The 72,089-nt window shown below is 35.0% G+C and overlaps 1 protein-coding gene across 3 annotated transcripts; it reads right to left on the reverse strand.

The window, feature by feature from the left end:
* Nucleotides 1–11,701: 11,701 nt before the first annotated feature.
* On the reverse strand, nucleotides 11,702–50,371 carry Znf326 (zinc finger protein 326). 3 transcript variants are annotated; one of them, XM_076863536.1, is made up of 12 exons: nucleotides 50,231–50,371; nucleotides 48,310–48,354; nucleotides 41,279–41,314; nucleotides 41,073–41,184; nucleotides 38,546–38,951; nucleotides 35,994–36,192; nucleotides 27,762–27,873; nucleotides 22,753–22,900; nucleotides 21,018–21,117; nucleotides 19,144–19,274; nucleotides 17,440–17,535; nucleotides 11,702–13,501 (listed from the first exon to the last, which is right to left on the reverse strand). In XM_076863536.1, exons 1-12 carry the CDS (start codon nucleotides 50,244–50,246, stop codon nucleotides 13,154–13,156), a joined length of 1,749 nt encoding a protein of 582 aa, XP_076719651.1. In that variant the 5' UTR covers nucleotides 50,247–50,371; the 3' UTR covers nucleotides 11,702–13,153. The 3 variants fall into 3 exon arrangements, with proteins under 3 accessions (XP_076719651.1, XP_076719652.1, XP_076719653.1); XM_076863537.1 differs by lacking the exons at nucleotides 38,546–38,951; nucleotides 41,073–41,184; nucleotides 48,310–48,354; nucleotides 50,231–50,371 and having other exon boundaries at nucleotides 41,225–41,314; XM_076863538.1 differs by lacking the exons at nucleotides 38,546–38,951; nucleotides 41,279–41,314; nucleotides 48,310–48,354; nucleotides 50,231–50,371 and having other exon boundaries at nucleotides 41,073–41,154.
* Between the last annotated feature and the right edge of the window lie 21,718 nt (nucleotides 50,372–72,089).

Here is a 72,089-nt window from a genome sequence, read left to right on the forward strand (position 1 = left end):
ACGGACAATACTTAGAGACAGCTAACTGATTCTAATGAAATTTAGAGGTACATTTCTAATTGAAGGAGAAAGGAGGAAGCCTTCAACATTTCTTTTTTCTCACAATCATCTGCTTTCCTAGAACGTTGTTTCTCTAGATTGCTGGAAGTGATCTTGATAGGGAAAAAAACTGAAAACAGAGCATCTCCTCCTTCTTCTTAATGATTACACCAGCATCACTGCTGAAGCAGTGGGGGTCTCTGAAGCAGAGGGCAACCTATGAAGACTACAGGGCATTTTTTCTTAATGTTATGTATCTAGAGGCAGGCTGGTTTGGACACCAGTGTTACCTGACAAATCTGGGTATGTAGGTCATTTCTAAAATTGTAATTGCCTCTTAATTTTCTTTAAGATTACAAAGGACAAGGATTTACAAAGCAAAAGACAATAGCTACACATTCTTTAAGGTCTGTAAATTTATATCTAAGAAAAAAATAATTATAATACTTATTCATCCAACAAATTCATTGTGCAAGAAGCACATGGTATACACAATTCAAATCTGTTAAATCATCCATATTCCTAACATTACACATCAAACCCAGGGTCTCAGGAAAACATTGCTTGATTGGAATTCCAAATTTAAAAAAAGAATAAGATACTGATCTTTCTGGGAAGCAGGGAAATACTGTAGAGTACAGAAGTTTCTACAGCATTTTTGTGCATGCTCTGATAAATCAGGTTGTGAGGTCTTGGGAAGTTATTGGTGCAGAGTGGGAAAGAAGATCATCAAAACCCAGGAATGCTTCCTAGTACAGCCTAATCAAAGCAATTTTTTGGTTTTGTTTTGTTACAGGTAAACCCTAATACCTTTAGAAATGAAATTTCACACATAATTTCTACTAACTAAGAGTGATTTTTACCTCCCAGGGAATATTTGGTAATGTCTAGAAATATTTTTGATTGTCACAACTGCTACATGCTACTGACTCTATGCAGTAGGGGCTGGGGATGTTGCTAAACATCCTATAATGCACAGTACAGCCTCCTACAACAAAATATCAATAGTCTGTCAAGCCAAAGAATTCCTCATCCAGAATGAAAATATTATGAAGTACCATATAAATATAAACACAAATACATTGTTTAGGAAAGAATTTCTGTAATGAAATTAACATGATCACAGTAATTGTTTAATTAGCTGCCTCAACTATAAGTCAATTTAAGTACCAATAAAATAATCAATTAAAATTTTGTGATGACTATGAAAAACATGTAAGTTTCATGGCATGTACAATTCAAATACATTAATCAGTCATATTTATAACTTTACATATCAAACCCAGTGTCTCAGGAAAACATTGCTTCATTAGAATTCCAAACTGAAAAATATCATACTTAAATAGAAATTATGAGGGTTTTTTTTTAATAGCTTTCAGCTTATAGTAAAGGCTTAGACTATTCTTTTTGAGTTTAAAATTACATTACATAGTCATATGGTCAGCATCCTGTAGCTGGATACATTCGTTCCCTATAGGAAGTTTATAACTTGTAAAAGGAGTTTTATGCAGAATACAAATTGGGAGTATTACATGACTACCTCTTGAGGACACTGAGTTGTGCAAACAACATCACTTTATCTGACGTAGTGGCTTTCCATTGGTCTATCTGTTCACCCCAGGGCTGTCTGGAATTATAGATCAGGGACATCACTGTCGTACCCCAGCTGCTGCAGAAAGCTACTGGAAGAAAGGGAGATTTATGAATATTTTGGTTATACTGAACCAAGGATACAAGAGCTATACAACAGGGAGCCTGGTGGCTTTAAATTGTAGGCATTATGCAAAAAGAAAATGCGGAGTAGGGTGTCAAGGGAGTCCTCCAGAAGCAATAGGACATCTTTTGTAAAATCTCTGAAGAATAAATTTAACAGTTATTAAAGAATACCACCCTGTTGTTTCAGACACTGAACTTTATTTCAGCAGAAGGGATACAAGGGATTTGCAGGAAAACATCTGTCATTTAACAGTGACCTCAGCACTGACAACAATTCAAATCCCAGTTGAGTAGAGTGACTTAACCCTTTGGGGGTGACTAATTTGGGAGCTCTAAGATTAGCAGTTTATTGATATATTCTTGTCAATTGAGGACCTTTGATGCCAAAGGGGAAAAAATCGTTAATGATGAATTCTCTTATGTGAGACATTTGTGAATTATTTCCCTTCAACTATATTAAATCATCGGGTCTAAATTTTGCTAATTTTGACCAAAACCCTATGTAAACCTTAAAGAGAAATGAGTTGATGGTAATCTTCAAAATAAGTCATGAAAACCAAAACTGAGTCAAAATGAACATTTAAAAATTTTAAAATTTTTTGTTTGTTTTTTATATTTTCCTGTAGCTTTACATAATGACTTACCAAGCCAATATTGTTTTTTAATCTCTAATTAAAAATAAAGAAATTCTGATTTTTAGGTAACAGTAGGAAAACTAAAAATTAAATGTTGAAAGCCAGCTAAGCACCTCAGACAGTACTACCTGCTTACTTACATTTGTTTAATCTTTATAACAACTTTAGAAAGAAAGTAACTATCTTCATTTATAGATGACAAAAATGAGGCTTTTCTTTATTTAAATGTTTTTCTTAAGGTGGACAAAATAAAAAAAATGGTACAGCTGGGGAATAGCAAGAAAGAAACATCTACTAAATCCCAAGGCTAATAAATTATTTTATACTATATTGCCATGAAAAATTGCATTTTTTATGTCAGACACAAAAATACTAAAATTCATCACTTGTAAGAGAAAGCATTAATACTATAAGTTGATCATGAGCTCCCTCCCTCCAATTAATATACTCATACATCCAATTGTTTACTTGATAATACCATTTAAGTGTTCCACAGACAGCACCAACTTATGCCCCAAAATCAAATTATCATCTTCGTCACCTAAACTTGTCTCTTCTTCTCATTGTTCTTTCCTGAAGAAACAGGGTCAACATTGCATAGACTAAGGAAATATACAAAAGATAAGGAAACAAAAAATGTTAGCATTATTATCTAGATGATTGGGTTCTAATTTTTATTTTATTCTTTAAATTTCTCTGTATTTCCAAGACTTTTTAAAACATTTACACTATAATATGACCCATACTAAATAATCTTATTGTGTTGAAAATAAAAATAAAAAACAACAACCCATACCTTTCAATGAGACTTCTCTCTTCACGGGTAAACTCTATTTGTATATCTGCTCAGTTTTTTGTATTTTTTTTTTTTTTTGGTCAACATATTTTTACACATTGCTGTACAAATAGATAGCTTAGAATTTGTATATTTACATATATATAGCTTTTCCTAAGTGCAATTCAAATATATGCATTATATTGTAACTTGCTTTTTCCTCTTAACAACATATATTGGAGATTTTTACAAGCCAAAACATACAGTTTTCTCATCATTACTAACAAGATTCAATTGTGAAACCTATACCATAATTTAATTATTCCCTTTACTGCTGAATATTTAGGATATTTCCAATTGTTCATTACTACAAATAATGGTGCAAAGACCATTCTTATATACTTGGTTTTATTAATTCTTAGACAAAAAGTAAATCCCCTATATTTTGTCATTTCTGATGCTTGGATGCATCTTGTCATGCTGATGGCAAGTTACCATTACTGTCAGCCAGATGGATTTGCTGTCTAAGTTTTTGTTTATTTTTACATTTTCCTGTAAGAATAAAAAAAACCCTAACCTCAATACCTTTTATATTAGCTAGGTATCTTCCATTCATATATACTTCCAGGCATTTACAATTTCAGGCAAATACATGGCTATTTATAGGTAAGATTGATGGACTTTTATGTACATTTTAAATTTTGCTAGATGTACCCAATTTGCCCTCAAAATAGGGAAGCAATCTATACAGCCATCAATCTTGGAAAGGGCTTATTTTCATCTTAAAATAGTTATTATAAATTTCCAAATATTTACCAACATAAGAGTTGCTAAATTGAAGAAACCAACTTTATTCTTTAGTCTCTTATATATTATAAATATTTTCTCTCCTTGTTACTTTTGTTCATGGTGTCATTCACCCTGCAGTATTTTCTTTTTTTTATTTACCAAATTCATCATACTTTCTCCTTAGGACTTTTGCAGTTTACATCTTGCTTAGAAACACCTCTATTACAAAATAATAAATGACTTTTTCCTGTCTATTACTTCAGCATAACATAGTACTTGAGTACTTGTGGAATTTTAACCTTTCTTTAATCCACTTATTTTTGTGTAGTGTGGTATAGGTAATATCTTGTCCTCTTCCAATGTGGCTATTCTGTCTCTAAATTATCCATAGGCTTTCTTATCCTTGTTTTTAGCATATACACATTCAGATGATAATCCTACCAAAAAAAAAAAAAAAGTCTGAGGGATTAGTATTAGGGATAAAGGAAGATTTTATTCAGTGGCCAAATAATGGAGAAAATGTAGCTCTGCTCACAAATCAGCTTCTCTAATCCAAGTGATTAAGAGACTACAGATTTAGGGTAGGAATGATGAGGGAGACAGGCTAATAAAGGCAAGCAATAATAATGAATTTTCTGAATTTCTGAGAATCAGTGGAGATCTCCAAAGAACTCAGGTGCTGCTGGTTGTCATTCCTTTCGTGGTTTGGTGTTTACTCACGGTAGCTATTAGGTGTCTTTAGCCTTGGGGTGGGAAGAGTTGAGGCAGGTCTAGTTCAAGTTGACCCTATATTATAATTTTGGACAAATTATTTCTCAAATGTTCAACAGGTCTATGTGTAAACAGAGCTGAACAGAATCTGACCCAAAGGTTAAGCCAATAAAAGAACGACACAACATGAAAGTAAGAAGTAGGAAGCCTTTCATTCCATTCTAGTCATCCACAGGCCCAAACGAAGAGTTCAACATGTTTTCAGCAAAAACTACCTTCAGGTCCCTGAAGAATAACACAGGTAACCATTATCTTCATAACCTATACATCAGAGGTATAATCTACAGTAAAGCTAGTAGGAGACTATTGATATATTGCCCAGCTCTGTGACCTCCAAATTAGTGACTTTTTAACCCAATTAAAAGCAAGTGAAGCTAAAGGGTTCTTAGATTTTTCCTTAGTACCAACACTGTATATCTATATATTACATGTGTCTTTTTTTTTTCTTTTGGTACCAGGGATTGAACTCTAGGACTCTCAATCACTGAGCCACATCCCCAGCCCTATTTTTGTATTTTTATTTAGAGACAGGGTCTCACTGAGTTGTTTAATACTTCACCTGGCTGAGGCTGACTTTGAACTGATTCTCCTGTCTCAGTCTCCCAAGTTGCTGGGGATTACAGGCAGGCGCCACTGCACCCAGCTACACTTGTCTATTTCTTTAATGTTTTTTTGATCTATTTATCTTCATAACTTACCTCTGTAGTTTTGTTATACATTTCCAGCAAGAGATGTAAATCAAATTTCAAATTTTCCTCATTGTTCTTTACTTTTTCTTGTTTTTTTTTTTTTGTTTTTTTTTTTTTTTGGCATGGGAAGTTCTTTTATTATTATTTTTTACTCTAATTTGTTATGACAGCAGAATGCATTACAATTTATATTACACAGAGCACAATTTTTTATATCTTTGGATGTATACAAAGTATATTCACGCCAATTCGTGTCTTCATACATCTACTTTGGATAATAATGTCCATCACATTCCTCCATTATTTCTAACCCCATGCCCCCTCCCTTCTCCTCCCACCCCTCTGCCCTATCTAGAGTTCATCTATTCCTCCCATGCTCCCTCCCTCTCCCTCCCCCACTATGAATCAGCCTCCTTATATCAGAGAAAACATTCCACATTTGGTTTTTGGGGATTGGTTAACTTCACATAGCATTATATTCTCCCACTCCATCCATTTACCTGTAAATGCCATGATTTTATTCTCTTTTATTGGCACAGGAAGTTCTGAATCAGCTTAAGTAGCATAATACTACTAGTAGTATCCTAATATCCACCCTCACCTTTTCCTATATTAGAACTTCTACTTTTACAGCTGGAAACATGATCTTAGAGAATAATTTCTAGCCTTCCTCGAAGCCAGGTGTGTTGATGTAACTATTTTAGGCAATAGTGTTAATGTAGATAAACAGGCAGAATTTCTGGGAACAGTTCTTAAAGTGAAGGTGAATATCTTTCTTTTCGCCCTCTCACTGCACAGAATATGGACTGAACTGGGGAGGTTTTCAAGATGGCAGGCCAAGACCAAACGGGCTTCAGTCTCTGACACTTTGAAGGGTCCCACTGGCCCTCCACTGTCTACCTAAACTTCTATGAGAATCCCAATCTTCCTTAAGCCAGTGATTTTTAATTTTCACAGCCCTAATGAATCCTAAATAGCTAGAATGATAAATTAACTGAATCACCTGAAGATAACTGACATGTAAGTAATATTTTTATAGACAGGAATATAGACAGCTCTATCTACACATAAACCTGTTCTCTAATATTCAGGCATTTTACATCCTTCATTAAAATGTATAGTTTCCTCAAATGGATACTGCCTTTCTCCTTTTTTATTCCTAGATCATACATAGTTCAGGATTTTATTTTTTTTGGAAATGAGATATTTTAAATTATACTTCCAACGGTCAATGCTAGTCTATAAAAAGCAACAAGAGTTTTATTTGTTGAACTATCACACAAAACTACCTTTTGTTATTCTATACTTTTTCAACTGATTCCCTTGGATGTTCTGTCTCCAGTCACCTGCCTGAAACAGTGACTGTGATGTCTCTTCCTAATGTTTCTTAGGGTTAAACGGATCTTCATATTGCTAACAGCCTTCACTGTTTTGATCCTGCCATGAACTTGAATGTTTGCTGAAGCTTTCTGATAGACCTACTTATCCATATTAAAAAGGTTTAAAGGAAACCTATCCTGGAAAAAAAAATTAATCAAAATTTAAGTGTTAAATGTGTTTTTTTATCATCCATCAATATAGTCATTATTTTTCCCTATTTAATGTTTTTTAAATTATAGTACTATGTTTTCTAAAGGACTGTCATGTTATGTTGCTTTCTTTGCCTTGACACAATTCTTTAATTGGTAATGTTTTCCAATGATTCTATCTGTTCCTAAGAAAGACTGGTGTATAGTTTCTTTAATGAATATTATCCTGGAATAAGAACATGTTAGTTTCTGAGACTAAACTGAGGCGTTTCAAGATCTTGTATAATCTAGACTTAAATTTTTAAAAATCTTTCTAAGTTTTTATTTCCTTTTAAATGTGAGCACTGCAAGGACACTTTTATGACTAACTGGATTTGATAATCAGTTAATTGCTACCCACTTGTCATTTTATTGCACTGTAATGACAGGATGAAACCTGATTTTACCTAACAAAAATTCTTTTTGTGGCCCACTTTCATGATCATTTTTTCAAGGTGTTTGAAAAGAAATACATAGTCTATAACTACTAAAATTTACATTCAAAATTCTGTTTCCTCAATTTTGAACTGACAACGTCTTAGAGCTATGTTCAACTATTTAGCTATGATGGCAAATGTCAGTATCTCCTTGTTTATCCAAAATTCTCTTTATATAATTTGATGTTATTTAGTAAATAGGTTTTGACAGTTATTTCTGGAATTCTTGCACATTCTACAACTGCTAAAATGTCCTTCTTGTGTCCTCATTCTCAGTTGGTAGTTTGACTTAAGGTTGAATTCTAAATTTAAAATAATTTTCCTTTGTTACCTTAAAAATAGCAGTATCCTTCAGCATCCCAACACACAGAAGTCTGAGAATGAAAAATTGTTTCTCTTTAGACACTGAGATTTTTCTCTTTATCCTGAGATTACAGAAATTTTAACAGGATTTTTCCTATATGACTCCATTTTCATTATTTTTGCTCACCTTCAGCCTTTTTTTTTTCTTTCACCAAAAATTTTTCTTATTTTTTTCACCATTTGAAACTCCTATATAAACATACACATATCCATTTGTCCAAAAATACTTACTGTACACTTACCATGTGCCTGGCACTGTGATATAATCAAGATCTTCAATGCTAAATTTCATGTTCCTAATTTCTGAAAGTTTAATTTTAAGTGGATAGTGTTTTCCAGCATCTTCCCTATCTTTTCTCATAATTTTCATTTATTTAATCTTTTCTTGTAAGATTCCTTTAGTTCAAATTATAATTAGTACTAATTATTTCATATAAAACTAATTATACTTTTTTTCCCTGCATTGTTTCCCCAAGAATTCACTCTGCTTATGTATGTCACCTATCTTTCATGTTGCTCCTTCCTAAGTGTTATTTCCTGGTTGTGTGTGTCTATTTGCAAGACACTTTACTGATCAGTAAATCTTTACTGTAAAGATTAGGCTTTGAGATCCACATACAGTATGATTCACACATTCTTTGTTTTGGTTTTATCCAGCCCTTTCCAGATATAAAAATCTATACAAATACAGGCCGTTGAAGGCCTGCAAATGGTAATTTTCTAACCACTATATGTTTTTCAGCATTACCTAATTTTTCCCAGCTTGAGTGAAAAAATTCCCCGACAGGTTTTTATTGCAAGAAATCTAGCATTTTAATTTTGCAAGGAAGTAAGAATGGTCAGTAGAAAAACTGGAAAATAGACAGCTAGCAAGTTGGTTGTTTGTGGAAATATGAGGAATCAAAGACCTCTAGTATTCACAAAACACCAGGGGAACTGGCATACTCTGATACACACACACACACACATACCCACTCACTCTCTCCATATCTGCTCTGTGTCTCAGTTTATTTGGTAAACAGCAAGAAATGTTATGGCTTTACCATGGAGGGATTCTGTAGACTAGCAGCTCTGAGCCAGTAACTAGAGTAATTAACTAGTCCTTTAAAAATCTGGTTACCACACTATAACCAGTCCCTCTCATTCAAATGTTTTAATATATACTAATATTGCCTTTGTAGTTCTTTCTTCTGTCATGTATTCAAGAGAGATCTTGTTATATGGAAAAAAACTACTAGTCCTACTACTGACTTTACAATATGATGGATTAAATTTAAAGGGGGGATAGGGTTCTGACTCCTACAAGTCTGTTACAGATCATTCCAATGCTTTCGTAAACTATTATGAAGAATCCCCAAACCTATGCATATTTACAAAAGGACCAAAGCTCCTGCTTTGATATGAAAGGTACCAGAAATTTACTTGAGGGCCCTATTAATATTCTAAAATTGCAATCACTTGCCACTACCTTCAGAATCACATGGAATATTTATTAAAAATACATAGCTTCCAGCTGGGTGCTGTGGTGCACACCTATAATCCCAGCAGCTCAGGTGGCTGAGATAGGAGGATTGCAACTTCAAAGCCAGTCTCAGCAATGGGAAGGCATTCAGCAACTCAATCAGACCCTGTCTCTAAATAAAATACAAAATAGGGCTGGGGATGTGGCTCAAGGGTTGAGTGCCCTGAGTTCAATCCCTGGTACTCCCCCTGCAAAAAAAAAAAAAAACATTACTTCCAAAGAAAATACTCTTTAGTCATTCTGGGGTGGCACTCCAAATCCTTAACTTTACAAAAATTTTAAGAACTACTGCCCCTTTCTAACATTTTAGGTGATGTTAAGGAGGAAGAGTCAGCCAAAGAGAGCTGTCAGTTTACCTTCTGCGGCTCCCTCTACTTCCCCTACTGCTACAAAAAAATGTGAAAGGTCTCTGAAGAGAAGAGCTTCATCAAAAAGAAACAGAAGGCCATCATGGCTGGTGAGAAGAATGGCATAATAGGAAGCTAGAAACCTAGGCCAGGACTGATCACCATAAGGAGTTTGGATTGCACAGGTCCAAACAGAAGAGACTAGCACTACCTGAATTACATCTTTTATTTTTTTTTTTAAGAGAGAGTGGGGGAGAGAGAGAGAGAGAGAGAATTTTTTAATGTTTATTTTTTAGTTCTCGGCGGACACAACATCTTTGTTTATATGTGGTGCTGAGGATCGAACCCAGGCCGCACGCATGCCAGGCGAGCGCGCTACCGCTTGAACCACATCCCTAGCCCTCTGAATTATGTTTTTAAAAGATTATACTTTGTGTGGCTGGGCACGGTGGCACACACCTGTAATCCCAGTGGCTGTTCAAAGTCAACCTTAGTAATTTAGCAAGGTGCTAAAGGGCTTGGGGTGTGGCTCAGTGGTTAAGTGCCCCTGGGTTCAATCCCCTTTACAAAAAATAAATAAAAAATTATACTTTTAATCTGTGTAGAAAACTAAGTCTAACAGAGTTAAGAGTGGAAACAAGATTAGTTATAAGCTATTTTGGCTATCCAGCAAAGACGATGATGATTTCAATTGGGTAATAGCAGCAGAGATTTAAAAAAAAGCATGCAGATAAATTCTGGAAGTAGAATAGACAAGACTACCTGATAGATCAGATGTAGAAAACAATAAAAAGAGGAGACTACAGGATGGTCCCTAGCAACATAATTTATACAATTATATGGAACATAAGTTAATTTCTTATTAGAACTAAACTACATTTTTTTAATTGTTGATTGACCTTTATTTACTTACTTATATGTGGTGCTGAGAATCGAACCCAGTGCCCCACACATGCTAGGCAAGCATTCTACCATTGAGCCACAATCCCAGACCACTTCTTTCTTTTTTAATCAAGAAAACAAGTAATTCGGGGGCTGGGGATGTGGCTCAATCGGTAGCGCATTCACCTGGCATGCGTGCGGCCCAGGTTCGATCCTCAGCACCACATACAAACAAAGATGTTGTGTCCGCCGAAAACTAAAAAATAAATATTAAAAAAAAAAATTCTCTGGGCTGGGGATGTGGCTCAAGCGGTAGCGCGCTCACCTGGCATGCGTGCGGCCCGGGTTCAATCCTCAGCACCACATACAAAGATGTTGTGTCCGCCAATAACTAAAAAATAAATATTAAAAACTTCTCTCTCTCTCCCTCCCTCTCTCACTCTCTTTAAAAAAAAAAAATTCTCTCTCTCTTTAAAAAAAAACAAAAACAACTAATGCTTAGAAAACAGAAGTTGAAAGATTGTTAAAGTTCTTACACAAGTCCTTTTTATAAAAGCAATGAAGATATAAACACTAAGGGGATCACATAAATTAATCTGCCTGCAAACTAAACTACAAATCTACAAATTATCCACTGGAAAATACATGAACTTGAATTTCTAAATTAAGTATAATAACAAGATATATTTTATTAATACTTTGTAAATAAGCTATTCTGTATAAAGCCTCAAGCTTTCCATAAAAATTACTACTTAACTCCTCCCTCCTCTCACTCTAAAACATTAACCTGAAAGTTGTTACACTGAATTCTTATTATAGAGGACTCTTCTAAAAAAGTTTCATATCTTAATCTGATTAGAGACATAACATTTTAAAATCCCAATTTAGTGTCAAAAGAACTAAATACTAATAATAACCCAGAGAAATCTATTATTCTTTTACCTTAGCCTTTACACAATTATTTTGAAATAAAGAATTAAGAAGGTTGATCAAGTCCTATTACACTAAAATATGAACTCTTGAGCAAAACAGGTTTTCCACTAAGTAAATATGAATTCCCTTCTCTTGATTGGCTCCAAATATTTAATATCTAATATTGAATTTTTCCAACTTAAAGGTAAGCAAAACTAATTCACCATTTAAAAAAAATCACAATGGTCAAGAAAAATCTAGTTTTAAAAGCCTTGTTTTATACAAAGAGAAATTATCTGTGAAATTCTACAAATGCCCATACATTCATCCACTTAATGCCTTATTATCTAATACATGGTACATTTATACAATTGCCTCAAATTTTTGAAAAGCTAATTACACTAAAATTGAACCCAGAATAAAGATTTAAAGATGCTGCTCTTTCAATTCATGTTCACAAAAAGATTCATATAAGATTTGTTAGAGCACTGATTTTCAGTGAGACATACACACTGTCATTTGAAAATAAATGACTGAAGAATAGATATCTACCAGTTTTATGTTCTCTTGTAGAATATATAGGTATATAAACATAAGTCAAAAAGAGAATATATGAAAGAGAAAGAATTTAAAAAAAAAAAAAAGTTTGCTTCTTGGTTCTTTAGGCAAAAACAGCCACGCTTCTTGGTTCTTTAGGCAAAAACAGCCACGATAAAAGAACTAAAACTGGGGCTGGGACTATAGCTCAATGGTGGAGCACTTGCCTAGCACGGTTGAGGCACTGGGTTCGATCCTCAGCACCACATAAAAAAATAAATAAATAAAATTTAAAAAAAGAAAAAAGAACTAAAACTGGCATATTTAACTTGCATTCAAATGTATTTTCAGGAAGATTTCAAGATTTGACACAGGCAGAAACAAAAGGAAAAAACTAAAACAATATACTTGGTATAAACAAAGTCAGTTACACACTGACCTCTCTTTGAAATATGCTTAAAAATATACTTTAGTCACACTTTTTAAAAATATGACTGAGAAATATTTTTCTTTAATTCAAGTCTTCTCAATCATCTTGAAATCCTTGCAAGCTGAACTCATACATTAGAGCAAATACTGATTTTAGATACTAATTTCAATGATAAACCAATTCATTTAAATTGCTAATCCAAGGATAAAGATTTTGTAAAAACAAAACAAAAAAAAAATTTTATTACTACAAAGGGAAACATGTACACAAAAAGCTTTTAAGCTTTCTTAACGCAAATTACTAGTCAAAGTCCAATGCAGTAAAAAAATACACAGAGCACAAAATACTTGCCCAATTTATCTCTTCTAGGGTAAGTATTCAAATAATCAATGCACACTTGAAAATTCACTCCCAAGAGCAGTTTTTAAGTTCAAATGATTAGAATAGATATACTAATAATACACATCTATTATCCTTAACACCAATAATAAAGTAATAAAAATTAAGCTTAAAAATTATACAATTTATCAGATCTAAGTTTGATAGCTATAAAAACTAAATTAGTCTTACTTTCATTTTATTAAACAAATACCAAACGTGTACAAATTATATAAAACAAATTTTAATGGGTGGAATGCATGCAACATGTATGTTAATTCATATTTTAAGCTATTAAAATTCTTACCCTTTTCCACATTAGGACAAAAATTTAAAGCTTCTTTTAAATCTACTACCTTATATTTAATTTTCTTCAGGTTGCTCAACAGGGAAGTCAACAGGTTCTTCCTTTGCCTCTTCCTCCACTTCTTCTGCTTCTGCGGCTCCCTCTACTTCCCCTACTGCCCCGTCTTCCCCCACTGTCCCTATTTCCTCCCCTCCCTCTACATCCCCCTCTCCCTCTATTCCTCCAACTTCTCCCACATCCTCTACTTCTTCCACTTCCTCTGCTTCCCCCACTTCTTCTGCTTCTTCTTCTTCCTCTTCATCCTCCTCTTCTTCAACGGGTTCATCAATCTTCTCTTCATCCTCTTCATCTCCTTCTATTTGCTGATCCTGAGAATGATCTTGAATTTCAAAAGGATTCTCACCCTAAAAACATGAGTAATGCCTTTTAAAATCAGCACACTTGTTTTTTCCATCAGTGAAATTTTTATTTGCTGTATCATGAAAAATACTAACAGTAGTTTTTTCACTTATGAAAAGTCCATTAAATCTATGTTCATATCTATTTCAGAACTCCATACTTAAGTCACTGCTTTGCACTCCACAAACTAGAATACTTAAAAGTCATATTTTCTTTTTAAATATTTTTTTTTTAGTTGTAGATGGACACATACCTTTATTTTATTTTTATGTGGTGGTGAGGATTGAACCTAGTGCCTCACATGTAGGGAGCAAGTGCTCTACCACTGAGCTACAAACCCAGCCCCAAAATCATATTTTCTTCTTAACTGAATTTCTAAAATCATATGTGAAAGACAAAGGCAAATATGCAGGTTTTGGTAGAAACAGAGAATACACAGTTGTGCATCTTAAATAACTAATCACCTACTATTATTGTAGGGTCTTTTTAAATCTGAAATGAAAACTGGGTACCTTGTTTTACCTACCAGATACCGTGATTTCTTTCCACTTTAAAAAAGGGACACCCACTATTGTGTATAGTTACAATGCACCAATGAAAAATTAACTCAAATAAACGAACAAAAGCAAAAATGAGCATAGGTCATTAAAAATAATAATAATAAATTAAAAATAGACAAGTCTTTAATTCAGTAAACATTCATAGGAATAATTTTAGCAATTATATACCTGAGTCAAACTTCATATAAGTTGGACCATATCACAAGACCATATATTAATGTAGTAAGAAATACAGAGGCAGTAAAAGTTATTAAACAGGAAAATATTAGGACTGATGCCCAGAAAGGAATAGAAGAAATACTCAGGCTGTGAGTGTAGCTCAGTAGTACAGCATGTGCTTAGGAGGCCCTATGTTCAATACCCACTGTCAAAAAAGGAGAATAAAAGAAAAGTGAAAAAGAAATACTAATGAGGGGGCTACGCTAATAATCCAGAAAAAGGATAACATAAAAGATGTGACAACATTTAAAAAATACGTAAATTAGAGTAGGGAGAGGAGAATTGGGTGCAAGCAGTTGTGAACTTGCAACTCAAAATTTGAGAGAGAACATCTGAAAATGCCTATATGTGGGGGTACAGGTCAGAAGAGAGGAACTGTTCAGTACAGAAGAACCCATGATAGTAAAATATTGTCTGCCAAAAGAGTTTCAAGAAAAATTGTGATTAATCAGCAGTGTCAAAAAAGAACACAAATAAAAGTACAAAAGGACTGATAAATGTCATGAAAGCCAATCACTTATTAAAGCTGAATAAGGGTTCCCAACTGTTTACTTTTCCATTTAAATAAACCATAGTATGTTAATTTTTTAAAGGCCACTGAATTTAATAATTGGGTCACTGGTAATCTTAGGAGAAGCAGTTTCAAAAGTGTAACACAGGGCTGGGATGTGGCTCAGTGTGGCTCACTACCTAGCATGCACAAGGCCCCAGGTTCAATCCCTAGCACCACCAAAACAAAAGGAAAAAACAAATACACAAAACATACACACACTCACACACAGGAGTTTGAACAGCAAGTTTTCAAAGAATCCATCTTCATAATTCCCTGTGAAATTCACAAAATCCAGAGGCCTTGGTCCAAACTCAATATTTTAATTGACAAGTATTAGAGATCTTACTAAAAACACTAATTTCTGAATCAGTTTCAGACCTCCTGAATCAAAATTTCCAGGGTAGAAGGTAACCTGTATATTTGAGCAGCATTTCATAAAATGTTAATATGAAAAGTTTGAGGAAACCTTAATTCAGAAGATCTGAAAATAAGGTCTTGAAACTTTTTACTTGATCATAGCCTCATAGGTGATTCTGATTTCATTCCTCCTGGTGAGAACTACTCAGTTAAAGAGTGAATAATAAGAAGTAAATAGCACAACACAAAACAATATTTTCAAGTACAGTCAGATGAGAAGAAACACTAATATGGGGAGGGCCAAAATTTAGGAAAAATAAAGTCATTTTAGTTTGGAGAACTCATAAGGATGTCTGCTTATAAAAATAAAAAATAAATAATAAGCAAAGTAAAAATCAGATGCAAGGAACGTAAAACAAGAGATAATGGGTAAAATGAGAAAAGAGATAATGGTAAAATAAGAACATAGATGAAGGTCAAAAAAGAATATTTTCCTCACTGATAACAAAAAAGATAAAAAGAAAAGGTACACAAATCTAAGGCATAAACTCATTTCTAATAATCTTAGTCTCCCTAACAAAAGGGAAAAGAACATGGAACTGAGGAAAATAAAGATGAAATATAGAACATATGAAGAATGAAAAAGGGTTTAGAATGTTCACTACAGAAGATACAATATTGATAATTAATAAGTAAAATTACTGAGTGAAAAACTGGCAAACATTTCTCTTCATTTTTTAGGCAGAGACTTGTTGTATTGCCCAGGATGGCCTTGTACACCTGGGTTCAAATGATCCTCCAGCCTCAACTTCTTGAGTAGCTGGGAGTACAGATCCCATGCAACTGTACCCAGCTCCATGACACATAGTTTAGCTAACTAGAGGTAGCTAAATGCTGGGAACTGGTAAGCAGTTGAAGAACAAATAAGCAATTGTAGAACACTATTGCTTGTTGAAATGGTTGACCATGAATGTCCAAGGAAGGAAGTAAAGGCAGAACATAATGATATAACTGGAAAATAAACTGATGAACTGATTATCTTGATGGGGTCAAAGATTTAAAAAGGTATTTTTCTCAGGGTGAAAGCAACTGAAGGTAAAAGAGGTTTAAGCCATGACAAAAGCTATTAAGAGCAGAGGATGTTCTCAGGAATGACAAGGAACATCACAGACAGAAATGCTGAACAAAGGCAAATCAATGAGGAATGTGATTCTAGTGCTTCTTGAATTTTAACATGCATTTGAATCAAATGGGTTCATGCTAAATGAAGATTCTTACTCCTTACTCTGTAGGCATAAGATTTAAAATTCTGAATTTCTAATGAGCTCCAAGGTGATGTCTAGAATGCTGATCTAGAGATCATATTTGAAGTTCTAGAGATCTCTCCAGTTCAGGTGTTTTCTTCACAATATGCACATAAGCAAAACCTTCCACCAGTGATGTCTCTCATTCCATGAAGTGACTCAATCAGATAGCCTGAAAATCCTATGTAGAAACTCCTAATTTAGATTTTCTTCATTAGAAATTACTTTCATTCAACAACAGAAATCACTAGCTTCTTGAAACTTTGTGATAAAGCAAGGATAAAAATCTAATTTTTCCTCATTTAGCTATTATCTTTTTAAGCTTCTTTTTGATGCCATACCTCCCCTAAAAATTAACATTTCAATTCACAGCTGCCTTTTTTTTAATAGTGTCAAGAAAGTAGTGAACAGCAACAAGCACAATTAATTAGAATTAGAAAATGGCCCTTGAGGAATAAATCAAAAGAATTGAGATTATTCAGCTTGGAAGTCACTTGATAATAGTTAATAGCCATTAAATATATCAGGCTTTTTCACAAGAGTAGTGAGCTGTGAATCACCACAAAAGCCAAAATAAACTTCTTTATTCTATAAAGATTTACTAAATGCAAATAACAGACTTTTGTAAATCTTCAATATAACAGGTCTCATTAGTGCAGAATGATTTTAAACATTTTGTAAATACTCAAAAACTAACCTGTAAAATTTGTTTATTAATTTCCTGAAAAAACAGTGTGTGTGAGCTCATGTTTGTACAAAAACTATTTGAAGAAATTCTGGGTAAAGAAGGAGTCAAGCAGTAACATATGATGAAAACCCTGAGTAGTAAAGTGGGCCAGGGTACTCAATTTGTTACTGTATTTAAACATCACAAAAAGTTACTATGGTGTCACTTTTAATTACTACTATACTACAGTATTTCCTAAAAAACTTTTGCCCCCAAATCTTACCTTAACAAATCGTTCGTATCGTGCCTTCACTATTGGATTATTTAAAATGCTTGTGGCAGTCAAGACACTCTCTCTTTTTATTTGTTCCTTATAAGCCTATGGAAAACAGAATACATTTGAAGGTTAGAATGTCATGCCATAAAAAGTGCTTGTATAACTAAAAACATTTTATGCTCAAATCCTTAAATTTAAATGATTTCTCTTATGGTAAATAAAACTATAGAGCAATAGCTATTGGGATCATAATCTAAATTAAATAATAAAGATTAATATAGACTAAACATTAACCGATTTAATGGATTATGAACTTAAAACAATGAAGATTCATAAGCCAATTAGTTTCAATAAAAACAATAAATCCCTAAACACTATAAATCTAGATGTACTAGACAGTTTCTTTCTCTCCTCTCTAAGTCATCTCTCAGCCCAAATACTAATTTTCATGCTATCTCAATGAATATAATTTTTTATTAATGAATATACTTTTTAATTCTGTATTTGTTCTTTTTAGTTATACATGACAGTAGAATGTATTCTGACATATCATACACAAATGGAGTATAACTTCCCATTATTGTGGTTGAACATAATGTGGAGTTATACTGATTGTATATTCATATATGAACATAGGAAAGTTATGTCCAATTCATTAACTATCTCTCCCATTCCCATCCCCCTCACATTCCCCAAACCTCCTTGTCCAATCCAGTGAACCTCTAACTCCTCCCTCCTGGCCCCCTACCTCTTGTGAAAGAATATTTTTCATACCACAAGAGTAACTAATTAGTCTTCCTCTAGGCTACAGGTATCACAATAATGCATTAAGCAGAGAAGAAAAGGTAATAATATAAAATGTTTGGCTGCAAAAAGCATCAAAGAATTATCAAGGGCGGGGGAAAGGGCAAAGATTAAGAAAACACTATTATGTGCTCAAATTGCATATAGAAGTCTGAGTTAAATGAAGTTCACTTCAATACAAAATATGCATTTAAGAGACAGGTATCCTCTATTTAAAACTTAAGAGCTTTAATATATGAATCTTTAAATCTAGTTCTCAAGTGAGTTAATTTCCTACTACATTAACATTTGTGTTGTTTGAAGTAAATCTGACCACAAAAACAACAGCCAATATGCAGAAGAAATAAGCTAAAAATTTTCCAGGATATGCTTCTCAAAAAAAAAAAAAAAGAACAGTAGACAGTATCTGATCATCTCAATTTTTAAATTTATTTTTCATAACCACCAGAAAAATGTATCAGTTATAATCTTTACTCATTTTTTACTCTAAAACACATACCTACTCTCACAAAACCATTTTGCATCAACTATAAAAAAAATAGTTCAACAATTGATTTTCTCAATGCTTACTGTAACCAGACACCATTTTAATTACCTTAGATGTTTTAACTTATTTCTTAAATAATCTTATTAGAGAGAATCATTATCCCTCTTATTTCCTTATATATAAGGAAACTAGAAAGATTATTTACTTGTTACATACTGATCGAGGATTTAAACCCTGAAAGTCTTGTTCCAGAGCCCACAGTCTTAACCAATATACAATGCTGCTTCTATGAGTATACTTTTAATTATTCTCATTTGAGATTAATAGTATTATATGTAGGAAGATAGTTACAAAACAATGGCCAAAAGATAATAAAGGACTGAGAAATTTCAAGGATTTTAAGATAGATCAAAACTTACCTGTTTCCCTTTGATATGATCAGGAGATTTTAAGTGTTGCTGAACTGAACTATGTAAAGCAGGAATATACACACTGCAAGCACTGCAGTGAACAGTCTCTACTTTCATCATGTGGTCATCTGCAGTAACACCTATAAAACAAATCCTATCATTAAAAAACTAACATAGCCGGGCGCAGTGGCTCACGCCTGTAATCCCAGCGGCTCGGGAGGCTGAGGCAGGAGGATCATGAGTTCAAAGCCAGCCTCAGAAATGGTGAGGCTCTAAACAGCTCAGTGAGACCCTGTCTCTAAATAAAATACAAAATAGGGCTGGGGATGTGGCTCAGTGGTTGAGTGCCCCTGAGTTCAATCTCTGGTACTAAAAAAAAAAAACCCAAAAAACTAATATATTCTTTTTTCTGACAAATCAAGACTCTACTGCTTAGTAGAGGTACATAACCATTTGTACCCCTTTTACCACAAGAAGGATAAGAATATATAGGTTTATGTTGAGATTTTTAACACATCTCATAAATTTACAGATATTTTTAGATATGTAGATAACTGGTTAAAATTACAAGGTGTAATTACATTGTACTTCCTAATCATGTTATACACTCATACTCTGAGGCCTATAAATCTATCTTCCCCAAAATATAAATGAAAACAAAGTTGATTTTGTAATAAAATAAGAATTTTTCATGATTATAAATATGGGTGGGTAGGGAGAGGAAAAAGGATGTCAACATTTGATTCTTAAGGGGAAAAAATATTTTTTTAGATCTTGAAAATGATTAGAATTTATTTCAAGGAAAGGTATAAATATTTGCAAGGGATATTTTGTGTGTATGCTCAAGATACATTTTTAATAATTTTACTAAAATTTTAAAACTTACTACTTTAATAACAACGTTATGTAAATACTATTTGCCTTTTTGGCCCCACCATCAAACCTGATTTTGTCAGGGATTACAAACAAATAGAAAAGAGAACATAAGTCATAAACAAATTCACAAGCAGGGTCTGAGCACTGGGGTCTCTGCTAACCATAGAGAAAATAGCACAGATTTTCTAAGAATTGCAAGCAATTTAGTATGACTAGGGCACAGACTATAATTAAGGGACAAAAAAAATGAGAACAGAAAAACTAAAAAGGGCCTAGGTTTAAAAGATCTTTGTGTGCCATGTCTAGGAATTTGAACTTTAAAGTGTAGAGAATGGAGAACCACTGCAATTTTCTGAAATAATAAGATTACACAGAATTAGAAATAAGAAAGACTAGAAGTAAGAAAACTAGTTAGGAATATACTACAACTATCAAGAGAACAGGTAAGTATTTCAATAAAAGCAAAATCTAAAGGAAAGGTTAAGGAACAGACTTAGTAAATATTTAAGATAGAACCTATAAGAAATAGTGCTACAAACACAGAAAGGAAAAAGTATCTTAAATTAACTCTATACTTCTGGTTTTGGTAGACGGTGGGACTACTTTTCAAGATAAATGAAGGAGATATTAGTGGGTTTTTGTTTTGTTTTCTCTGCAGAGGGCATATGCTGAAATAAATGATAAAATTGTTTTGGATATATTGATTTTGTCTAACTGATGAAGAGATGTCTGTTGGCAGTTGGACGAATAAGACTGGAGTTCAGAAGGAATTACAGGAAAAGATGAATTTTCTTATAAACTCAAATGAAGGAGGCAACAGTAGGTAATAATAAATTTGTAAGCACTGAAACAGGAAATCAAAATTCACTTCTGTTAACCCACAAAGGCAAGCAAATATTTAATTATCTGCTATATCACTTTGTAGGGGAGAACAAGCTATCATTTATGATAAAAAAAAGTTATGTTAAATATACATGTAAATTTCCTAAAACAATTTGCCTACTTACCTTCCATAACATCTTTTTCAATTATTTTGACAACCTCTGTTTGATTATTTGTCTGTTGTTTACGAATAGATGTTTTCTTAAATTTATTCACCATGCATTCCTAGAAAATAAAAAAGAATCCAAACAGTTCTCAATGAGCACTTCAGTATATGCTTAGCACCATGCTCATCTTATTGAAGACACAATACCTGCTCTATAAGAATTAATATCTGTTCATAAGCAGCTTACAATTTAGGTGAGTAGGCTATAATAAAATACTAGAAAATTACAAAAAGTATTGACTTTTCAAAATGTATTTTACACACAGAGAAAAAAAATCAAAGACAGCTGAAATAGTGAAGAGGGCTTCTTAGGTAAATGCATATTTAAGTCATAAGTGACAGATAGCAACCCACTGAGGAAAGAAATTACAAAAAGATTTTTTTTTGTTGTTGTTTGTTTGTGGTGCTGGGGTTTGAACCCAAGGCCTTGTGCATGTGAGGCAAGCACTCTACCAAATGAGTTATATCCCCAGCCCCTCAGAAAGAAATTGTAATTAAGGGACCCAATTCTACAAGGTCTGAATGATCACTGTATTTCTAATCCTCTAATAATTTTTATCACTCCTGTCTAAATCTGTTTTCTGTACAATTACCAGTTCAGCTCAAACCTCTTCTTTCTGCATTCCTGGTCCCAACAACTTTTCTCTTGCCCAAGCCCTTACTGTACTTCTGAACTATTGCCATTTATTCTTAAATATATCATCTGTTTATCTGTCAATATGTTCTATTATTGGTGCATTAAGAGTGGTATCTATAATCTTCAGTGCCTGACAGCATCTTCCATAGAAATTAAAAAACAAAAAAAAAATGCATGACCACATACTGATAATATAAAGGATGATGGTTTGGGTATGAGCTGTCCCCCAAAAGCTCATGTGTGAGACAATGCAAGAAAGTTTAGAGGAAATAATTGGGTTATGAGAGTCTTGACCTAATCAGATTAGAGTATTGATTCCCTGATAGGGATTAACAGGGTGGTAACCATGGGCAGGTAAAGTTTGGCTGGAGGGGATAGGTCACTGGGGACACGCCTTTGGGGTAATATATTTTGTCCTTGCTGAGTGGAGCTCGCTCTCTCTCTACTTCCCAGTGTCCTGAGCCGCTTTTCTCTACCACGCTTTTTGCTGCCACGATGTTCTGCCTCACATGGAGCCTCAAGGAATGGAGCCAGCTGTCTATGGATTGAGACCTCTGAAACTGGGAACCCCAAAATAAACTTTTCCTCCTCTAATTGTTCTTGTCAGGACTTCTGGTCATAGCAGTAAAAAAACTGACTAAAACTAGGTTCTTCGCCTCTGACAGGATCTTTAGCTGCTCTGAGCATGATCTTTCAATTATGATAAAAATGAGATGCCATAAGGTTCAACTGAAATAATGAATTAAAGTGGCAACCACATGTATACACAGTGGATGATAGCTAAAACTACATGAACAAACAGTGTAAAGCAATTACTTTTCTGACACTTCTGCCATTTCTGTGAAAAATGTAAAATGGTTTTCCAAATACCAAATCCAAACTCTATTACAGAAGAATTCACATCTAATTCTGGGTTAATTTTAATAGCTTTCTCTCAATAAAGTTAATTATTAAATTTTCAGAAACATAGAACAGAAAAGGTGGGAAACTATAAAAAAAGAAATAAGATAATTCAGATCAGATAAAAGTGCTTATCACCTCAAAAACAGCTACTTACATGCAAAAACTCCATAACAACTTTGTCAAATTTGGTTTGCTTCTGAATATGATCTAATGTTTCTTGGTGTGAAGAACTTTCCAGATGCAGTTCGATATCTTTTTCTTCAAAGGTTCGAAATTTGCAAAATGAGCATGTGAATGCCATTCTATGAAGAAAAAAGTTTTTCTTTAAATATTACCATTTCCTCTTAAAGAATACACCAATGAAACTAATTTTACCACATAAATCATTTCCTTTTTTTCCATTTTATGACTTATTTGAATTTAACTTAAGTCAGAAAAATATAGTCTTTCTTTTACCTATTTGGACAGCACTGTTATTATACCATTTTTCATTTCTGGCCCACCTTGGAATTAATACAATTAAAGGGCCAAAGCAAACAGAGGACTATTAAATTCCAAAGTTCTACAACTTATTTTATATTTGTATCATCAACAGAGCCAGGTAGCAAACCAAACTCTTGGATGATCAAAAGTTCTACTCACTATACAACATTTCAGGGAAAATAATAGGCCTGGCCTAGACAAATGCATATATTTGTAAGCTGAAGAGCCATATCAGAATGAATTTCCCCATTGTTTCTACTTTATCATAATATATCATTTTTTTTCCTTGAATTATGTCAATAGTTTCCAAAATGGTTTCTGACCACAATCTTCATTTTCCAATTAATTCCCCACACTGCTATTAGATTTATTTTCCTGGTTCATACTATGGGCTCTAGAGTCAAATGCTGGGTTTATATCCTGGCTCCCTTATGTGAGATTGAGCAAATGATTTAACTCTGGCTCAGTTTTCTTTATCTTTATGAAATGAGATTTCTCATAGAAATGCCATAAGGATTAAAAAAAGAAAAATTATTACATATAAAGTCCTTAAAACAGCAATTGTTCAATTAATTATTATTACTTCCTAATCTGGAAAATACCACAATTACTGCTCAAATGCTTGAATGGCTCCTTGTCAATCAAAAAAAAAAAGTCAAAAATGCTTTCAGCTGCCTAATCTCTCCTCTTTTTGACTTTACACACCAATACCTTTAATGGAATCTAGGACACAGTATGTCTTTATTAAATGTTTGAATTACATTATACCTTTTGCCCTACTGCACTCACTTTAATCTATATAGCTTTTCATTTTCTGAATATCAAAAAAAAAAACCCCACACATTTCTTTGCTTTTATCTCAAGCCAAGCACTCCACCTACACTGCCTCTCACAGCTTCTGCAATCCTACCATTTCTAGATTAGTACAAATACCACTTCTATGAAGTACCCTTCCCTGATTTACCTACATTCTTATTTACAAGTTCTTGCTCATAAAACTACCTTGTATGTCTTCTTGCACTCTTCACCATATACTGTTATTTGTATACATCTCACACATCTATCCCTTTCTTCCTAGTTTCCCTTAAGCACATATACATAGTTACATTTCCATCTTCTTTATATTAAGAACATTCAAGAAATCAAAGGAACATATCACAAGAATAGTAGTCATTTACAGTCAATCTCTAATACTTCTAACTCAGAGAAAAACTGCTCTGGTAAATTAAAATAATTTGGGGTTACTTTAAAGGGTTCTTATCCTAATATGACAACTTAATTGAACTGACATTCTATTGGTTATATCATCAGGTTTTTATTTATAGTTATGAAGAAAACAGCTAAATGAAAGTTGAGTTCTTTGATTTTCTCCAAATCACAACATTTATTATATTAACATGAATGTCATATTCAAATCTATAATTTAATGGGGAAAATACTCCTAGGTTAATTAAACATAAAAATTAATCTTAAAATGCTAAATCATCTTTTGACTCCTAAACATTTGATACAAAGTATTGACTTTAATTCATTTCCATATTAAAATAACTATTCCCATTACCTCTGTCACAAGAATGAATTATAACAAATGAGGAGTGGAAAAGATATTCATAAATACTAAAAACAGCAGTCCTTTTAAAACTAAAACTTCTTTTAATTCTTAATAAGGTTAATCTTAATAAGAAATAAGAAACTTATTTATCTTAATAAGAAATAAGAAACTTCCAATTCTTAATAAGGTTAATCTTATTATTACTCAAATTCCAATAACAAATCCCAGGAACAACAAATCAAAAAAGAATAGGTTATTAAAGCTAGATAAAAATATTACACAAGTATAATTAATAGACTAAAATAAAAAACAGACAAATGCAAAATAATCTGGATCTTCAGATATAACTGAATTTTCTTTTCACATTTTACATAAATAAAACTAATACCTATATACCAAGGGTTAACAAAAAGTTACCTATTTAATATGGAAGAAACTCACTCTTTAAAAAAGGATCTCTTAATATTAAAAGTTTTTCAAATTCTAAATTCTTTTAGAGGAAATTTTGGTTATTTACAAAACTATGTGAAACACTTCTTTCTCTTCTTGCTACACCAATAAGTTAACATTTAAAGAACAAATGTATATTCTAAATGGGAAATTTACTGAATTTCCATTGTAAATTTTATATCCTAGCATAAGTAGAACCTTATAAGAAGACTGCAAAGAAAATGATGGAAAAAATATCAATGATAGTCTTTTTGAAAAAATTTCTAGGCCCCATTTTCTCTCTTGGAGGTGGCCCACTCCATGCACCCTCAGTGTTATTTCACATCATTAAATAAGTCCTTTATACTTGGTAAAAAAATAAAAATAAAAACTTCTACTAGTCCTTTTCTCCAATGCATAATTTGCATTTTATATATGTATTTTTCTATTTTGCCTGCATTTTTCTCCATGCTATCATAAATTTTATCATCTTCATTTTTAACAACAACCTAAAAACCCATAAAGGAATGTGTCAAAACTTCCATCTACTTGCTCACTTTCTATAGTTGGTTTTATTTCCTGTTTAGAGCTATTATAAAAAATGTTGCAATGGGCATATATGTTTAGACTACACTCTTTATGTTTTTATATTATTTTCTTGGAAAGGTTAATGGGTACAGAGAAATTTACGACAAAAGAAACAAAGAAAAATGGAAAGAGAGGAGAGGGGAGGGGAAGGAAGGAAAGGAGAGAAGGAGGAAGGAAGGAAGGAAACTGCTAATTACTTTCCAATGGTAACAACATTATACAGATTTTTTTTTTTTTTTTCCAATATTGGGTAATGAACCCAGAATCTTATACATGCTAGGCAAGCATTCTGTCACTGAACTGCCCTTTTTATTTTACTTTGAGACAGGATTTCACTAAGTTGCTGAAACTAACCTCAAATTTGTGATCTCTCTGCCTCAGTAGCTGGGATTATAGCGCTGTGCCAATACACCTGGCGGCAGCAGAATTTTAAGTGTCTTTCGACTGTTCACAAATAAATATGTTCTCTTCACTAATAAAATAGCATATTATTATTTGCATTTTCTGGTTCCTTAAATTACTGTCTCAACATTTCTCCACAAGTTATTAACTATTGTTGTTCCTTGACCACATTAAGTACTGGACATCTTAGTTCTCATACTTTTTTAAAAAAAGTTTGAACTCAGCTACTTGGGAGGCTGAAGTGGGAGGATCAACTTGAGCCCAAGATTTTAAGACCAGCCTGGGCAACACAGGAAGACATCTTTACCAAAGAAAAATCGGATGATTTTTATCTAATTTAGACATAAGACATTTCCCATGATTATATTTTCAAGATTGTTTGCTTGTTTTGCAAGTCTGTATTTAGCCAAATTTGTTCATTATCTATTTTATTAACTTATTCAATAACAAACTTATTAGGGGAAAAAAATTTCTACTTGAAGAGATTAAAGTACTCCAATTATTTTCCTGTAATTTTCCACTATTTTTAGTAATCTATTTGGATTTATTCCAAATGGTAAACAAGAATCTAAACTGATTTTTTTCCTTATTATTTTGTTGCTTAACCAAATCCTTTTGTTTTTATTACAAGTTTATATTCCTACATATAAGGGAATCTGTTTACAGGCTACTAATTGTTATATTGATTAGCCTATTACCACTTGTGTGTGTGTGGCACCAGAGATTGAATCCAGAGCCTCACATATGCTAGGGAAGCACTCCAGCACTGGGCTACATTCCCAGCCTTACCACATATTTTAAACTGCTACAGACTTTTAATAGTCTCAATATCTAAAAAAGCCAATATCTACTCATTTATTCTTCTTTTTCAGAATCTATTTTGGGATCTAGATAGAAAAAACTTATATTATTTGGGTTCATTTTGTTGTGGGGGTGGTGGTACTGGAACTTGAACTCAGGTGCCTTTTATATCCCAGGTCCTTTTCATTTTTGAGAAGGTCTCACTAAGTTGTCTCGGCTGATCTCAAACTTGTGATCCTCCGGCGTCACACTCCTGAGTCACTGGGATTACAGGCTATGCCACCACACCCAGCTAAGAACAGGATCAGCTCTCTGGTCCAAAAATATCAGTAATAATCAGATTTTCTATCCAAAAATATCATTATGTCTCCGTATAGCAAAATTCAAAACTTCATAGTTTTCTTTTGTAACAAGTATTTATTAAATAATTCTATAACAAGTATTTCTTTTTAAAAATACTGTTATTTCTATATATTTTATATTTTTGGATTACCATTATGAATTGGATCTTTTTTCTTATACTAATAGGTGATTACATATAAATATTAAAAAACAAAAAATTCTATATATCTTTGATCAAACTTTTTCACTTGACTTTTAAGAATTTTTTCATATTCCAATTCATAAACTTGCCTTAACCAGGAAACTATTTTTCAATAAGCCCATTTTTTTTATTTTTGTAACTTTTAAAAACAAACCCACAGGCCTGAAATCCCAGCGCCTGGGGAGGCTGAGATAGGAGGATTGCTAGTTCAAAGCCAGCGTCAGCAATGGTGAGGTGATAAGCAACTCAGTGAAACCCTGTCTCTAAGTAAAATACAAAATAGGTCTGGGAATGTGGCTCAGTGGTCAAGTTCCCCTGAGTTCAATCCCTGGTACCAAAACAAAACAAAAAAAAAAAAACAAACCTGTATCCATCTCCATATTTCTCACTGTTTTTTTCTCTTCTGCGCCTTTGTTTCTCTCGCCGAGCCTCAATCCGTCTCTTTTCTTCTTCTTCACTTTTAGGATCAGTTTTTGCTAGGATATCAAACAAAGAGTCAGAACTAAAAATCATTTTTTCATTTTCCCTTTTCAAGTACTAGATTAGTAATAAAGTATAGACATGACAAAGATTCCTTAGTGATCACAATCTAAACTGAATTCATCAGAAAAATTGAGACTGCCCAGAATTTCAGAAACTGCACTGAATAAATTTCACTTGCTTTAAGGATCATAATCTTGCAATATTTGCTTTTCGTCTAGTAAATCTGTTCATTTTTTTCTTATCCTTACTCTAAGCAATAATATCCTTGTTACCTTAAATTATCTTGCATATCACATATATTTAACACTGCAGAATGAAGAATGAAAATAGAAATCCAATGAACACCAGAAAGTCCTAGATGCAAGAATTCATATTCTTATTATAAGAGCATGCCCAAAATTGCAAAATATATAAGTTTCTAATTTTGTGATAATATGTACAAAACATAAAATTTACCATTTAACCATCATTCTCAAGTGACCAATCCAGTAGCTTTAAGTACATTCACATGTTATACAACTATCACCACTATCTAGTTCCAGAACTTTTATCATCAGTCCGAATAAACCTTAGTAGCTATTAAGCAGTTATTCCCTATTTCAACCCTACTCTAAAGTTCTAGTATCTACTAATCTACTTTCTGTTTTCTGGTTATTTCACTTAAATAGAAACAGCATTGTCTTGCCTTTTTCTATTTAGCTTCTCTTATTTAACATGTTTTCAAAGGTTATCCATGCTATACTACGTTATAATATATACTGTTTTTTTAAAATCTATTCACCTGCTTGATGAACTTTTAGATTATTTCCACCTTTCTGCTACTGAACTATACTGCTACAAATATTATTATACAAATCTTTGTTTGAACACCTCTTTTTAATTTCTTAGGATATATACCCCTACAAGTGGAATTATCAGGTCTATTCAGTTTGAGGAACCAATCATCTGTTTCCCAGAGTGGCTATACCACTTTACATTTCTACCAGTAGTGTATGAGCATTCCAGTTTCTCCGTATCCTTGCCAATATTTGTTACTTTTTTTAAAAATTATGACCACCATAGTGGGTACGGAGTAGTATCTCATTGTAAGCAGACTCTCTTAAACCTAACAGCTAAAAAAAATCCTAACCCATTTGCCCTTACACTTTTCCTTTCAGCTTAACAATAAACACATTTTAAACACTTGCTAAGTACACAATGGGATGTTTTAAAATTATACAAAATCAATCTCTTAAAATTTAATATCTAATTTTTCATGATTTATAAGAGCTTAAATGTATATTTTTTAACCATTTTTCAATACCCTCATGATTCACAGATTTCCCTCAAACCCTCAACGTAAAGTTCATTTACATATTACTTCAAACAAGAATTAAATTTCCCTTCCTATGCTAAAAATATTGATTTTTTTTAACCTCCACGCAAATTAAAGAATATGGTTCCTTTCCTATTAATTTTCTATCAAACATACAGTCTATACTACTGGTAACATAGGAAGAACTCATATACTGGAAAATTCAGTACATATCCTTTTAAGTTATCCATTTCATGCCTGAAAAGAGAAGGCATACCTGAAGAGAAGGCTTGATTTAACTAAAAAATTCTGGCTTCACTCTTAGCTACCCCTGTACTACTCTCAAGTTTTATTAAGAAGAAACAAAGGATAAGAGGGAAAGGACATATATCTGCCTTAATGGTAAGTCAGTTTCTATAACAAACTTTGCAATATTTACATAACTGTAATTGTAATTGTAAAATGCATCTTTCAAATCTTTCAAATCCAAGAAGACCAATTAGCTGAATTATCTTATTCTACTAATACCAGGTAAAATTTCTTACATGGTAAATAAATATCTATCAATGAACACACTATAAAAGGTACCCCCCAGCTGGGCATGAAAGCGCACACCTGTAATCCTGGTGACTTGGAAGGCTGAGGCAGAAGGATACCAAGTTCAAAGCCAGCCTCAGCTACTTAGCGGGGCCCTAAGAAACTCAGCAAGACTCTGTCTCAAAAAAATAAAAAGGGCTGGGGTTATGGCTCAGTGGTAAAGCACCTCTGGGTTCAATCTCTGGTATAAAAAAAGGTACTCCACTAACTTGGTATCAGATTGTCAAAATATATTTCTGGCAGTGCTGGGGATTAAACCAGGTCTCATGCATGTTAGGTTAGTGGTCTACCACAGAGCTACATCTCTAGTCCCAGAATGTTATTTCTCATTAAATAATGTAGGTATCATAACAGGAAAGTAGATTTAAGTATAGTATTTAATCCTTATCCTAAGTTTTACATTATAGTTCATATATTTTGAGGAAAGAATCTAATATTGTCACTTCAATTTTAAAAATATAAAATCAAAATGTCTATAATGTCATAATTAGGGAAAAAAGTTGTTTAAAAAGAGGGCTGGAGTGTCCAATCCAGTAGCATTAAGTATTACTTAATGTGCCTCAGTGGTAGAGTGCTCACCTACCATGCATGAGGCACTGGGTTTGATCCTCAGCAACACATTAAAAATAAAAAATAAAGATATTGTTTCTACCTAAAACTAAAATATAAAAATAAAAATAAATAAATAAAAGGAAAAAAATAATATAAATTTCCGTTATAAACATTTGGAAGCTTAAGAGCAGGGTTTCTGTGAACCAAAACTTGCCCTGAAACAAATCCTGGATTTTAGCCATTTACTGATTATCTGACCTAGGTGGCAAATTATTTATCTGTTCTATTCCTGCTGCGTCAGCTGTAGAGAGGTTTGTTACCCACACCCATACCTGAGCAAGTTCACGTGAGAATTATAAAAGTACACTATGCTCTCTAACAGTGTCTAAAGTCCAATAAGCATTCAATTAGTGCCAGCTTACTATTATTAGCAATTACTAAAATCCCATTTTTAATAAAGATATTTATCAATCCTTAAGCAACTTAAATGGAGACAAAATTTTAAAAACAAACATACTGTATTTCAAAAATATATAATATAAACACAAGTTTTTAAAAAATCAGGACTTACTTAGGTCTTCATGCTTTTCTCCCTCTTCCCTTTTTGGGGAAATTACTTAAAGGCTATCCACCACTTTCTTAGCAATTCTGACAGCAAAAAACACACTCTAAGACATTCACTGTAATCCTCACTATATCTTATTTTTAAAACTAAGTGTAAAAACATCAAAAACTTTCACCAGAACTTGAAAAGATTCATTTATTACAATTATCTAAACCTTCTTCAGCTCCAAATGAGTTATGTAATTAATTATTAATCCTGAAGAGAATAACTTTTGCACCTTTGTAATACCACCTACTTAAGAAAGACAAAAGACTTTAGTAATCAAGGCAAAAATTTGAAAATAAAAGTAATTCAATGCACAGGCAAAACATTTACTGTATACAATTTTACTATTATGTTTTCACAGAATGCTGATAAATATATTTCCTTAGCTTTTTTATTTATATCCTTGGCTTACTATAATTTGTTCAGATATACTTGCCCCCATTTAGAGATACGTCACAATGTTAAAGAACAAAAGTAACAGAGAAACATAAATAAAAGTAATGAGGAAAAAAGAGTAATTTGGTTCTGTGCTTTTTTTAAAAAAAAAAAAAAAAGAGCTTTATGGAATATAATTCCCCCTTCTAAATTGTACGATCCAATAGTTTTCAATGTATTCACAGATACGTGCAACCATTATCACAATCAATTTTAGAACATTTTTATCAACTCAAAAAAGAAACTGGATATGCTTCAGGTATTACCCAACTCCTCACCCTATTGCCCAAAATAATCATTTTCTATTTTCTATCTCTAAAGGATTTCCCTATTTTAAATGTCCATATGAATAAATCATATAATATATGGACTTTTATGATTGGTTTCATTTACTTATCATAATCCTTTCAAGGTTCATTCAAGTTATAGCAGAATCGGTACTTCATTCCATTTTATAACCAAATAGCACTCTGCTATATGGACAGACCCTATTTTGTTTATCCATTCATCTCATAATATCTGGATTTTTATCCAGTTAGCTACCATAAATAATGCTGCTATAAACATCCATATACAATCATAAGTTGCTAAACAACCAGGCTATGTTCTGAGAAATGCATCATTAGTCTATTTTGTTATGTGAACATCACAGAGTGTATTTACACAAACTTAGATGGTATAGTATACTACACATCTAAAATATGATATATATCATTCTATATGTACTTATCATTGACCAAAACATCTTTATGAAGTATTTGACTGTATGTTTATGTGTGAACTGATATTTTCATTTATGTTTGATATAAACGTAGAAGTGGAATTGCTGGGTCATTTGATGATTCTATTTATTCATTTGAAGAATTGCCAGACTATTTTCCACAGTGGCTTCCCCATTTTACATTCCCACTAAACGTGTACAAAGGTTCTAATTTTTCCAGATCCTTGTTAAAACTTAGTATCTTTTTTATTCTAACCATCCAAATGGATGTGAAGTAGTATGTGATTGCAGTCTTGATTTGCATTATCTGATACCTAATTATCGAGTACCTTTTTATATGATTATTGGCCATTTATATATTTTTTTGAAACAAATGTCTATTCGGATTCTTTGCCCACTTTTGAGTTGTCGTTTTGTTACTGAGTTCTAACAATTCTTTATACATTCTAGATTCAAGTGCTTTCCAGATGCACGACATACAGAAATAATTTTCTCCTATTATATAAGTTGTTTTTTTCATTTTCTATTGATGGTGTCTTTGAAGCACAAAGTTTTAATTTTGATAAAGACAATTTACCTATTTTTTGTTGTTCATTTTGTCTTACGAATTCCTTGCCAAATCCAAAATCATGAAAATTTATCCCTGTATTTTCTTCTAAGAGTTTTATAGTTTTAGATCTTCCAAGTAGGTCTTGCATTGTAGCTTTGGCATGTGGCTAGCCAGTTGTCAAAAATACTATTTTCACCTCTACAATGAAAACTACAGAACACTGAAATTAAAGAATACCTTGGAAGATGAAAAGATCTCCCTATCTCCCTTGTTCTTTTTTTTTTTTAACATATTTATTTTTTTGGTTGTAGTTGGACACAACACTTTTATTTCACTTGTTTATTTTTGTATGTGGTACCGAGGATCGAACCCAGGGTCTCGCACGTGCGAGGCAAGCGCTCTATTGCTGAGCCACAACCCCAGCCCTCCCTTGTTCTCAGACAGGCAGAATTTATATTGTCAAAATGACCATACTACCAAAAGCATTATACAGATTTAGTGCAATTCCAATCAAAATCTCAATGACATTCCTCATAGAAATAGAAAAAGCAGCCATGAAATTCATCTATAAAAATAAGACACCCAGAATTGCTAAAGCAATCCTTTGCAAAAAGAGTGAAGCACCAAAAACATACATTGGAGAAGAGATAGCCTCCTCAACAAATGGTGCTGGAAAAACTGGAAATCCATATGCAACAAAATGAAATTAAACCCTTATCTCTCACCATGCACAAAACTCAACTCAAAGTGGACCAAGAATCTAGGAATTAAACCAGAGACCCTATATCTAATACAAGAAAAAGTAAGCCCAAATCTCCATCATGTTGGATTAGGCCCCTAATTCCTTAATAAGATTCCTATAGTGCAAGAATTAAAATCAAGAATTAATAAATGGGATGTATTCAAACTAAAAAGCTTCTCAGCAAAAGAAACAATCAGTGAGGTGAATACAGAGCCTGCATCTTGGGAACAAATTTTTACCACTTGCACAACAGATAGGGCACTAATCCCTAGGGTATATAAAGAACTCAAAATGCTAAACATGAAAAAAACAAATAACCCAATCAATAAATGGGCCAAGAACTGAACTGACACTTCTCAGAAGAGGATATACAATAAATCAACAAATACTTGAAAAAGATGTTCAACATCTCTAGCATTAGAAAAATGCAAATCAAAACTCACTCTAAGATTTCATCTCATTCCAATCAGAATGGCACTATTAAGAACACAAACAACAATAAGTGTTGGTGAGAATGTGGGGGGAAAAGTACACTCATACATTGCAGGTGGGACTGCAAATTAGTGCAGCCAGTATGGAAAGCAGTATGGAGACTCCTTAGAAAACTGGGATTGGAACCATCTTTTGACCCAGTTATCCTACTCCTCAGTCTATACCCAGAGGACTTAAAAACAGCACAATACAGGGACACAGCCACACCAATGTTTATAGGAACACAATTCACAATAGCTAAACTGTGGAACCAACCTAGATGCCCTTCAATAGATGAATGGATAAATCAAATGTGGTATATATACACAATGGAATATTACTCAACAATAAAAGAGAATAAAATCTTGGCATTTGCAGGTAAATGAATGGAGTTGGAGAATATAATGCTAAGTGAAGCAAGCCAATCCCAAAAATCCAAATGCCAAATGTTTCCTCTGATGCAAGGAGGCTGATTCATAGTGGGGTTGGGAGGGGGAGCAAAGGAGGATCAGATGAACTCTAGATAGAGCAAAGGGGTGAGAGGGCAAGGGGGAATGGGGGTAGGAAAGATGGTGGAATGAGATGAACATCATTACCTAAGTACATGCATAAAGACACTAGTAGTGTGAATATACTTTGTATACAACCAGAAATATTAAAAATTGTGCTCTATATATGTAATATGAACTGTAATGCATTCTGCTGTCATATATAACAAATTAGAGAAAAAAAAAAAAAACTATTCTCTCTCCATTGAAAAATCTTGATGCCCTTGTTATAAACCAGTTCTCCACAGATGTCCGGGTTTATTTCTAGACTTTCAACTTTATTCCACTGATCTAAATACACTGTCTTGATTACCATCACTTTGTGGTAAGTTTTGAAATCATGAGGTGTAAGTACTTACACAACTGGAATTTTGATACAGATTGTGATGAATCTATAGATCAGTTTAGAAAGTAATGTCATTTTGACAATTTTGTCTTCTAACCTAGTTTAGTTTTTCCATTTGTTTAGATTGAATATCTTACAACGTCGTATAATTTTCAAAATTTAGTTTTGCTTTTTTTTAAAAATGTATTCCCAAGTAATGTATTATTCTTGATGCCAAGGCTTTTCTCAAACTCCTAGGTTTAAGTGATACTATGACTACAGCCTCCCAAGTAGCTGGAACTACAGATCACGTCCCCCTGCCTGGCTTGATGCTATTATGAGTAAAACTTTAATTCCATTTTCAGTTTGGCTCAAAATTTTGCACTGGTCAATGAAATTATGGCCTGTACAGGTAAATGGATGGAGTTGAAGAATATCATGCTAAGCACAAGATAAGTCAAACCCAAGAAAACCAAAGGCTGAACGTTATCTCTGATAAGCAGATGCTAATCCATAATGGGGTGGGAGTGGGGGAGAAAGGAACTTTGGATTGTGCAAAGAGGAGTGAGAGGAGAGGAGAGGATGTTGGGGATGGGACAGACAGTGGACTGAGACAAATATTATTACCCTAGATACATGTAGAATTGCACTATCTGTGTGACTCTACACCATGTTCAGAGAGAGAAGGAGAACTGTGCTCCATTTGTGTATAATGTGTCAAGATGCACTCTACTGTCATGTGTAACTAATTAGGACAATTCAAAATTTTAAAAAAAATTTGCACTCATCAATATATAAATAGAAATATCTCTAAGAGTCATCATGTCCAGAAGATTAAAAGAAAATGAGTTTTCTAGAACAGTTTTCCCTATTGCCAAGGACCAGGAAAATTTTCTTTGTCCTCACAAAGAGATTCTATCTGACATAACAAACCACTCTTCATTAACAATGCCTTCAACAAAAACTATAACAGCCAATTAAGGGGTGTGAATCAAAATTATGTGTATTACCTTTTTACAAATACAGATGTTCGGGCCCCACCTCACACGACTCAGAAAAAAGATCTACACAAGGGTGTGTAAATTTAAAAAGTATTTCTGGGCAGTCATGACTAATTAATAACTATACTAGGGATTCACAGATCTAATGTGTATAGTTATAATTATTATGCAGCTTTTCTACATAAACACTGAAAAATTACCTTAAAGCAATAAATTTCAAAAAATAAAGAGTATCCTAAAGCATAGCAATTATGTTTTCTTACTTACTAGGCGATTTGCTGAGGCTCATCTTCTCCATAGGTTTTGCTAGCTTAGGTTTCTTGATAAAGGTTCCACCGGGCTTATTAAATGGCTGTATCATTTTTCTCTTTATTCCTCTTGCAGCAGCAACTGTCACATTGGTGGGTTTGTTTTGATAGTCAACAACAATTCCAGGTCTATGAATGCTTCCAAAATCACCCATATGCTGTAAATTTGTGAAATCAAAAAATATCAGCATATTGTCCAACGATAAAATATAAATTCATATAAAATTTTCACTTTTTCTATTTACTAGTTTTCACCTGAAAATTCCCTGAAATGTGACTAAATTTTCCATGTCCACTTGGAAAAAACACATTAAAAAGCTTTGTAAAGTATTACATGAACTTGAATCCAGTGAATTAGTGTTTTTACTTCCAGTAGAACAAATGTGAATATTTCCTACTTTTTTATTTTTACAATTCAAAATTATCTGAGATCATGAACAACATATGTGCCTGTCAGAAGGTTACCACTTGTACAACTCTCTGACAACTCCTCTTCAGAGTTCCTAATTGATGTTTTTCCATGAAAAGACCTTAAAAGAAATCTTTATTTTACTAAAACCTGGCTAAAAGCTAAGATACACAAAGAAGATCATATTTGTAGTTTGAAGTAAAAAAGATCCAGAAATCATTTAGGATTTCTCCCTGTTGAAAAAGGGAATGAGAAGGCGAGATGGAACATTAGTATGAAATAGGAGAGTTAAAGCATAACCATGCATCAACTTCCAAAACACACTTCAGATAAAGAATTGCATCTGACGTTCCATTCACATTCTTACCTAGAGAAACATTCTGACCCAGAAGCCCAAGAAGCAAAAGTTTACAGACGAAGAGTCATGCCACCAAACGACTCTTTATATCCCTTCCTCTTCTCTTACCATTAGCAAACTCTACTACACCAAGAAGTCACATGTACACAGAAATTTATTCTGCTAATCTTACTTTTAGAAGGTAAAGATTGAGGAGTAATCTGAAGAGAAGGACCCAATGGGAATTGTACAAGTGAAGATTAAAAATGAAGATCCTACTTGGCTCATCTACTTGGTTAACAGGAGGAAAGAAAGAGAAGTCCATTCAGACTAGAATGTATGTAAATACAAAGTACAGGAATACTTGATTTACTATCATGAAAACAAAATTGACATGTGAGGTTCTTATTAGGAAAAAAAAATCCTTCACCTAACATATTAACAATGTTAAGTGTTTTCCAATTTCCAAACTAGAATGAATTTTCAATTTCAAAACCCAAAGCAAGTCTATTACCACTCTGACTACTTTCAATTAACCTACAACCATCAAATATGGTGGAAGAGCAACACGGTTGCTTACACTTGTATATTATGGCTTAGGTATACCTAACTAACCTAGTATTTCATATTAATCTTTTTTGGTAATCTATGTAGTCACATCAGAAAAATCTTTGTTAACTATCCATTAAAGGTGCAATGCATTTTACATAAGTAAAGAGTAACTGTTAAAACTGCAAAATTTCTACACAAGCATGACAAACTATACTGTCGTACCAAGGGCTAATGAACAGTTGAAAATATGTGCTCTACTACATTTTTTATTACAGGTACTTTCCTCTGCAAAGAGAATATTAAGAGCAATTGCCTTCCAAAGAAATTCTTACATTATAGCAAAAATACAATAGTCTTTAATATGATCAAACTAAATAATCCCAAAATCTACATACACTTACTAGGTAAAATTTTATATGGATCACATAACCTAAAAACATAAAATATAATCTCTATATTTCCTGAAATTAAACACCTGAGGACTAATATATATACTCATTTAAGTAATAATTTACAAAATATTATTGTCTAGGAAGGAGCCATAAACATGTCTTACATTTTATAGGTAGAAAATTATTTCTCAATAGTAAAGCTAGAGACACAAGGGGAAATAAAGCAACCACCAACAGGACATGTTGTAAGACAATAAGTTATCAAAATTATACTGACCACAAATCATTCTACAATCTATTATACACATCGACTTCACCATGCTCTCCTGATTTATCACCAACTTTTAGTCTCTTGTGTTTAAGGTGAAACATAGAGCTCTAAAGAAATTCTAACTGCTAGGGTTTAGTAACAAAGCATAAACATTTTATCATACATTGCACCTTTAACCTACTCAAAAGCTCAAAAAGGGTTCAGTTACCTTTTACAATAATCCAAGAACTGTCCCACCAGCAAAACTGCTAGTGTTTACAAGGAAAAATGCAACTCCTTTTAACCCCTTTTAGACCAAACCTAACATCCTCACCTTTTTAATAAAGGGAGATATGGCATAATTTTATGAACATTCATCTCAAACTGCCACCTATTTTCTGAGGTGCTAGAAAAACTTTTATAGTCAACCTAAAACTTATGTTTATGACTCAGCTTTTGCTTAAAATACACTGGGATGAACAGTGTTTATTCTAGTTGAAAACCATGGTCTTGAAAGGGTTTAAAAGAGTTGACTAGTGAAAAGAATCTGAAAAGATTCTGTTGTACTTACTCCTCGGCCTCGGCCTCTGCCTGTTGATGGTCCTCCAAAAGCATCATAGTTTCTGCTTCCAAACGTACTTTCAGGATAAGCAGGCGTTCCTCTCCCCCGAGAGCCTACAGGTGCAGGCTTCATATGGGGTGAAGAAAAACTGCTGTAGGAAGAGTAATTCTCTCTTCCTCTGTCCTCCATAAACCCAGGCCTCAATTTTGAACGGGAGTAAGGTGCTTCCCAGCTAGACCCGCCCTGGTTTCTACCTCCGAAAGAGTCAAGGCTATTCCGGTAGGAGCTCTCAAATCGACCACCATAACTACCTCCGAAGCGGCTTTGTTCGGGTTCATTAAAACCATAGCCAGATCTGTACAGATCTCGCCCACCCAGAGAAGACCTGGAGTCGTAAGACTCATAAGGTCCAAACCTGGAAAAGTTGCACAGTAAGGGAAAAAACAAAAGTAAGCTTACTAATGTTAGACAATTCAAAAGACAAATTATCAGATGACATTTATCAACTAAAATTCATTTATACCATACTGATTTGCACAGTTCTACTTTTGTTCACACTTGATTAGGGCTGGGCAGTTCAACATGACACCAGATAGAAAGCTATCTGAGTCAGTTTCTAAATATGAATTGATAATAGTAAACCTTAGCTTAAATATCTGCTTTTTAGCAGCATTTCAATTTGATGAAGAAAAGATTTGTCTGTGATTATTTAAGCCCAGCCCTAGTCTTAGAAAAGGTCATTTGCTAAAGTTCACAAACTATTCAAACTTTCTTTGACACCATCCCTAAATTGAAAATCACAAAGCATTTACAATGTTTTGGCTTTCCATTGGGACACAAATTGAAGACTAAATAGATGTAGGCTATTTGTGACAGAGAGCGATCCTTTCGCACCCCCAATAATCTATTATCACAAAGCTGCCTCCTTGTGTCTGTAATAATCAAAATTTAAGGAATTATCTCAGGTTATAAAATTTTGACAATCTGCCAAACTTAGACCAAGGTGAATAATCAATCCCTAATCACTTTTTACTTGTAGACTAGTAAACCTAACAAATCTAGAAGGATAAACACATAAACTAAAACATAAAAAGTAAAAGATCACCAACATATACCCTCTGCATATGAATTTTCAAGGCAGATGAGAAAGAACACATTTTAAAATGTCTTCAATTATTTGAAAAACTATTTCCTATCAGAAAATTATCACATTAAACTACTCTAAAAAAGGAGAGCACACAGTCTCCTTGATGTTTTTTAAGTCAACAGAAGAAAAAAAAAAAGTCATCTTACTTCTCACAAAACTAAAACATGGATTACAAAAATTACTTGTTATCTTACAACACAGTTTTATAAAGGCCCACAATTACATGAGATAAACGATAACATCTACAGAAACAGTTTATGCACACATTACATTTACAACATAATAGGGCAATAACTGACATTTCCAAGCATTTAAATATGTTACATTACTTCAGTTAATTACAGATCACTAAATAGAAGATACTATTCATTTCTAAATACTAGTAGTCATATAAAAATTATTCCTCTTCTCAACTACGTATTTCAAAACTTCTTCCACATAAGAAAAAAGTTAACTGTTCGTTTTCTTGATTTTTCTCTACTATAAATCATAGTGGCACACTTGAAGCAGAAAGAAGAAAAGTAAGCATCATTCGGTCCATCATTAAGGAATCCGGATCCTTCAATTTATGAAGAAGGAACGATGATTTCAAATGTCTCCTAACTTAGTTTTACTTAATATTCAGCAGGAAGCTTTGTGCCTCAAAAAGTAGACCCCCCTTTCCTGAAATTCAGTCAATCCTAAAGTCTGTAGATAAACTTAAGTTTTACAAAGTATCAACCATGATATATAGATACAATCTAGACTGTAATCGAAGGTACAGTATATGAGGCTTTAATACAATGCTCCTAACCTGGAGAACAAGTGTTTGTAAACAGTAACTGCCAATAAATAACCTGGATGTGATTTAAAGAACACTCTTATTTTCACAATATGCTCTTACAACTTACTTTAGAATTAAAAAAAAAAAAAAAAAAAAAACCTTTCTGAAATGTTTCTTATAGAAATTGAATGTTGCTAAACTGATTCATTTAAACCCATTCTCCGGCTTTACATAACACCCCACATTTGAAAAGATATTTTTTCTTTAATTGTTAAGCTTCACAAGTAATATTTTTAGAAACAAATTTTCGTATCAGTTGTTCAGACATTTTGACTGGTAAGGAGTTAAAAGTAAAAGTAAAAAAAAAAAATTCACTGCTGAAGATAGAATATCTTACTCTATTATATTGAAATGATAATAGTTAGCTGAGATTTCTGTAAAATAATGTCTGGCAGTGCTCCTGAGATAATTTTTATGAGCATTAACACCTTTAAATATTTAAGATGATTATTCAATTCTAAACAACAAAGTTCAAGAATTATAACATGCCTAAAGAATACTTAAAATAATATATCCAGAATCTTATAGTTGTCTAATTATTTTGGCCAAGTGATTAAGCAATTTACCTGCTACCCCCACCACCACCACTGTGATTGTCCATGCCATATGACTGGTTTAGGTAGGAATCCATGGATCTTTGACCCCCATAGGATCCATGGCCATAGTCACGATCCATCCCTATAAGAGTTTAAAAAGAAAAAAATTAAATGATGCTCACCTTTACTGGCACTCAAAAGAAGAATTTTTAGATAAATATCCTTGAATGTCAGACCTCCATAAGATCCAGGGCCATAATCACGATCCATTCCTAAAAGAGAGTCAATGAAGAAACTTTAATAAAATATATCATTTTCTTCAGAAAACTTGGTATAAAACAAGACATTCACATCAATCACCTGAGATAATAATTTTGTCATTAAGCTAAACTCATATATGAGACATTGAAAGAGAACACACCAAAACGACTACTTGCTAACAAAGCTTTGTATTTCAAAGAAAAGCATATTATCAACTACAAAATTCTATATTAGAATTATTTTTAATTTAACCAATACTTACTTGACTGAAAAACTATGTTTATTATAAGGTCTTGTATTTGGTATTACAGCATATATAATTAATAATACACGATTCCTATTCTCAAGATAAGTCAGCATTTAATAAAGTGAAAAGAGATGATTTTTTGTCCTAAGCATGCTGTGACATAAACCTACTGTACTTAATCTTCTGCATTTAATTCTCCTCAAACGTCTAAAAACTCAGAAACAGCTCCGTTTTTTACTAGCTCCATTCACATTAACTGAAACAGATATTTTAAAAAGTAAAATCACAGACTGGGATCAATCACTGGCACCATGTCTATAAATAATGACTCAACAAACAACAAACATTCAAATTCCCTTGAATAAAGGAAATGAATATGAATTCTAGCAATACAAACACTAAAAAAAATTGTGACACAACAAGGGTATTAGGTATATTTTAATACACTGCAATTCTACCTATATCCTAACCTCTGATATGAAAAATAAATATAATGAGGTAATAAAATTAATTTACATTGACTATAAAAATTTAAAATTAAAACTACTATTTAAAATGTTTCCTATAAAGTCCCTTAAAATGCCTCATTACTACCCTCCCCACATTTTATGTACAACAGTGAATACAAATAATTGAATTTATATTTTTAAAGCATTACTTATAATAATTTAATATTTCTAATAATGAGAAGAACTGAAAAATTGAGAGTTTTGTCATTTTAAACCTGGAAGCAACCTAAACTATCAAATTTAATCTTCTCATTTTATAGATTTGAGAAATGTGAAATGATTTCCCCCAAATCTCATAGACATACTCCTGTCTAGCTTCAAACTGTTGCTTATATATGAAACATTTTCTTCTACCACTCAAACACCTGCTTAGTGAAACCTTCTAATTTTTAAAGTCTACTTGAAATAACCTATCAATAAAACGTTTACTGATATTGTCTCTCTACCATTTACAAAAGCCTGTATTATCTTATGTGGTGCTATCATATTAAGTCTTATATTCTGTTGTTCATGCCTTATCTTAAATACCAGTTTTGTGCTAAGGATCTGATTTTTTAAGAATCTTATGTTTCAGAGAAACAGGCATGAGTTTATTAGTAGAGACAGAAAAAGGGAAAAGGGAAACATTCTCAAGGGAAACGGGCAGGTCCTCTAAGAGAGGAGAGAGACACTAATTTTTTTATATATCTTATAGGAATAGTTCTCATGAAATGGTCTGCTGATCCCTGGGATTTGCTAAGACCATTTTTCTAGGGATTTTCACAAGGTCAAAAATATTTTAATAAATAATAAGAAGGCATTATTTGCCTTTTTCAGGGTGTTGACATTGAAGGTACAAAGTACTGGTGGGTAAAACTGCTGGCATTTCAGCCACAAATTAAGGCAATAGCTGGCACCAGACTTAATACACACCCACAATGAAAAAAATAAAAAAAAAATTACTTTCACTTAAATGTGTCCTTGATGAAGCAATAATTATTTTTATTACATCATGATCTTTGATGTAACCACATCTTTTTTTACATTCTATGTAATGAAAGAGGAAGTATACATGAACCATTTCTGCAGCCTACCAAAGCATCCCAGATCCTTCCAAGAAAAGCCATTCTCAAGTGTTTCATTTATGAATTAAATTAGCCACTTTTTACTAGGAAAGTGCTCTTTTCTAGAAAGACTGAAAGTCAAAAACTGGTTTTCAGACTTGAGCATGTAGCAAACATTTTCTCAAAAATGAACGAAGTAAACTGTTGCTTCAAGGAAAACAACTAAAGCTAAATGTTATTTGTTGCCAATGATAAAAATCATACCTTTAAGTGAAAATTAGAATTAAAAAAATTTTTATCTATCAGTTTGACGGCGTGTCAATACTTCAATGTTTTTCTGATAAGACTGTTGTTAGTATTAACTGGTTTTTTAAATATCATACAATAAAACCTGTCTGCATAATGCAGCAAATGAATATTTTATAAATAACTAATATTACAGAATCATACATGGTAAAAAGGTCCAAAGTACAAGACATACCAATGGATTTTAATATAACAGAGTACAAAACATTTAGCAATATAAAAAAGCACTAATGAGATTTTTACATCGTTTGTTCATACTAAGGCTTTAAATACAGTACGTAATTTATTCATGGAACCTCTCATTTCAGATTACCCATATTTCAAGTGTTCAATGGTTTCCTATGATAATGGCTACCACAGTATGAGCAACACATTTCTACATTAATAAAATAGTCAAGTATTTGTCTTAAATGTTTTAAGATGTAGTATAATACACAACTGTTTTTCTCCTAGAGATAACAATTTTGAGATAAAGTTTAACATAAAAAATGTTTTCCTCTAAGGACTCACATTAAAATATAATCTTAAGGACTGGGGTTGTAGCTCAGTGATAGAGTACTTGCCTAGCACATATGAGGCACTGGGTTCTATCATCAGCACCACGTTAAAATAATAAATAAATTAAACTGAATACACACAGGTATTGTGTCCATAAAAAATTTTTTTTAAATATATATAATCTAGGTTTAGTCAAACACAGAAAGCAAAAAAATCTTGTTGTTTTTGCCATTTTTGAGTTAGCAGTGGCTGCCTCTGGGTACTAAATCCTTTAGTTATTTCCTTTTTCTTTAATTCTGTTTATTTTATTTTACTATGCTATCATAGAATAACTAACATTTACTGAACACTTTTATGTCAGGCACTATAGAGTACACAAAAAAATAACACTTCTTTTATCTCTTTACTATTGGTGTTAGATAAGAGAGCAATTTACTCAGAACTTAATAAAACGGACCTATTAATTTGAATGAAATCCATGCTATTGCTTGGATCACAATCATAGATTCCTAACTGGTTTTCCCACTTCTACTTTTACTAGCTTTTTGTTTATTCTGAAGACAAAAGCCAGAAAAATTCTGGCAAATGTAAGTTATATCATGTCCAATGCTCAATACCCTCCAACAGCTTCCATCTTATTCCAAATAAAATCCAAACCCTAAAAAAAAAAAAAAACCCAAAGATCATATATCAGTGGTTCTTAATCAGGGGCAATTTGGGGCTCACAGAGACACTGGCACTGTCTGAAAGCATTTTTGATTGTTACAACTGGGGCCAGAGAACAAGGATGCTACTAAACAAGTGTAGGGTATAACTTGAACAAACATACTTTGAAATAGCTCCCCAGAGGACTCTAATAATTACCCTCTGATGAGAACCACTACTGGAACTAAAATTAAAGAGACAAAAATTCAGCATTAAATCTCTTTTGTAACACTGTACATTCATAAGGGAAAAAATGCCTAGCCCTGAATGGTTTTGCATTTCACCTCCTTCTTTAGACTGTAAATCCAATTCTTCAGGTCTTCTGTCTTTCCAAATCTCTCTTTGGTAAAAGCACAAGACCTACTCACTTCAGTTTAAAATCCTGAGTTCACTTTTCAACTAACAAGACATTGCCCCACAACAAAAAATTATCTAATTCAAAATGTCAACAGTGTCAAAGTTGAGGAAATTTACTCTGTATGATCTGCCCCATTACCTCTTCTCTTCAACATCCCTTGTGCATTCCAGCTACACTATGCTCCTTGCAGTTTCTAGCTAGTTTATGCACTTTGCAGCTTGCCAGGCCAGGAATACTCTTCCCCTATTGGCACTATTCACTACTCACCTCTTTCTGGTCTTTTCTATAGCTTCCCATATATATGTAAATTACCTTTTGATTTTCAATGCCTTCTGGCTACACCTCACCTCTCTGGCCTTAGTCTTCAGATTGCTCAGCAAAAATAATCTATTCTGGTCAAACCAGTTAAGTCTCTGAGAAGCACAGTATACTCACTCCTAGCTTTGTTCATGTATTTCCCTCTACCTGGAAAGTTCTTCCTTTTTCTATTGGCTATTTATATAAAAAGAGTTATTATGAACAAAACGGAAAGCATGGAAACGCTGGAAATATAACTTCCTTTCAAAAAATAGTATGGAAGAAATCATATCTTGACATTTTCTCTGATGCCTTATACTTCATTTCAGTAGAAAGCTAGAAAATATGGTGCTAACAATGGAAGTATATTGTTGGTTTCATTGGGTACCTACATATCTTTTACTTCCTGAAGTTCTTTCTCTAGATAGCCCTCAAGGTTTGCATGTGAGCTTAAATGTCACCTGTTTTGTGAGTCCTTTCCCCAAATTCTTTAAAATCACAACTTACACATACACACCTGTCCCCCTTTCCTACCTTATTTTTCTCCCTAGCATTTTTTACCTAGCAATTTTAACATACAATATTTGTTACTTTTTTAATCTTGTTTTCTATGTCATCCCATTTGACTGAAGTGCCACACAGAAAGGAATATTTATCCTTTTTTTTTTTTCACTGCTGCAGTCCTAGCTCCTAGAAAACTATCTGATACACAGGAGTCACTTTATTTGTCCAATGAAGTCAAATCAAATTCCTAAAGTTAGTCACTGTGATATGTAATTAACTAAGACCTCAAGTATTTTCAATTAGTGGTCTTTAACCAGAGGTGAAAGCCAAAATAATTCATTCAGAGTACTTTTGCAACACATATAGTCAGGGATAGCTTGCCCTAAAATTAAGTTTATGAAGTGTAGGGTATAACCTGAACAAACATACTTTGAAATAGCTTCCCAGAGGACTCTAATAATCACCCTCTGATGAGAACCACTACTGGAACTAAAATTAAAGAGACAAAAATTCAGCATTAAATCTCTTTTGTAACACTGTACATTCATAAGGAAAAAAAAAATGTCTGGTCCTGAATGATTTTGCATTTCACCTCCTTTCTTTAGATTGTAAATCCAATTCTTCAGGTCTTCTGTCTTTCCAAATCTCTCTTTGGTTAAAGCACAAGAGGTTAAAGCACTTCAGTTTAAAATCCTGAGTTCATTTTTACTCAACCCTATCAAAGTTTTACCCATTATTAGTCATCTTACAAGTTCTATTAATTTTCTTAACATTATCATCTTTAAAATCTAAGGTCTTGGGGCTAGGACTGTGGCTCAGCAGTAGAGCACTCGTTGAGCACATGCGAGGCCCTGGGTTCAATCCTCAGCATCATATAAAAATAAATAAACAAAATTAAGGTATTGTGTCCAACTACTTCTAAAAAATAAATATTAAAAATAAAATAAAGTCTAAGGTCTTGGAGCTGGGCCTCAGTAGTAGAACGCTCACCTAGTACGTTCAATCCTCAGCAGCACATAAAAATAAAATAAATGTATTGTGTCCAAATACAACTAAAAAATAAATATTAAAAAAAAAGTCTAAGGTCTTAAATTCCCTGCATCTGAATTTGTAAAGTTTTCTAATTTTCAGTTCCCAATCTAACCTATGCATGGCTATGTTGAAGTAAACTAAATTTCCTTTGGTAATTGTACATCACTTTTCCTCTCAAAAACATATTCTTAAGCATTCATTTAATATATATTGACTATTCCCTACATGTTGAGCCTTTTTTATACATCAAATCCAAAGTTTCTCTTAATCATTAAGAGATAATAAATAAAAACTGCATGGTAATTATTTCTATAAAATGGCAGTCTTCTTAGTAGTTCATCTACTTATGTTTTATTTTGTGAGCACATTATATTCTCTACCATAGCTGGATTTTGCCTTTCTCTGGCAGACAGGATATCACTCCTTCAAGTATTTCATATAATGCTTTTTTAACCTTTTTAAATTGTTCTATGCTCTTTTTTGTGTTATTATCCTCTCTGGCAGGGACTTAACTCTAATAACTATCAAAATAACATTCAATTCTATTCTACATCTCTCTTGTGATTTTATCTAGCTAGCACCTAACATCATGCTTATGTCAATAAACAGTCTTTTCATGTACTTCTCCAGGCAGCTCTTATATACCAACACATTTGAACACACTGAGAAAAAAATGGCCTCAAAAACAAGATGCAGCTGCACACACCTGTAATCCCAGCAGATGGGGAGGCTGAGACAGGAGGGAGGCTGAAACAGGAGCATCCTGAGTTCAAAGCCAGCCTCAGCAATTTAGCAAGGCGCTAAACAACTCAGTGAGACCCTGTCTCCGAATAAAATACAAAAAATGGCTGGGGATGTAGCACAGTAGTTGAGTACCCCTCAGTTCAATCCCTGGCACCCTCCCCCAGCCACCAAAAACAAGATGCATTACTGTAAAGATATACAGAACCAAGCCACTAATCCACTAAATCTACGTTACTAAACATCAAAAAAAGACCTCCACAAGGATGGTGGAATGTGATGGACATCATTATCCAAAGTACATGTATGAAGACACAAATTGGGTGTCAAAATACTTTAAATATACAGAAAGATGAAAAATTGTGATATGTGTAATATATTGTAATTTAATGTGTAATGCATATATATGTGTAATATAATGAATTGTAATGCATTCCGCTGTCATTCATTCACTTATTTATTTATTTTTAAAGCAATTTAAAAAAAAGACCTCCACTATACTGAGAATGTAGTCAGTCTTTGGAATAAATTAAAATAATCATAATATAAATAAAAAGACAAAAATTCAAACCAATTTGAGTAACCTTTTCTGATCCTAAATGATAGTATAACAACACTGAAACCTAATAAATCACAAGCCAAAACAATGTTTGAAATAAGGTGGGACTGGCTTTTTCCATTGCCTCTTTACTTTTATGGATATGAAAGAAAAAAACAAAATGCATTCCCTCAACAATTTTAATAGCAAATGAAAGAGAATACTTACCATTAAAGCCCTGATAAGTATTCCTGCAAGCAGAGTGTGTGTAATCTATGAAGACATATTTAACAAAAAGGAATTAGTGCAGTATTTACAAAAACCCAAAATTATAAATCCATCTATTAACACGATTTTTAAATGCCAATGACTCAATTATCTGAACAGCTGGGGCACAAATAATTACCAATATCCATTTGGGAAAACATGTATTCATGTTCTTCACTACCTAGCCAAATGACAGGTTTATCATCCAAGTTATACCAATGTAAAAATTAGTTTGTAACACCTGATATTATAATAACAGTCAGAAGAGGGGATTTAGTATTGATTTATATTAAGTAACAAAAGGGCAGACATATTATGTATCAAAAATGTAAAAATCAGATACATCTGAGAATTGATTCTATGTTAACAAATTGTTTTCAAAGTTAATATTTCTTTTATCATTTAATTTGCTCTCTAAAGATTTCAAGATCTTATCAGAGAAATGAATATTTGAGTTTGTGCTACATCTACCCAAGATGTACCATCACAAAAAACCATATTGCCAATTTCTTTGTCAAAAACTAATTTCACAAAGTTAAATTCTTTACTTAAGTTTACAAGTGATGAAAAGAATAGAATTCAATTCAAGGGTCATTTGGATACAAAAGAACACTACAACAGTACACAGGATTATATTCAGATAAACCCTTTAAGTCAAATTCCATCTTGTAAATACAGCAAGGTGGCTGAGGATGAGCAGTGATGGGCAATTACAAACACTTATAACTGTAGGCATATGGTGAAAAGAAAGAAACAACAAAAGAGTTATTCTATCACTTTTCCCATACTTAGATTTGGCAGTTTTAACTTATCTGTCGTATGAAAACAAAAGATCAAAAGTTCATTCAATGTTAAAGATCATTTTTTTGTGGGATTGAATGCATACAATTCCTAGTGATTTGGTTTTATTTAGAAGTGCCCGGTTACTCAGGATTAATTCCGTGTAATAATATAAACTCTTTCCCATGTCTCCTTAATGATGTCACTACATACCATTTTATCTTGATGCTAAGTCCTATAAAAGTTGGACAAGATTTGAGGACAACCAAAATAATTCTACTATGTGACCCTGTGAACTGGCGTCAGAGATGACTGAAAGGTCTTGTAAAAATCCCGTTTATTTAATCAGTAAATCCAACACAGGCTGCTGTGTACTGATGTGAAGGGCATCTGATGCTTGCTGTGCCAGAATTCTGATTGACTTAACACAAGCTTTAAAAAAAAAAAAAGTGCTTTGGTTCACAAATTTACTGCCTATTAGGTATTTACGTCTAGGTAGTTTAGGGGGATGAAATATCCCAGTTTGCTAACCAGGAAATAGACTGCTTCTCGTTCGGTATAAATATCTACCTAAATATGACGCCCTTCAAACTCATCTTGAACTAAGTCAACCAGGAACAACACCGCGTACAAGCTTCTGGAAACTGCATTTAGCAAGAAGTCACCCAGGTTGAGGATTAACTAAATGGGCGATCTCGGTCACCGCCCCTTGGGGCCAAATCGAGCCACGCTGGGGCGGCCCGCTCGCCCCGCTGCCCGAGGCCGGGAAGTTGGAGGAGTGGAGGCAATCTGCACGCCCAGGGGGGCAGGGCGATTCCGGGGCCCGAACCCCGAGGCCCTCGCGCGCAGTGCTCTTCCTTCTCCGCACCCAGATCGGCACGGACCGCTCAGATTCCCGCTAGCAGTGGACACCCGGCGGGCCGAATAGCGGCGCGCGGGTACTCGAGGAGGCCAAGTCCCGGCGCTGGGCCCGCGGAGGGCGGGTGGCCTCCGGGCCGGCAGAACAAAGCCCACACGGCCATCTTGAGACGGTAAACAGACCCCCAGCACAGGCCACCCCGCCTCCCGCATGCCGCGACCACCAGCCCGAGGCGGTGCTTACCGTCCTCGAAGTCCATGGCGGAGGCTCCGGGCTGACGACCACGGCGGGAATAGTTGAGCTGCAGCCCGCGGCAAGAGCTCGCGACCTACCGTCCCACTAGACCAGTTCACGCGACCAAAAGCGGCGCTACCGGCCGGGGAAGCCGCAGGCCACAGCGAGGCTGGGGGCGGGGCGGGCCGGCGCTGCCTGCCGCAGCAGCGCGGTCTGCGATTGGTTGGCGCGGGGTGATGGGCGGGCCTCTGCGTGGGGGCGTGAAGCAGGGTCGCTGTCACTCTCTAAACACCCTGAGCTACCGAGTGTGACGGAAGGTGAAAAAGGAGCGCCAAAGACTGGAGGGGATTGCTGGAAAGTGAGCTGAGTGTTCTGGAAGGGCTGGCTGCGGCCCGCCATGTTTGAACCTGGCAAAAGCGAAAGGATCTGGTGGGAACATCTTCCTCCTGCCCGAACTAATAAAACCACGTGCCAACCTTCTGCTTTTTATTGGCTAGTGATGACCGATCAGAAAAATTTTTAAGTACTTCTCAAGTTTCTGCCTTGAAGACACAGAAGTCTGGAACGTGCGCGGAAGAACAGATTACTGAACAGAAAACAATTATGGAAATGATTCAAATGATTCTGAATTTTAAGGTGCAATTAAAAGAACTGTAAAAGTTCTCAGGGTTAGATTTGTGGCACGAGTAATTCAGAACTTGAATGGCCCTCACAAACACACACACACACACACACACACACACACACATATTAGTATTGTATTATTGCCACTTTGGAAACAGTGTTAGGGACATAAGCAAAGTTACCCATGGGGCAATATGGGGGCCAGGGGCAGCTGTTTTGGTGATTCTGACCCTGGAATGTCTTGAACCTCACGTTATAAACTTTTTTTTCCCCACAGAGCAAATGGTTTCAACAATGAATTCATCACCCATAGGAAACCACCAATGAGACTTTGCTTTAGTCAAAGGGGGCAGCCTCCTTTGAACTGGAAGTGAATTGGAAGGAAAATTCGCAGGTGTGTGTTATTACTGTAGCTCCATATCTGAACAAAGCATTGTTTCCTTCTCATCATTTTCCTTCTCCACCTTGATTGACTCATCCTGTTCTCCACCCATTATTTGTTTTCTTCTTTTTACCCCTCCTGTACATGTTTTCTGTTCACCTGAGCTGAGCATGTTTAAAACTGAACTCATAATTTTCCTTCTCAAACCTGCTCATCCTCCTTTATTCTTTCATCTACTAGTGGCATCATGAGCAACCACCCACTAATACCCGCCAGAAGGCTGGGAGTCATCCAGTTAACACTCAGTCTTCGCCCAGCCTCCCACCTGCAATCCATACTGAAGTCTTTCATCTATTCATTACCTCCTAAAGTTTTTTAAAGCTGTCCCCTCCTCTTCATCCCCACTACCATTACTTGAGTTAAAACTCTCATTATCTCTGTATGCATCTATTGCCTTAGCTTCCTAATTAATTTCTCTATCCTTCAGCCTCTCCTGTTTTCAGCCTCCTCAGCCTGCAGTGATCTAAAAGCAAACCTGAACATGTCTTTACACATCTCTAGCATGGCTTAAGTCTAGTCAAAGCTCCTTAACCTAGAACATGTGCAGCAAGATCTGGCCACAGCCTGACCTCCACTATCTCCCTTTATTTTCCCCCTTCTCTCTCCCACACTATTCCTTTTAATTAGCAGTTTCAGACTACTGGCTCCCAAAACATCCCTGTGCTTTTTTATGCTACTGAACTTTTGCTCACATTGTTGCCTCTTCTTGGAACATCACCTGGTTAAATCAAGGCATCCTCAAAACACAGCTCAGGATTTGCCTTTTCTAGGAAACATTTCCAGACATCATCCCTGCCCCCTTGGTCAGCACCTTTCAAGTATTACTATGCAAGTTATTCACCTACGGACTTGTTAAGACAGATTCACATTCAGTCAGTCTGAGATGAGGTCAGAGAGTATGCATTCCCAACAAACCTATAAGGGCTGCTGCTGCTGGTGGCTTTGTTCTCTGTTACAGCACTGTCTCCCATGCATCAAGTACTCTGGTGTTACATCTTTCCACAATCAAAGCTCTTTATTTATTTATAGAATAGTCTTCTGAGGCTGGAGATGTAGCACAGTGGTTAAACACTGGATGAACACATATGAGACCCTCAGTTCAATCCCCAATACCCCCCTAAAAGTCTTCTTGTATCCTTAGTACCAAAATGGCATATGACTTTGTACAAAAGATTGAGATCTTAGGGTAAAAGTGTGTGAGCCTAGTAAAGTGGGAACCAGTCAGGTAGTCCCATTTAGACTCTCAGAAGTAGGGGTGGTAGGGGTGAACAATGACAATGAAGTGAGAAAATGATGCTTGGCATATAGGTGGTGCTCAATTAGTATTTGTTGAATAAGTGAGTCAAGGAAAAACATGTACCAAGCACATGTTTGCCAAGTAAAATTGAGCTCTCCCCTCCCTGTTTTTAAATCTTTTTCTTGTTTTCATTTTTACCCACAGCTTCCTCTGGTAAAGGAATGGTCTTATAACCTAAAATCTTCAGATCTTTCCATGACTAGAAGGAAATAAACATTGGGTCACTGTATTTTGTGTAACACATACACACACACACACACACACACACACCCTTCTCCCTTGAAAAAGAAAACTGCCAGACAAGGAATTCTTAACTCCAGAAGAAGCCTGGCCATAATCACATGGACAGCCAGGATACATATAGCTCTTTGCCCCTTTCTTCCTCTTCCCCAAATAGGAAATGTTCTTTCACAGATGGTCATACCCCAAAGATACCTTGCAATTAATGCACAAGAGGCCATCAAGTTTTTCCTTGACTCACTTATTCAACAAATACTAATTGAGCACCACCTACATGCCAAGCATCATTTTCTCACTTCATTGTCATTGTTCACCCCTACCACCTCTACTTCGGAGAGTCTAAACGGGACTGCCTGATTCCCACTTTGCTAGACTCACACACTTTTACCCTAAGATCTCAGTCTTTTGTACAAAGTCATATGCCATTTTGTTTTTCATATATTTTACAACAGGTGGAAGCTGGAGGTGTGGCTCAGTTGTAGAGCACTTGACTAGCATGTACAAGGCCCTGGGATCAATTCCCAGCCCAAGACATAAACATATAAAATTACAATGCATAACAGGTTCATAAATCCCAGAGCAACAAAGTCTAATGGTAAAAATAAAAAAAGGGTTTTTGTTTGTTTTGTTTTTTTACTTTGCAGAGTAGCAAAAGATATGGGGGCTGAGATCAAAAACAAACTGCAGGGACAAGGAGGAAATAGAGGTCACACGTAGGACCTGTTCCTGAGGGAGTTGTCAGAGAAGCTCCACCCCCGAACCTGAAAAGAACTCACTGAATGGACTCCTTGAGGACACAGAGAACTTTGTTCCTCAACTCTTAACCCTTCTGCCTATATAACTTTTGTTTCAACAACCAGCACCATCAGCTGTTCCCTGAACAAACTCTGTATTTTCACATTTCTGTGCCTTTGCTCAAATTATACCTTGCTGCTATTGCTGAGATAACTTGCTGCTTCCTTCTGTGTTTTAGGTTCACTATAAATGTGGCCTCTTTTTAAACCTCTCCCCAATCTCATTCACTTTATGTAACGTTATTAGCAGTTTCACAGTCGGATTCTTGTTATAGTGAGTGAGCTAGTTATATCTTTCTGTAGCTCCTTGCTTATCCTTTTTGAATGTAAAAACCCTTCTTTGTGCCCTTTAGGTGGCCTATACATAGCACACTGATACTACATATGTTGAGGGAGAGAAGCATTCGCTAAATCACTACTGATATAAAGACTTGACTGAAATTGGTTGCCCAGAGATTCATCTGCACAAAACTACATTGGAGCTGGGGATATAGCTTAGTTGGTAGAGTGCCTGTGTCACATGTACACAGGCCCTGGGTTCAATCCCCAGCACCACCAAAAAGCAAAAGAAAGGAAAAAGAAACTACTACATTATATAATTATTTTGGAGAGTAACAGTAGAGTTGAGACCAGTTTTCACAATGCTTTCCTATTTTGCCTCCAAGTAATTATTATTCCCATGTTCTTTATGGAATCCAGAAACAGTTAAGGAATAAACTCAAGACTTAAGAATTACTGTCTTAGAGCAAAGCAGTCAAACTTAAAAGTAATTCCCACTGAAGACTCGAAGGACTTATCAAAGGAGAGTTGGTTACAAGCCAAACATTAGAAAACTGAAATCAACTAGTATGATGGTGTGCGATGGAATGTGTTTTATATGTATGACAAGGTGTTTCTCCTAGGTTTTAATATAGAACTTCAAAAAGGTGTGGGAATCTCTGCCAGTTGAAAGGAATAGCAATAAAAATAATTAACCATTATTAAGCCCTATAATATAAATATGTTTTTAAAGGTACTTTACATATATTAACTCATTTTAGCCACCTGAAAAACCCTATGATGCAGTGGCTAATAACATCCCCAACTTACCAGTGAGGAAACTGAGACCAAGAGAGGTAAAGCTACTTGCCCAACGTCACACAGCTGATAAAGGGTAGAGCAGAGATTCCAGCCCAGCCAGGCTGATTCCAGAATCCAAACTTGTATATTTATCATTTTGAAGTACTTACTATGCTATACTGAGCAGCTAATTGTGTTACAGAAATTTTGATGAACACCCTGTTATGTGCCTTATTTCTGATCTTTACAATTAGGTAGGTTGTACCCTTTTCCAAAGGAGGAAAACTGAAGAGAAGTCAAATAATCTACCCAACAGTACACAACAAATAGTTGCACATTCTGTATTCATGATAAATATTATATAGTCAGGCTTAGGTCTATTGGTATGTGAAGCCAACCTTGTATCATCATCAGACCCAATATCATCATCAGAGTCCTAGGTTTAAAAAAGAAATGACCGATGGTTTCACATCATTCTGCATAATGTGGACAAAGAGAACTACTTAGGAAAAGAAGTGATCATGAATGTTTTGCCCTATGCTCCAGGCCTTCCTCAAATTAGAAAAACCTATGAATTTCCTTCCCAAGAAAGCAGGGTGAAGTTCCAAATGCACAGGTGCTTTCAAAATGTAGCAGTTACTTTCCTGTCTCAGCTACATATTATATAAAGTATGCTCTTTTTGGAAAATGAGGTTAATTTTCTTTCAGGGATTCAGTTAAAACTCTGATTTACTGCCATTCGTTTACTACTAATGTGTTTTAGTCTGCCATAAATTTTTAATTGTCCAAGTAAATTGAAAGCAAGCTGGCTGTGACATCTGTCGACTGCACTGGGGTCTACAAGGAATCAAGTTCTTCCGTTTGGATGTCCCAGTCTTGTTGAACAGGTCAACCCACTTGGCCCTGTTTTTCCCAGCAAATAATGATCCCCACGAAAGCAAAGATTTCATTCGTGTCGCCAAACCCCTAGAAGCATATCTGGCACGTGGTAGGTTGTTGATGTGTGTTGAATAAATAAAAAATAAAAAGACCTACAGCCAGATCCTGTATTTATATAGTTCCATTATACATTAAGGCAACATCTAGAAATAAAAATACAAGACATATAACATTTAAACACAAAGGTATGCAATCTAAACCACTTGTAGAGTCCTTCCCCACGATATAGATAACAGAAAAGGGCACAATCCTAGAATAGCCAGTAGAGGGCACCATACACCAAATGTAGACAACAGAATTTGGGCACAAGTTCTAGTTTCTGGTGATCTGAAGGTTCTCAAATGAACACCATGGTAGAGAATACTCACCTGGGCCTATGTTCTGCAGGTACCTGTATTTCTATTACGGTGTAATCATAAATATAAATGTTCCCATTTGCCTTCATTAGCTTTCATTTTTAGAGATGACTTTGAAAGCATGAAACAATGCAAAATGCTTATTTATTAGAATGATAAATTTTGAAAAGGAAAATACAGAATTGCATATGAAATTGGATCATTGCTATGTTAAAAATTTTTTAAAAGATAAAGTATAGAAATAAAATAGAAAAAAAATCCAAAAACGTGAATAGTGATTCTATTTGTAATGACCTTTTCTATACACAGGCATGTTTTATTCTTCTATATTCTCCAAATTTCTTGAGCACTTTGATAATAGACAATATGTATTTGACATAAAATAAGATGCTGTATTTATTAATGACTAGTATCTATTAAAAGTTGTCTTTAGTCAAATACTGTACTTACTATTGTGGAGACATAGTTAAGGTGGGGGATGGGGTGTTCCAGTGGCCATTTGAGTCACTCTGGAATCCAGGGCATTTTTTAGTAAGCACCAATACTCAAGCATCACTTCAAGGATTCTGAATACAGTCATCAGTGTTTAATTATTTTCAAGACATTCTAAGAGATGCTATTTGAAATAAATTATTTTGTGTTTTAGTAACTTGTACTTGAGAAAATGTCAAGTCTGTTAAAAGAACTTTAGGGATTGAATAACCACACATTCCCTGATTGATCTATGTTGAGAAATGGGAAAACAACTGCACCCTGAGTCAGGGCTGGTACAGACACGTGTACATCCTGCAGCTCTGAAAGCTGGCTTGATTCCCTGTAACTACCCTGCAGCCCTTGGGAGATAATTAGCTAATGACAGTAAAGGGCTTTTAAACTTGAAACATGTTGTATAAATGCTAAACACAGGAAATACACAAAGGATTTCCCCTGATTGCCAATACTTCTCAACCAGAGACAATTTGATGAATCTTTTGGTCAATTTCTCTTCTGCACCTAAAATCTTTCTAATCTGTCATCTAAGGGAAACAAAAGGAGTTATTTTTCAAATGACTTTCCTACAAATCAAAGACCTAAGAAGATTACATCTTTCAGTCTCTTAGAAGTGAGATGCCTGCCTTAACAAAACACCATATTATAAAGTGGTTTGTGTGGATGTAGTTTAGGCAGTGGGCTGGTTTGCTTGTATAACTGAAGAAACACCCTAGACATCATCTTTTGGGGCTGTTTGTTGTTGTTTTGTGTTTTTGTTTGCTTGTTTTTTAAGATAAGGGATTCACTATGTTCCCCAGGATGAGCTCAAGTGATCCTCCTGTCTCAGCCTCTTGAGTAGAAGGAACTTGAGTCACACACTACTATCCCTAGTTCATCTTTTATTTAAAAGCAAATAATTGTGTGCATTCGGTAGAAAATCACATAGAGGGGCTGGGGATGTGGCTCGAGCGGTGGTGCGCTCGCCTTGCATGAGTGCGGCCCGGGTTCGATCCTCAGCACCACATGCAGACAGAGATGTTGTGTCCGCCGAAAACTAAGAAATAAATATTAAAAAAAAAAAAAAAATCTCTCTCTCTCTCTCTCTCTCTCTTAAAAAAAAAAAAAAAAAAAGAAAGAAAATCACATAGAATGAAAGAGCTCCAGTGAAAAGTAGCTGGTTTTCCCCCACCTGGTCCAGTTTTAGCTTATCTGCAAAGGAAACCTCTTTTTTATCTGGTGTGAGATCAGTAATATTTACTTCAGGGCTGGGGATGTGGCTCAAGCGATAGCGCGCCGGCCTGGCATGCGTGCGGCCTGGGTTGGATCCTCAGCACCACATACAAAGATGTTGTGTTCGCCTAAAACTAAAAAATAAATATTAAAAAATTATCTCTATCTATCTATCTTATAATAATAATAATAATAATAATAATAATAATAATAATAATAATATTTACTTCCACCGTACTCTATATCTCTTCTTCTTGGTTTACCAATGTAGTTGGCATTAGTAGATTCCACAGTATGAAAATGGACATGCATCACATCTTACCTTCCTCCTATCTGCTTTCAATGCAACAATAGTATTTTATTCCCCCATAGGAACTGAACTTTTATATATATAAATATATATAAAATATATATAAAATATGACATATATAATATGTATACATAATATATATCATATGTACATATAATATGTGCATACATTATATGTTATATATTATATAATTTTCTATATATCATATATAATTGTATATAATATGTATATATATCTCTATTATATGTATATATAATATATTTTTATATATATTTATTTATATATATTTTTTGGGGGGTGTACAGGGGATTGAACTCAGGGGCACTCGATCACTGAGCCACATCTCCCGCCCTATTTTGGGCTGAGATGTTTAGCATCTCACTAAATTGCTGGGCCTGGCTTTGAACTCATGATCCTCCTGCCTCAGCTCCCCTATGCCAGACGTTGGGATTACAGGCATGTGCCACCGCACTTAGCCTAAACTTTTATATTTTTAAATAAATATTCAAATTTCTACTTCTTTTAATGTAGTATTTGTGGATTTCTGTTTTATAGAATAAAAGTAGTGGTTCCTCTTCCCATTCCTCCACTCTTCCTCTGCTTTTCATTTTTTTCCAGCTACACTTTGCCACTAACAAAATTGTTAACATTTGCATTGTATGCTGTAGCCATTAAAAAAAAAAAATCATTCTCTGCTTTATCTTTAGGTTGACTTTAGAAGTTAAAAACCTATCTATTTCTTTCCAAGAGTAAACTATGCCAAGGGAGGAGAAGGAAGTGATTTTATATCAGAGATGCCTGGCAAACACAAGGTGGTCAAGGTCAACGTCAACAATGATAAGTCAGGTGTAGTATTTATGTGACGAAAATGGCACTTTACCTTTGTAGTCTTCACTAGAGAACCAATAACCACATCTCAATTGTAAGAAAAAATGTCAGATAAACCTCAAGAAAGAGATATTTTTATGCCTGGCCATAGTTTGCTCCATGTACAGTTTGTGACTTAATTGCTCAAACTTTTTTTCCTCAAGTTTCTAATTGTCATTTTATTTTGTGTACTCCAGCTTGTAGTATTTTCTGCTCACTTTTTTTTTTTTTTTAATCAGGGATTGAACCCAGGGTTGCTTAACCGCGGAACCACATCCCCAGCTCTTTTTTGTATTTTATTGGAGACAAGGTCTCACCGAGTTGCTTGGGGTCTCACTAAGTTGCTGAGGCTGGACTTGAACTTTCATTTCTTCCGCCTCAGCCTCCCAAATCACTGGGATTACAGGCGTGCACCACACCTAGCTGGCTGCCCATTCTATTTTAATAGGAAAAAGAACACAGGAAATTTATTACATGCCTGAGACACAGAAATATTAGATTCCTTCCTGTCCATTTTAACCATTCACTTTCCACTTTCACTTTCTTTTAGAAATTGGTTGAAATTACCAGCCTGCTGGTTTCTATTTCTATATCTCCCCAACACATACTAATTTTTTAAAAAAATGTATTTTTGTTGTTGATAAACCTTTATTTTATTTATTTATATGTGGTGCTGAGAATCACACATGTCAGGCAAGTGTGCTACCATTAAGCCACAACCCCAGCCCCATACTGATTTTTTTTTTTTCTGTACATGTCTACTTGTATTTCAGTGGAGCCTCAGTAGAAGATAACTGCCTTTAGGTTTCCTCTTCTCTCTTGACAGGGAAAACTTACTTCACCTTTCCTATGGTTTTATCATCATTCCTTACAGTGGGTATATTAGTAGCTTTAAAAATGGAAAAGTAAAGCTAGGCACACACCTGTAGTCCCAGCTACTTAGGAGACTCAGGTGGGAAGACCACCTGAGCCCAGGTGTTAAAGGCCAATCTGGACAACATAGCAAAACCCTGTGGGGTGGGAGGTAGGGAGGGAGCATCTGGAGCCTTATGGTTTTGAACTTACATTGGCTCCTTGAGGAGAAGGAAACAATTCTTTTGATCTATCAGTGGCTTCCTGCTACCAAATATTTCTAAAAGTAGATTGCTCAGATTGATACAATTCTCTTCCTTGTTTTAAAAGAACTGCATGATTATAGGAAAATGATTAAATTTAACAGAAACTTCCCTTGTTCATTTTTAACAGATCCCTGCCTAAAGCACATGTTGTGCTTTCAGCATTGTCTTGAATGAGGCAGGCAGAACTAAAAGAATCACAGAGGGGAGGTGAAGTTGTCAAGTCTTGAAATGTATTTGGGGATCATTTGCCTTTATTCCCAACTTTTCAGCTGAGAACAAGAAGACCTGGTAAACTGAAGGTACTTGTCCAAGATTACTCAGCAAATAAGTGAAAGCATTAGTGTAAGAAAACAAGTCATTTTATTGTGTATATTTCAGCCTGTGGCATTTTCTGCCCATTACACTTTATTTTAACAGGAAAAAGAACACAAAATTTATTACGTGCCTAAGGCATGGGAGTAGGCGGCTCCTTCCTACTCATTGTAACCATTCATTCTCCTCTTTCACTCTTTCAGTAATTTGTGGAACTCTCGGTCTGTTGGTTTCTACCCCTCACCAACGCACACAGGTTACTCCCAATAGCCTTCTGACACATACCCCACCCTAAGTCTTGAGAAGCTGTTTTCCTTTTGCTTCACTCCAATCACCTTCCTCCAACCACATCCTTTTCAGGAATTATGAAAAGAAAAACTAGAGAGGAGAGCAGGTTGGGAAGAATAGGACTGCCGCTGGGATGGAGTCAGACCTGCTTTTTCCAGGGATCTACCTGCTAAGGCTGGGATCAGTGAACAAAACTTGTAACTTTGGGAATTACCCTTTTCTCCTCTCTCCCCACCCTTACCCCAAGGTTGCCTGAGAGAGAGTTGATACAGATGGCAGCTGTTTTTGACAAACATGTGTCCTGGCCCTAGAAATGAGAGATCTCTTTTACAAAAGGAGTTAGTAGATGTTCCTGTTTACATAATACACTGTTCTCCCCAGAGCCTTCTTATGTCCTGTCATATTGGTATGAATTACCAAGGGAGAAAGATCGTAATTTTATGATGTTTAGTCCACTAGTGAGGCAAAAGAAATGTTTTCTCTATTGTTTAATTTGTTTATTGCTTTTTGCTTCAGGAAATCAGAAAGGAAAATGTTGAGAGTATACTTGACTATTCATGTATTTTTAAAAATGCAAAGTAATGAGGAAGAAGTCCTCTTCCACGTCCTATAATGGCTGTCTGTAACAGCTCTGACAAATAAACTCTCATGTGTATCTCTGCCTGGTCTCGTCTTTCATTTCTCGCTTACCCGCCTCTCTTCCTCGCTTTCCCTTCACAGGAAACCTTCAAAACCTTGGCACTAATGTATTATAACCGTAACTGTCTCTGAGGCCCATCTGAAAATGTAACCAGCTTTGTGAGGCTCTGAGGGCTCACTTCTGCATGCCTCCATTGAGTAGCTTTAGCTGTGATTCAGCAAAGTTTCTTGTTCATGAGGGACAGCCCTAATCTCCCTTAGCAACTTCTGTCCATCCTTTCAGATTCTTGTCTTGTAAGCTGTACCTTCTATAAGGTCAGGCACCAGTGGTCAAAAGGAGGCAGGTTAAAAGCTGCTGAAAAAGGCTTTATTGAGATTCGCTCCTGGGCAAGATGCTCCAGTCCAACAGAGTGGGTACCGGGGAATAGCGCCCAGGCTCAGCTGGATTGGAATTTTATTGGGTTTGGAGCAGGAAGGGAGGACTTGGGACAGGAAAGGGAGGTTTTTAGAGTCCCTTGTCCTCCTGGGGGTTGGTCAGGGGATCTTGCTGAGATCCATGTGTTTCCAGGTTTCCTCAGGAGACCCCGCTGATTGACAGGTAGTTGAGACACCATCACTGCTTGTCTGTGGTCACCTGATTGGTTGTTCTTTAGTGCGTGAGCAGGTTGCATGGTGCTTTGTTCCCTTAGGCACCTCAAACCGACCTAACACCTTATCAGTTAGAAAGTTCAATACTAGGATCTTCTTCTTTTTTTTTTTTTTTCTTAAGAATAATGGCAAATGTAAGCTTTAAAATTAAATTCCAAATTGTAAAAATTCTTCTTGAGGCTGAAATGAAATATTCAAAAATCTCAAAATGGGACTGGGGATATAGCTCCATGGTAGAATGTGTACTTGGCTTGCATAGACAAGGATCTTTGTTCCATCCCCAGCAAACACACACACCCTGTACCGTCCAATTCACACACATAAAAACAACAGCAACGAAACAAATCTCAAAATAGTTTATACTCACAACAAATGAATGCCTAATAAGAATAATGAGATAGTCATAGAAAAGATATTTAAAAATAAAGAATAAGGTTGGGGTTGTAGCTCAGTAGTAGAACACTTGCCTAGTATGCACAAGTACCTGGGTTCTGCCCCCAACATTGGAAAGTGAGACAAAGAAAAAGAAAGAGATAATAGATGTTAGCATAGATCTATTAATAGCACAGAAGCATTGGTATAACAAAAATATTGATGGACAAGCTGGGAAATCAGAATATTGATTTGACTATTAAATGATCTTGATGTACAACAATTTAGTTTACATTTCTAGATTAATTTTGTCATTGATATACAATATTTCTCAATGTACCAATGGAAACTCACAAAACATGTGAGTAGTGGATGGATACTACAGCACATTAACCCAAGTACATCCAGGGTTTGGATCCCATCTCTGCCAAAGTGAACTTCAACAAGTTTCATTCTGAGATAGTTTATCTATAAAGGGGGATAATAATAGTATGTTTCATAGGCCATTGTTGTGAGGCCATTTTAGCACAGTGCCTGACATATAGTTAGCACTCAGTTCTTTCATCATCATTCTGACTTTAGACAACCTCCTTTCCCTTCTTTAGGAGTCTCAACATCATGGTTACAAAGGGTCTTGCAGGTGTGTGTACACACACAAACTGCATGTGCCTGCACATGAGAGTGTGATCTTCCTGAAAGAACTGTGTTTTCATTCTTGACAGAGTTTTGTAGATTACTCATTTTGGCAAATGATATTCCAATATGAATGGTCAGCAAAGTTCTAATATATTTCTTTTCCTCTACTTTTCCCACTTAAGTCACATTTTAAAACAAAGGTTTAAGATGGCATTTAAATTTCAGAGTCATAAGGACACATAAATACAGCAAATTCTGTTATCTAAGGCAATTTTTAAAAATTGTTTAAAATTGTCTTTTTATACTCTAACTCATAGTTGACAATTTTCAAGGTAACTGAAATTTTGTCTGCACTCATCAGTATATACTGACCACTGTTTACACACTGTCTCTCTTTCTCCCTCCCCATCTTTATCTCTGTTTTAAAAAATATTTAAAACAAAATAAAATGTTTAAAATAAAAAATTAATGGACTTTATTTAAATTAACTTTTTTTCCACATTGTTAAAAAAATAAAACACAAGTTTTGGAAGAAATATTTGGAATGCATATATCTGACAAAGGACTTGTATCTAAAATACAAAAGAATCTTTATACCTTAGTAATAAGGATACAACAACCTAATTTTTAAATGGGCAACATATTTAAACAGATGCATAATAAAGCATATCAATGGTCAAATGCTTGTGATAGATGTTCAACATCCTTAGTTATGGAAATGCAAATTGAAGTCATAATGATATATTACTATGCATCCAATATAGAATAATTAAAATTAGATATATAGACTAGCTGAACCTCTAATACTGATAATAGGAAAATAAAATGGCATGACCTCTGAAAAACAGTTTGAAAGTTTTTTTGTGAAGTTTATATGCAAGAAAAATGAAAACTATGTCTATACAGAGACTTTTACACAAATATTCATAATAAGTTTATTCATAGTAGCAAAACTTTATTCATAGTAGCAAAAATTGGAAGCACTCCATATATCCATCAACAAGCAAATGAATAAATAATTGTAGTGCATCCACACAGTGAAATTCTACTAAGTAATAAAAAGAAATGAACTACTGATAAAGGCAACAGCAAGCATAACAGCATGATTTTTTATTTGTTTGTTTGTGCTGGGGACTGAACCCAGGGCCTTGTGCATTCAAGGCAAGCACTCTACCAACTGAGCCATTTACCCAGCCCCAGCATAGATAAATCTTAAAAACATTATTCTAGGGCTGGAGATGTAGCTCAGTGGTATAGAGCTTGCTTAGCATGCACAAGGCCCTGGATTTGATCTCCAGCATCACAAAAACAGAAAAGAGAAGAATATTATGCTAAGTGAAAGAAGCCAGACTCAAAAAAATGTAAATTCTCCATATATAAAACTCTAGAATATATAAACTAGCCTATAGTAGTAGAAAGTGGAGCAATGTTACCTGGTGCCAGGAATAGAGATGGATTTTGACTACAAAGGGGCATGAGGGCACTTTTTGAGGTAATGGAAACTTCCCATACCTCTATGTGGTAGTTGCCTGGTGGATACATTTGTCAAAACTTATCAAATTGTATACTTCTAAAGATTTAAATTTATTGTACATAAGCTATGTATTCAATAATTTAAAAGAATATAATTTATCATTTTAAAAAATTAGAGCACTGTGAAGATGTCACTGGAGAATTGAATATAGTAGCAAAGAATAGGAAGTAGCCTAATAATAATTAATGAATGTTTAGAGAAATTATTTATGATGAATCAATACTATAGAACAAAATGTAACCATTACAAAGTTTGTTTGAAATGGAACTTTATGACAAAGTAAAAAGGTAACAGTATGAATAATATGATCTCATTTGTATAAACATATTTTGCATCATATTTTCCAGGGAATCTATACTAGTCTATAAATTTGATAATTGGGAGCTTGACTATGAGGTGAGCCATTTGCAAAGGGATTTTTAACTTTTCCATTTTTCAATGTTGAATTTTTACAATAAGGTAGTTAGTTTTACACACATAATCAACAGAAACAAATGATACTTTCATTTGGGAAAATTAAAAGATAATTAGGGATAGCTTTGCACACTCCAGGCATCATTATGAGCATCTATCATTTTGTCATCTTCAAGTGGAGAGATATTGATTAACAGGGATTCCTATTTGATTAAATACCAATAGACAGGGTTTCACTAGATGTTGCATAAGAAAATATTCTGCTCAATTCTTCCAGCAACCAGCTGAAAAAACATGAAATGGAATTGTGGAAGGGAAAAATATAATGACTAGACTTGGCAAGGTAGGGGACTTCCATGCCTAATCACTTTTCCTTATTTTTTCTAAAAACCAGTTAATATCTTTTAGTCTAAAAACTGAGAGCATCTGTCTCTACATCCTTTTCAATGATACTTCCTGAGGGCAAAACTGACAAAGACCAGGGCATTGAAACACAGTTTTCTCTCCAGTCTTTAGAATCTTCTTGAAGAAATAAGATTTTATGTGGCAGTGATGGGGGAGAGAGTTAGGGATTGAACTCGGGGCCTGTAGCAAGCGTCCTAGCACTGAGCAACACCTTCAGCAGAAATGAGAATTTTGACAACTCCAAGTGTTCAGACAAAACACAAAGATGGCCCTTTGCATAAGAGATGGTGTCAAGATAATCCTGAGAAACTCAGCTCAGTACAGCATTATTCTCTGGAGGGACTTTCAAAATCCTGTCATCTTCATGTGTCTTCTCAACTCCGCAATTAAATATTCTCTTACTGCCTTCTATAGTTTCCCAAGTCTAGACACTGTAATTATCATGACAATCCTTCTAATGTCCTAATTAACAGAGAATGAAAAGCCCTAGAAGAAGAAAGTCAGGATCCCAGCAGTCACATCAGCCAATGCCAATGAGCAAATTAGCCAAATATAGAGGAGAATGATTCATCTGCTTCTCCACTTTCCTATCTCCCATTGCTTGGCTTTTCTGTATCCTTCTCAAAGGAACATATCAAAAGTTTGCTTCTATTTTTTTTTTTACCTCCTTTTTAATCTTCTCATTCCACATGGCTCTGCATAGGCCCTTCTTGACCATCAGAATTCAGCAGATGGTCTGTACTGGACCAAGACATTCCACTTTGCAGTATGTTTTTGAAAACTACTTTCTATGGATAAAACTACAAAGTTCTGCAGCACACTTTAATTAACTCATTTTTTTTTCTATTTGGATGGCTTGTACAACCTTTTTTAAAAATTTTAATTTGTTATATATGATAGCAGAATGCATTACAATTCGTATTACACATATAGAGCACAATTTTTCATATCTCTGGTTGTACACTAATTAATTCATTTTTATATGACAAACTAAATGTGGACAACCTGAGTCTATTCAGACAGGACCCTAGTTTCAGCTTTAGGACAGGAGGCTTTAAAGTATTAGTTCAGCCAAGCTTCCCCCTCTCTGCCTCATTCAATAAGGGGACTTGGTAAACCCAACAACGAAGCTGCAATATACCCTTGTCAGTGCCTGGCCCTCACTGGCTACCTCTGTAGTGAGTCAGAAGATCCAGGGGTTGCCAGATGCAGTTTTGCTCAAGGTCAGGGCCACTTTTCATACAAAGGGCTTGATATTTACCGGCAGCTGCAGGATGTTTAGTTAGGAGCCAAAATTCCCCAGGAGTTTAATTCTGTGGGCTAAACTACTCAGCCTTTCTGGGAACTCACACCCAATATCTTATTACTTCTGCCTATTCACTGTCACTTCTCTCTTTTCGGCTCTCATTTCCTTACTTCCTGTGTGCTTTTCTCTTTGTCTTTAAAAATTTTTGAAGATGTAGTGAAGGAGGCGGCACTCATGGAGGGGAGAAGAGGCTCTGAATAAATAGAAAAAGGTTCCTCAATTCTGTCACTTGTTTTACACACACACACACACACACACACACACACACACACACCAAGTACTCAGAGCCTTGTGAGAGCCTAGCGACCAGGACTCCTGGTTAGCCACCTAGCCACCTCTGGATGTCCCTTAATGCAGGATAACAGGAGATTCCTGCTCACCTCACTCCCCCACCCATTGTATCCTGTCCTTGTTCCCTTTCTAGATGAATGGATGCCCTTTCCGAGAAGCTGAACTGTTCAGAATGACTCAGGAGGTTATTCCTTTTGATAACAATATCATTAGTATAATATTAAACAGTTTACAGAGCACTTTTACCTCTGCACTTATCCTACTAAAGCCTCACCACAATCCTATGAGATAGCTTTAATTGTGATTTTTGTGTATAGATAAAGGAATTTGATTGTCAACTGGTCAAGGAAATCAGGCACGTGATGGTGCTGGGACTCAGCCTAAATGCACATCCCAGGGACTGCGTTATAAGATAATCACTTTCAGTACGAATTGCTACATCCATAACATCCAGGATCAGGGAAGTCGTTTTGGTTGGGCTAGTATCTGTGCAAAAGCAATTGCTGAGTGAACCAGAGTTGGATATCTGGCCCAAAGTGGTCTGTTCATCCTTTGGCTCATGCTTATGACTATGTCTTGGGGCAGAGAGTTCTACTCAAAAGGCAATGCCAATGAGCAAAGTCCTTTACACTACCTCTCTCTGGCACTTGAACTGAAGAATTAGTAGTCCTATTGATTAAAAAAAAAAAAAAATGGAGCAGGGATGGGGGTAAGGGTTGGGGGTGAGGGAGTGGGGGGGTGGAGTGGAACATTACAAAGAAAACAGAGAGATGACAAGAGGGAGAGTTTACTGGCCACGAGAGAAACAAAATGAACCGCCAGTCCCTGGAACTGCCTCAACACTGATCAGCTTTCTGGATGCCATTTGTACATCTATGATAACCTTTTCTCTCCTAGAAGCCTTCAGCCTCTCTCTTCTCCTGGAGACCAAGGAACCCTTTCCACTCTTTATCAAGCAGTGATTTTTTAATGACTTAACCCAAAGCATTAGCCCATGTCAGGTACCCACCAGGAATATATGTGAATGACTATGAGAAGTGGCTTGTTCTGATTTTCCTCTCTGCCCACAGAGAGGTTCTGTCCAAGCCAATAAACCCAAGTCATTGCAATCTCTCTGATTCAACTGGTTAGGCAGGGGACATGCAGGACAAGCTACTGAGTCCAGGTGTCTACTAATCTGGCTCTTTGAGGATCAGTTTTACAAAGATCAAAAATTCTGGCGCAGGGAATATACTCCGTAATAAGGTAAACATTTAGTTTTATTTTACAAACTCTAAGATTGTGTTCCAAGGGGAACGATTCTTAGAAATAAAGGGGCTTTTTCAGTAAGAGAATGCTTTTGAAATTCTGCTGCTGAGTCAAACCTGTTTTATAAACCCCTCTCGAGGCCATCTGTTGGGAAGAAGGGAGTCGCACAGGACAGGGGGACTTTCTATCTCAGGGAAACTCTTCCTCAGGAGGCTGTTTTCCACTCACTTATATCTGACAAAGGAAGTACAATCTGACAACACCTGAAACCAGTTTGTGTACTTTTGCCATCCGCCCAACCCCCCACTTTACATTTTCCTTTTCTATTTCCCTTTAGCTGTAAGTTTTTAAATTAATCTGAGTCATTTTTTATTGTGTTCAGACTTGGGAGAGTAGCTACTCTTCTGAATACATTTTACCTGTTTCAACAAGAAGCAGGGACAGGAGAGCCCCCAGGTGTTTAAATCACGGCACTTCAAAAGTTAGCTGGTTCTGCAATCCTGAACATAAGTCTATACAAATATGATTCAGCTCGAGTTTATAGCCATGCCTAGAGCTTTCTAACCAAGAACATCCTGACATGAAACAGAATATAGAAAGTATCTGCACTCCTTCAAAGCTAACATGCAATCATTCAATCTCCAGTTTTTTTGTTACCAGGGAGGTAGGGCAATGAATGAACCACACAGGAATATGTGTAGTTACAAATAAACAACAGGGGGAAGGGGGTAGATGAAGGTGAGCCATTTAGTAACCCCTCGTGACATTTAAGTCAGGACACATATTTTGGTAAACAGTTTCTGTAGCAGAGGGCAATAAGGAAAAGGACTTTAGAAGCCATCCCCCAGTGTTTGCCATGGACAGAATTGTAAGGGAGAAGAGACACCTTAAAGTCACCCACTGAAGTGGGAAGCTCCTAGGATTATCCCCTAAGAGAAAAGTCATGCCCATCATTAGCCTAGGTTCATGTATGACTGCACACATGGTATGACACTACGTCATGTACAACCAGAGAAATAAAAAGTTGTGCTGCAATTGTGTACAATGAATCAAAATGCATGCTGCTGTCATATATACTTAATTAAAATAAATAAATATTTTTTTTTTTAAAAGTCATGTCCCATTCCAGACAACTCAATGTTGAAATGGCTCTATTTAGAGCCCAGTGACATGTTTATGGTCAGGCAAGGAAAAGATGCCTTCAGAGAGAGCCACATGAAGGAGGCACTGTCTGAACTGGAGATGGCCTGACTGGAGAAGACCTCTGCCTACTCACTGCTGCCTGCTTTTCCAGATCTCAGGATGCATGGTGATTCCTCTAGATGCTCTAACTTATCCCGATGCTAAATTACTAGCCTTTGCTAAATTCTCTCACCTAATCTTGAAGCTGGTTCTCATAACATAGCTCTATCATTGGGAAATCTTGTTGGATATCTTCTTTTCTCATTAGACATGGAAATTCTCTGAGAATAGATTCCATATCTGTCATATTCACTGACATTTCTCAATCACTTAGCATAACAATTGGCATATAATGTACTCTCAGTAAATTTTTTTGAATGAAACTAAACTGATTTGGCTTTTCTACTAGTACATTGTGCTCCTTCAAAAGTCATTACATTTGCAATTATTTATTATAATTATATTATTTGTAATTATTTAACATCTGTTTTCCCCCTAAACTTTCAGGTCTATGAAATCAAGAGCTAAGTCAGTTTGATACGTTGAAGTTTCTGTAGCACCTATCACAGTGCCTGGCATACAAATATTTGGCATAGATGTTTAAAAAAACATCGTTGAATGAGTGATTGCTTTAGTTAAGATATATAACCTCTATGACCTTCAGCTTCCTAATCTGTAATGATAATCACCCATAAGTTATAATGATGATTAAAGTCCATGCATGGGTAGATGCTCTATTCATTCCATAAGTTACAATGGGCTCACCATTGTGAGCCCATAAACTAAAGTTTTGGGAATTGCCATAAGTATGGAAAAGTAGAACAAGGAGTTCAGGAAAGTTATTTGGAATTTGGTCCCAGAAGCTCAGAGCTTAAATCTACAAAGGATCCATAACAAGGGTAAAGGAGTACATTAATTTTCTAGGGCTTCCATAACAAAGTACCACATCCTGGTGGCTTACACAACAGAAATTCTTTTTCTCACTGTTGCAGAGGCTAGAAATCCTAGATCAAATTGTCAGCAATGTTGGTTCTTTCGAGGTCCCGATCCTGGGCTCAGAGATGGCTTTCTTCTCTGTCTTCACACAATCTTCCTTCTGTGCATGTGGGTATTCTAATTTCTTCTTATAAGGACACTAGTTATATTGAATCAGGGCCCACCCCAATGACCTAGTTTAGTGTTCACGGTCATTTTAAAGATCCTACTCTCAACATTCTCACATTCTGGAGGTTAGGGGTTCAACATATGGTATTGTAGCAAATACAATAATTCAACCCATAACAGGCAGCACTGGAAAATGTGCTCCCCTTTCCTTCTAATTAAAAAAAAAATTTCATAAAAAAACATACAGAGAAGCGTCTCTATGCTGTGTAAAAGTGAACACCCAAAAGGACATTCAACCCCGAAAGCAGCAGCCAATGATATGTATATGGAGAAAGTCACACAAAAAAAATGAAATAAAATCCAGGAATCCAATCAGAAGCAGAGAATGTGAATATAAAATAATGTACAAGAAAAGAACCAAAAGATTGGTGGGTTTTCTATTTATTTATTTTTAGTAATTGTGTATGGACAGCATGCCTTTGTTTATTTTTACACAGCGTGAAGGATCAAACCCAGTGCTTCATACATGCCAGGCAAGCACTCTGCCACTGAGCTACAGCCACTGCCCCAGATTGGTGGGTTTTGATGCTTGATGAAACATGGAAATTCATAGGAGTATCTTCATTTATACTTGGACTTGACCCATAATGTTTCTCGTTGTTATATAGCTTCTGATTTAGCATAAGTTATGAATACAATCACACACAAATGATTTAATTTTATTTCATTTTCCAAACCAGATTGCATTTAGGTGTCTATTAATAATTTGCATAAAGAATTTTTATTAATTGTATCACTATTTTTTGGTACCAGGGATTGAACACAGGGGAGCTTAACCACTGAGCCACATCCACAGCCCTTTTATAAGAATATATTGTTTTAGTTGTAGATGGACACAATACCTTTATTTATTTATGTGGTGCTGAGGATCAAACCTAGTACCTGACACGTGCTAGGCAAAATGCTGTACCACTGAGCCACAGCCCCATCCCTCCCCAGCTCTTTTTATTTCTTATTTTGAGACAGGGTCTTGCCAAGTTACTTAGGGCCTTGCTAAGTTGCTGAAACTGGCTTTGAACTTGCAATCCTCTTGCCTCAGCCTCCTGACCTACTTGAGTTAGATGTGTGCCACTGCACCCAGCTAATTATATGTCTTTTAATTTAATTTTATTGTATCGTGTAATCTGTCTGACACAAAAGAAATGTAACAGGGGTTCACTTGATGCTTGAACTATATCCCTTGTGGCTTTGAAGCTTACATGTTTTTTTCTTTTTTCCAATCTTCTTTTCCCAACACTCCTCCCTGATCTCTTCTTTTCCCTGATCTTCTTCCTGATCTCTCTTCCCTAATCTCATTTTTTTCTGAATCACTTCTATAAAAGCCCCCTGTTCCTGCAGATGGGCAGAATCACAGCCTTTGGGATAAGAGTCCTCCTCTGTGTTTCTCCTTTGCTAGCAAAGCAATAAGCCTTCTTTTTTCTTTTTCTCAAAACCGTGTCCTCGTGTCCTCATTATTGGATTGGCATCAGGGACAATGACCGAGCTTTCAGCAATAGGAAGATTAAAATTACTTCCCCAGGGAGCTAGGGTTGTAGCTCAGTGGTAGAGCCCTTGCCTAAGGTGTGTGAGGTATTGAGTTTGATCTCCAGCATCACATAAAAATACTAAACAAACAAAAAATATATATATTTTTTTTCCTCTTCCCCAAACTATACTTTTAATCAATGGCTTGTTAAGAATGC

The sequence above is a fragment of the Callospermophilus lateralis genome, chromosome 7, assembly GCF_048772815.1.
Source record: "Callospermophilus lateralis isolate mCalLat2 chromosome 7, mCalLat2.hap1, whole genome shotgun sequence".
Taxonomy (NCBI): Eukaryota; Metazoa; Chordata; class Mammalia; order Rodentia; family Sciuridae; genus Callospermophilus; species Callospermophilus lateralis.

Coding starts and splice junctions, on each gene's coding strand:
- Znf326 (XM_076863536.1), bottom strand. Junction 41,315..48,309: donor TACTTATCAGGGCTTTAATG/GTAAGTATTCTC, acceptor ACTCTCTTTTAG/GAATGGATCGTGATTATGGC. Junction 41,185..41,278: donor TGGCCCTGGATCTTATGGAG/GTCTGACATTCA, acceptor AAACTCTTATAG/GGATGGATCGTGACTATGGC.